Source organism: Sebastes fasciatus, chromosome 2, assembly GCF_043250625.1.
Source record: "Sebastes fasciatus isolate fSebFas1 chromosome 2, fSebFas1.pri, whole genome shotgun sequence".
Classification (NCBI taxonomy): Eukaryota; Metazoa; Chordata; class Actinopteri; order Perciformes; family Sebastidae; genus Sebastes; species Sebastes fasciatus.
Genome location: NC_133796.1, coordinates 3,959,966 through 4,032,054, shown reverse-complemented (window position 1 = coordinate 4,032,054; position 72,089 = coordinate 3,959,966). Strand labels below are relative to the sequence as shown.

The 72,089-nt window shown below is 40.3% G+C and overlaps 3 protein-coding genes, 1 long non-coding RNA gene and 1 pseudogene across 13 annotated transcripts in view; 3 read left to right on the top strand and 2 right to left on the bottom strand.

The window, feature by feature from the left end:
* The window catches only part of ppip5k1a (diphosphoinositol pentakisphosphate kinase 1a), a 45,157-nt gene extending 18,281 nt beyond the window's left edge, over positions 1–26,876 (bottom strand). For 5 of the 9 annotated variants that reach the window (XM_074658815.1, XM_074658838.1, XM_074658831.1 and 2 more), the window contains exons 1-25: positions 26,742–26,876; positions 18,180–18,698; positions 16,158–16,353; positions 14,483–14,573; positions 14,299–14,384; positions 12,617–12,771; positions 11,895–11,996; positions 10,540–10,701; positions 10,321–10,442; positions 10,114–10,215; positions 9,634–9,720; positions 9,469–9,544; positions 9,230–9,339; positions 8,145–8,230; positions 7,930–8,055; positions 7,132–7,253; positions 5,716–5,898; positions 4,257–4,398; positions 2,968–3,191; positions 2,335–2,462; positions 2,109–2,223; positions 1,902–2,009; positions 1,395–1,523; positions 1,163–1,303; positions 726–819 (exon numbers count right to left, since the gene is read on the bottom strand). In XM_074658815.1, the coding sequence (XP_074514916.1) occupies positions 726–819; positions 1,163–1,303; positions 1,395–1,523; positions 1,902–2,009; positions 2,109–2,223; positions 2,335–2,462; positions 2,968–3,191; positions 4,257–4,398; positions 5,716–5,898; positions 7,132–7,253; positions 7,930–8,055; positions 8,145–8,230; positions 9,230–9,339; positions 9,469–9,544; positions 9,634–9,720; positions 10,114–10,215; positions 10,321–10,442; positions 10,540–10,701; positions 11,895–11,996; positions 12,617–12,771; positions 14,299–14,384; positions 14,483–14,573; positions 16,158–16,353; positions 18,180–18,323 (3,031 nt within the window). In that variant the 5' untranslated portion in view covers positions 18,324–18,698; positions 26,742–26,876. The remainder of the gene's footprint in view (positions 1–725; positions 820–1,162; positions 1,304–1,394; positions 1,524–1,901; positions 2,010–2,108; positions 2,224–2,334; positions 2,463–2,967; positions 3,192–4,256; positions 4,399–5,715; positions 5,899–7,131; positions 7,254–7,929; positions 8,056–8,144; positions 8,231–9,229; positions 9,340–9,468; positions 9,545–9,633; positions 9,721–10,113; positions 10,216–10,320; positions 10,443–10,539; positions 10,702–11,894; positions 11,997–12,616; positions 12,772–14,298; positions 14,385–14,482; positions 14,574–16,157; positions 16,354–18,179; positions 18,699–26,741) is intronic. The other 4 variants (XM_074658823.1, XM_074658845.1, XM_074658866.1 and 1 more) reach the window with 1 other exon arrangement.
* LOC141782475 (uncharacterized) lies at positions 5,207–5,795 on the top strand. The gene is made up of 3 exons (XR_012597124.1): positions 5,207–5,252; positions 5,437–5,554; positions 5,663–5,795. It is a non-coding gene; the product is annotated as an uncharacterized LOC141782475 (long non-coding RNA).
* A 17,770-nt stretch (positions 26,877–44,646) lies between the features above and the next one.
* Positions 44,647–60,967, top strand: LOC141761527 (brevican core protein-like). Its single transcript, XM_074624897.1, has 17 exons — positions 44,647–44,737; positions 44,821–44,945; positions 46,178–46,469; positions 46,590–46,764; positions 47,115–47,242; positions 47,347–47,640; positions 48,905–49,138; positions 49,243–49,417; positions 49,506–49,633; positions 49,949–50,242; positions 50,435–52,333; positions 52,943–53,020; positions 55,548–55,706; positions 55,867–55,949; positions 58,140–58,284; positions 60,494–60,675; positions 60,769–60,967. Exons 1-17 carry the CDS (start codon positions 44,647–44,649, stop codon positions 60,769–60,771), a joined length of 4,485 nt encoding a protein of 1,494 aa, XP_074480998.1. The 3' UTR covers positions 60,772–60,967.
* A 1,130-nt stretch (positions 60,968–62,097) lies between these two features.
* LOC141761522 (uncharacterized) lies at positions 62,098–62,717 on the bottom strand (annotated as a pseudogene).
* A 7,208-nt stretch (positions 62,718–69,925) lies between these two features.
* The window catches only part of znf408 (zinc finger protein 408), a 19,664-nt gene continuing 17,500 nt past the window's right edge, over positions 69,926–72,089 (top strand). The window contains exon 1 of one of the 2 annotated variants that reach the window (XM_074658624.1): positions 69,926–70,140. The gene's annotated coding sequence lies outside the window, so the exon portion shown is untranslated. The remainder of the gene's footprint in view (positions 70,141–72,089) is intronic. The other variant, XM_074658634.1, reaches the window with a different exon arrangement.

Genomic DNA, 72,089 nt, shown 5'->3' with positions numbered 1-72,089 from the left:
ACATTTAGTTCACATGAATGCAGCAGAAAACAAACTCACAATTGATGCAAAACAGCTGTACTGTACGTTGAGACCAGTGAAAACATCTGTAATGTTATTTCTTAAGGATAACATTTACAGTCCTATTGTCCCTTTAGTATGAGAAGTAAAGAGCACAACAGGCTAGCGACACAGTATTGTGTGAAATCTTCCAGACAAAGATTAACCGCAGTGTCGAATCAAAACAGAATTCAGATAGAGATTCTCCATGCAACGTGTTATGTTATTACAGGTGGACGATCATCTCAGTCCTGGAAACGGGACCATGGTACTAACTTTGAATTCTGAATTACTGTTATAAAACTGGAGTATTGTCCAATGTAAAATGTTTTTTGAAGACTTGATTTAGATCCCAAAACTAGGCATGAAATTTAGCCACCATTTTATCATTAGTCAGTGCCTTGTATTTGGAGACTAATTTTCTTCAAAAGCAAGCAAATGCATAAACAAACACATTTATATCTCCATCTGGAGAAATGCTGCTTTCATGCTTTCCCCCCCACACACAAACACACACAGTGAAAACAGCCCTCAGAGTATTATCTCCATTAGTGATGATAACATCCTCCCAGATCAAAAGTCATCATATCACAAACCTGTCACACCCGTCTCCATCACTTGGAGCCATTCCACATGTCATCCATATACACACGGTTGCCGTGGAAACGGTGCATTAGGACACTTACCTAATCCACTTTGTTTCATCTCGGGGGATTGACGTGAGCACAACGAGAAGAGGCGATAACTGCCTACTTTGGAGGACGATGTCTCGGACAGAACCTGGTGGAAAAAACACACAAACACACCACCGTCAGACAGCGGTAACAACGCAGCGTGACTGTATGGGATATCTTGCACCAGTCTCCACTGCTGGCTGATAGTTTACAGAATTATAATTATATATATATTAATACCAATAATATCAGTGAAGCCTGATCTTTAACCGTACAGAAATACCAGCTTTAAACACAATGACTACACATGCATAAAAAATTTGAGTGTTGATTTAGAATTTGAATGTCAACGTTATGAATGAAGCTTCGAACTCTTCGGTACAGCCCTAGATTCTGGTGTAATAATGAGTCTGCTTCTTCCTACTACTGGGTGGATTAGTCTGCATCACCTCCATGGATCCAGTCTTATGGTTGCGTATTAGCGGAGACCTCCTCTGAATGGTGATTGGCTCAGACAGCGGCACGGCGCGGTCGGTCTCATCTCGCGTGAGGTCCTCCAGGCTGCCGGGGTCGGTCTGTTTCTGCCCGTTCTGAATGAGCAGAGAGAAAATAAAGAGGGAATACATATGCTGCTATCTGCAGAATAAAAGACATGGAGAAAGAGCTGGTATGGGATTCTACCTGCCGTGCTACCTCTGCAGAAGCGGGCCTGAATCCGAAGCCGGTTGGTGCGTTCTCCTCCTCTTCGACGCCTTTGACACCGGGGCTGAAGTGAAGCTCTACGTGGAAGCGTTCCTCAGAGGTGAGGTCCTTTAGGGGCAAACAACGGAGATGTTGTTGAGATATTGTTCTGAAATGTTTCGTTACTACCTCCAATATGAGGATATAAAATGTACTTTCAATTGTTACATTCTGAATGTTGTGTTTACAAAACCGCAACAGACAAATCCCACTTATTCTGTCTTTACGTTTCATTCATTATCTAATCTAATCTTGTCAATTCAACCTTTAATTTAGACAAAGAGAACAAGTGCCGTCTTTTACAAGGGGGTCAAGATTCTACTTGAAAAACTATTTTTAAAAAACGTACACAAATATATACACAGACGAAGGCTTCCGTGATGATGCCATGTGCTGAGGTGGCTGTATATAACAAAAATAAATAGACAAACCAACAAAATAGGCTACCTTATTGTTGTCCTCATACAACATGATGACAATCTGAGTCATGTAGTTGAGTTCAGAGACAGCACTGAGGTAATCCATGGCACGCTTCCACTGCTGGTCATTCTCCTCCTGTCGCAAACACACACACACAGAAAACCTCAGTTTCCACTTTTAACCTCCATCTGAGAAACACTAAATGTTCTGTAGAATGGATGTTCGATCGCTTACATCGAGCAAGCCTCCATAGCGGAAAATGCTGAGCAGGGAGTGAACGTGACTCTCGCTGGTGAAATATAACCGTGTCCTGACATGGCGCCCGGGAGACATCACTCCACGAGAGTACCTGCAAACAAGACACCACTGATGCTCCAAAAATATTCTCAACAATCCGTCCAGACACTTTGCATCACGTCTTCCCATCTAAACAGCCTTGTATTGGACTAAATTTACTCACAGAGGGTGCAGTTTGTTGACAGACTCGTCCTCGTGCGTCCTCTGCAGGTCAAGCTGGATCTTTCTGACCAGCGGGAGGCAGTGGGCGTATGCTATGTCCAATTTCTCCACTCTATTTATGCCATATTCCTGCAAAAAAAACACAGATAAATGTGCTAAAAATACAGATGAAGTGGTAATACCTCTGATAACTTGTGGGTGTTAATTCATTGTTTCACAGTATATCAACACAGTTCATTGGTCTCAACACTTTATTTTCAGGTATAAGAGAACATCTCAATTGTGTCAAAAAGTCCTGGCTTTTAATTGTAAATTAATATTCATTTAATTTTCTTTCATTTCTGCTTCATTACGGTCACTACATTTTCATGTGTGTCTTGTTTTTTTTTTGCCTTTTAAATGTGAAGGATTTTGTAACAAACCAGCTTTGATAGAAAGAAGTCAATAAATACAATTCCCTTAAAGTTTTGTGCAGAATTAAAGCAAGTTAATTTATAAATCTAAGCTCATCTTGAAACAAAACAAACTGAAACAGTCCTTAAAGATGTTTCTTTGCAGTAGACCAGATGTAACCCCCGTCTCCTCTCCACCCCTGAACTCCCTCCTTCCTCCTCCTCTTCCTCGTCTCTCTCACCTGAGGGATGACGATATCGGCCAGAGCTCGAGACAGTCTGAACAGCTCCAGCGTGTCCTCCAGGCCCAGCGTAGCGTTGTGGATGACATCATACTTCACGCAGTCGTAAATGTCCGGTATTTTACTGATGTCGTAGCGGCCGTTCTTCATGCGGAAGTCTCTCTCTAGTTTGGACCAGCGCTGCAGCATCAGCTCCAGTGTCTCACTGTGGTACAGCTGCAGGTCTGGTGAGAGAGAGAAGATTATTTTACATACCATGCCGTGTAGTACTGATAAATAGAGATGCACCGATCGATCGACCGGTCTGTGCCGGTCAAGGTTACACGCATGCGCTGCGACGCACACCACAGCGGCACAGACAGTAACCAACAAATGTCACAGCCACACACAGACCCTCTAAGCGACTACATTTCTAAAAATCAACTAGCGACAAATCTGGCGACTTATTCAGACCATCAGGGAAAAAGCGAGAAATATATTCAAATATATTATATTGTAATTCATTCCCATTCATGCTGCTCAGAGTAATCGTAGTGACCGGCTCTTCTACCAACAGCGCGAGGTCTCTAGGTCAGTAGGTGTGGGAAAGGCAGGAGGATGCTGGGAGTTCATATAATACACATACCTATACATTCTTGTAAATAAGTACTGATTCATAAATAGTTTTGTATAAATAAATAAATAGATAACTAAATATATAGTTTTAGACAGATAATAAGTAGTTGACTCTCTAGAATAGGCCTACATACTCAGTATAGAATAATATTTTCTCTGATATGTAAATACTGTTGTACTATACTATGTACTAATGTGTATACTATTGTATGTAAATACTATTTACAGATCATGCTCATACAAAGAAAGGAAATTGGAATCGGCTGGACAGACTTTTAAAAAATCGGAAATAAGAATCGGTCAAGAAAATTGCAATTGGTGCATCTCAACTAAATAAATCAAACTTGATTTTGACAGAAATAAGTTCCAGTAAAAAGTGTTGTAGAGCATCATGACATTGATTCTGTAAAGACTTTTTTTAAATGTCACTTTTCAAAACTTTGAGGGCCACAAATGAAACACGCTCATCTGTTTAGGTGTACGTAGGTAGAGACAAAAAACTAAAATCTTAAAACCTCTGTACATTAAAACAACATTTTCTGCATGACTGTATATCACAAGCAGTAAGTGAGAAAATGTTTTCTTAATTTTGGGTCATCTAACTGTCTCATTGCAATTCAAATGCGGTGTGTTGAACGTAAAAATCTTGAAGCTGATGGAGGATTTTTGCTCACCAGCTGACTTGGGGTCCTCCATCCTTTTGCGGATCTGGGAGGTGAGGCTCTGAATGAGGGCGTAGACCTGGTCACACGTGGCCACTGGGTTCTCGACTATCTTCATTGAATTCACCAAAGAGACACTCGAGGTCGGGGCCAGCTGTCACACACACAAAGAAAAGAGCACTTTCATTAAAAAGCCAATTACACAGAACAAATGAATTCTGACTGCTTTTCACATTACAAAGACCTCAAAAGCCCAAACGGCTGCTAAACCTTTGTCGTTTGATTTAACCGAGCATAATGAAGAAATATAATTAATCTGTAAACAGTTAGCTAAAGAAATAAAATCCTTTCTGCTTTCATTATAGCAGTTTAGTAATCCTCCAAATGATCAAAGGAGATATGGCCACAGACAATTAAGCACTCAGGTTATAAGGTAACTCCCCGTCTCTACACATCATCCTCTCAGTCTAACAATTACTGTGGGAAACATTTGCCGTTCTACTTTAATTTGTAGGTAAAGTAGACAAGTGAGAATGCATTACTATTTAAAGATACAGTTTTGGGAGGAGTAGTTGTAGTGGAAAGAGTTTTGAACATGCACACAAACATGTACAAACATCTAAGTATAACTACAAAACAGCACTTGAGCCTGCGAGCAGCTCAACTGCTGGGGATTTTACACGTTTAATCATTTATCAGGCTCTGGTTCAAAACTGGCTATCCCAAAAATTTGTCGCATAAACAGCCGTCTTGTGTGTTGCCGTGTCCAAGGTCAAATTTTCACTTCTCCATGAACTACAGACTGATCTTTGAGCCGTGTTTCCACCAAGAAGTTCCTGGAAAGTTTAGAACCGGGAACTACTTTTCACGGAACTAAAAGGTTCCTTCACCCCACTGTTGTCTGTGTTTCCACCACGGTCTAAAGTCCTATGAAGATTAGGCAAATTAGTCCGCTGACATTTGACAAAGCAACATGACATGAGACGAGGGCTGATGGTGGTCACAACGGTAAACACACTCTGCAGCCTGCAGTTCAGTGTGTCCGCCTGTTTACTCTAAATAAAACTAAGAGCATCTGTCAAACATTCAACAGTAAATCATCTGTTGAGTGTTTGATGGTTATCTATTTGTGCTTTAGAACATAACCGCCATGAAAAAAATCAGAAAATAACAGTTTTTCTCTCATTCGCAGCACCGCCGTGAAGCTGTCTCTCTCTTCTACCCAGTGAGCAACCTCCGGGTCTGAGAAGTGAAGCCAATGCTGAAATGCAAAATGCTGCAGCCAAACTCTAAAACCAGCCACATAAACGGTGATGACGCAAGACCTCACATGTTTCCTGAGTAAAAACCACTGTGCACACAAATCTATAGATTTTCAACAGTGTTTCTCAATGTTGTTTTCCCGCTTCTCTCCTCAGGCCCTCACAGAGCAGACAAAAGTTTAGAGAGTTCAACACAGTTATCTACTCACCCTGTCGAAGTCCTCGTCAGCGAAGTCTCGGTCCTTCTGCAGGATCTCGTGGAGTCGGGCCTTGACGCGGTGCTGGCAGCTGCTCAGCGAGTCGCTGTCGTTGTCCAGCAGCCCGTTCATGTTGGCGCTCTTCACCATCTGCACCAGGATGGGTGTCAGCTCACCCTCCAGAGCCAGCAAACCCTGCTCACACACACACAAGGAACACAACGAACACAATGAAGTGGTAATCAGTGATTTGTTTTTTTCTTTGATGCAAAGTGATAATTAGATAATCTGTCAACAGTGTGACCAATACTTTGATATCTCACAGATGACAACTAGCATGAGCTGTTGTTGTGATCTTGTTGACATTGACGGTTATTTATACACTACATAAAACACATTTTTGTTTCACAGTTATTACAAATCAGCAGCTGTAAGTACTAGACATCACTCAGCAGTCCTTTCTCATCTAACGCTTCATCCACACTGGGAACATCAGGAGCATGTGGGGCTGCGTCGCGTGACGGCTGCGTAATTGACGCATTAGGTGTTCACACCAGCTGCTTTTCAGCTGCGTTTCTGCTGCTGCTGTCAGCCCTTTCTTTCTACATAGAGTTAGCCTTTCATAATGGCCATTTCATTTCATCATAAATGTCATTTATATTTATTTTAGACAGAGAAAGGTTAAGAAACGTGTGGTAATTTGTAAATAATAGTAATAATCCACAATTAAAACCCTGTACTTTATTTATTCATGGATCCGTGCAAGTCACTGCATGTTCTACAACACTGTCCGGCACATATTTCAGAATAAAGCCTCATATTAACAAATGAAGGAATTCTGTCCACAGAAAAAAAACGCTTCAGGGTATGATGTTAATATACAGTCAATAAACCACTTTCGCTGTTTGTTGTTCGCATGTTGTGGCTTGCATCAAAAATAGGCGAGACCTCAAACTGTATCTTTGAGACACATGCGTCTCACGCGGGCAGTGTGGCTGCTCTAACCTGTTAACACGGACGCCGAAATAAAAAACAACAGGTAACGCAGCCGCCACGCACTCTTGACGTTCCCAGTGTGGGTGAGGCGTAAAGAAGCTGTTAATCTCTGAAAGGCAAACATTACTAGCTCAGAGAAGGTTGCTTTCCTTTTCAGAACACTTTCTTTCCTCTGTTAATGTCATTAGAGATTCTGCAGGTGGAGCCGTTTTCTTTCTATTTAACCATGATGTTGATTCCAGCTTGTTTTAACTACACAGTATTTCCTATTCATTCTCACACAGCTGTTTACTGCCTGTAATGTATATAACCGCTTATTGGTGGTTATAACAAAGTTCAAAGGTTTCAACTTGCCACAGGTTGAATTCTTTTTGTCTGTATCAACGATGATATAGAGCAACAGGAAAGATAGAACACTAGAATAGTACACACCTTTGCGAAAGCTGCGGCCGTCATCTGCACCCTGCCTTCATCAGACGCATATATCTTCAGGTCGTGTCTGTAGGTGCTGTGTAACCGTAGTAATCCACAGCCTGGAAATCCAGCATAGTCTCCTACAAAAACACAATACCAATAACAACATCAGTGACACAGACAAGGACCCTGCTGGTTTAAAAGTTAGTCTGAGTTGTGATCTCTTCTTTCGTAAACCTCTACTGTGTTTGAACCAGGGAAGCATAGATCCGTCTTCTTCAGTCCCGACAGCGATTAATAGCATAGTAAATATCAAATTTTACGCATTAGATTAATGCTTTAACATACTGAAGGTGTTTATATAGACTCTATGTGATAGGAAGCCATTACAATATTTGTTTATGTGGATCTTTTATGTTTTATATGTAAAATGGTACTTTGTACCCACGTTTCATGTCCCTCTCCTCGTCACTCGTTCTGACCTCATTGATCAGAGGCTGCTCAGTGTGGTGACACAATAAACAATTTAAAGTCTCTTAAATATGAGGCCACGGCTTCTTATTGTAGTAACAACATCAGCAATGAGCAGTTTGCATGTGTAACGATTTCTGTGCTTAAGACCATTCTCAATATATTAGTTGTTTATTTTTAACACCTCTTTAACCAACACTGATCTCAAATATCTTCCATGACAAAATTAATACTGTCTGATACGATCCTGGAAGGTGGTTGTGAAGGTTTTTTTCAATAACAGCTACATGAATTAAATACTACATGATGGGTTTTTTTCAGCAGGAAAACACAGCAGTGTCTCACCTTGACCTCCGGGGTACATACAGCGGAAAGCCCTTCCCAGCTCCTCAGCCTGAACTCTGCCAGCAGGAGTCAGCTCTCCTCCCCACTTCAGCACCAGCAGCAGAGACGCACCTTCCTTACGAGTGTCTGAAAAACGAATCCAGAGGTTAATACTTACTTACAGTATTCTAAGCCAGCTTGAACTTTTGAGTAGGAGGTGGAAAAAATCTTCTTACCTTCTTCCTCACTTGAGGTTTTGGGCTGCCCATGGGGCAGGTAGGTTAGTTGCACTTTTCTGTTGATCCCCGAGAAGTGTCCATACCTTTAATGGCAAGAAAATAAAACACATCTTGAGTCATAAAAATCTAAAGCTGTTTCTGAAGCTTCTTCTACCTCTGATAACAAAACAGGGGCTTGCCATTAGTAATGATAATGACGACTGCTAACAATGTGGTGTTGACTCAGTAGAAACAGGACCAGGATGTGCAGTTACATGCTTGTAATCCCTTATCAAAGTACAATGATTTTTTTAGTTTGAGTTATTAGCATGGGGCCGGTGTTTCCGGGTGACTGCAGGCAGTGTTGTTGTACTCCACTTTTTGAAGGTTTCGTCTCGGAATCGGCTGCATTTTCATCATCTGTTCTGCTTCTGCACTTTACAATAGAACTGATGGGAAGTTATTTTAACAAGATTTTGTATTGTCGGATTTGTATCGTTTAGGTTTAGTTTTTATAATTGATGTGGTTGTGGACTGCCTGGCTTATTGCAGCTGCAAACCCAATGTCCCCTAGTGGGACGATAAAGCTGAACTGAACTGAGCCTAGAGACTAGTGTTTTTAAGAATACATACACACAGCTGTGCAGATAATTCATTTTGACACATGTTGTGCCGTTACAATCTGGTAAAGGTAATTTCTCTGAATAGAGGCTGTTTACAGGACATACAGCCGCAGCTCATCAAAGGCTCTTGGACTCGTGTTTGGCAGATGGTGACCTTTTAAAAACTCATTTGTCATGAGCACGGCAGGAAGCCAAAGACAAACTCTGTCCAAACCTTTTAGAAAATTCAACAAGAAGCTGAGCATATTACCAAACTAACACCAACTCACCTTATAATTTTACAGTATACTTACCATACACTGGTGTGCTCGCACAGTTTCAAACCTTCACTAAACAACCAGTATGGATTAAAGAAATGTGATTTGTTTTTGCAGTCTATCATGGTTCAAAACAATTTGCTGAAATGACCTAGAAATGAATTTAATGAACATGAGATCGAGGTCTAGTGGTTAATAAAGTGACCCAGTTCACTTCACTCACATTTCCAGAACAGTCTTCAGCTGCTCCAGTTTGGACTTCTTCTCTTCTATCTCACAGTCGTTGTGCTGTCCCAGTTCTGCTAATAACTGCCGCGTGATGTCCAGCACCTCCTGTTGAGGTTCAGAGTAAACAAGCGGTCAGAGATCTCACTCACAAAGTTAATCACACACAGGCTGGGAGATCTGTGAGTAAAGCATTACAAGGTCAAACCTACTTAACCACGTCTGACTTATTGTTACCTGCAGTTGTTTTGGCTTCTTCAGCTTTAATTTCCCTGTTTTGTATCCTCCATATTTTTCAAAAAGATCAAAGAACCTGAAAGAATCAAAGACAAACTTCCAATTAATCAAAAGTGTTTAATCTGCCTGCAGTAAAAAAGGAAAATAATCACAGAGATAACCTACATGGGGTTGCGAACTTCCATCTTCATCTTCTGTTTGGGCGTTCGGTCTCCATGTCGGATGACAGCGATGACACAGCGGAGCTCCATCCTGAAGAAGAAGAAGAAGAAGAAGAAGAAGAAGAAGAAGAAGAAGAAGAAGAAGAAGAAGAAGAAGAAGAAGAAGAAGAAGAGTGAGTTATCAACAGTAAAATCACATTAATTGACTTTTCTTCCATCAATCTGTACAAAAATATACAACTGTATACGACATTTACAAATAGGTTATGCAGTTCCTTCCTAAACTGTGCAAAGTGTTGGTCCGCAAAAGGCAAATAAGATGGGTGCAATTAGCAAGAACAATACACAAAGAGTGTGTCTGGTTAGTCTGGTAGTCTGGTAAATTAGATCCAAACTATTCCTTTAAGGAACCACCAAAATTAATTTGAAGCACACCGAACAAACTGCCTGTTGCTAAACTGGTCTGACTGCTGTTCTGACTCACATGGTTCCTGAAGTCGTGGGAACAATGGGGATGTCCTCTGCCTCAGTGGGGATGGACCAAGGAATCTGAAACTGAGGAGCCAGCTCACGCATCACGATGTTCCTGAAGAGCCATGGAGACACACAAATTCAATCAGCAGATCTGAACTGAAAAATGAACCGAAGTGAGCTCAGGAGAAAATAGAATGACAACAAATAAACACGGTACCCGAGGATCTTGGCACAGTCGTCGTAGTACTTCATTGAGTTCTTCACAAAACTGAAACCATTGACGTCACACACATAGGAGTGTCCGTTGGCTCGGAGAAGATCGAAGCCACACACTGTTTGCTGCAGGGAGACGAGAGGAGGACACAGTTCGACATCAGCAATGCGACAACACAATGAAGGAAAGAGTAAAGTGGGACAAACCAATGCCTTAGCTTACCTTGAATGCTAGGCAGACCTTACGGGCCACCAGCTTCTCCATGGCTGAGAGCATGACGGGGTAGCGGACCTCCTTCCCCTCGCTGTCTCTCTCCACCTTTCCGTCCAGAGCCGGGGACTTCCGAGCCTCAGCATGAGCATAGTCCGGCCCCACAGTGTACACCTGAGGACACATTAAAAGCCACCAGACATCCTCTCAATCATTCTCGAATGTAAACATTGATTTTATAAGTTTCACTGACAATATTCTTTTCCCAAAACAGAAAAATGACCATAATAGAGCAGTGAAGTGTGAGGAGTTGCTGTTTTTCCCCCATTCTGTAATTATTTATTTATCTTATTTATGTTACGGCAACTTGATTCATTATTTCAACTTCCATTCTGAGAAATATTTTTTTTTCCATAAGCTTGTTTCTACCATACTCATGAGCTTTGGGCGGCGTTGCCAAGAAAAAGACGCCCATCTGAGGCGCAAATCAGATACCGTGTCTCAATTTGCGTTCTTCCATACTTACACTTGCTGTTTTGAGTGCATAAGGGCGTTCACACTGAAAAGTATGGCACAATGCTGTGCACCATGAGTACCCGGATGGTGTACTCATAACATTCAAAAAGTCGAGTGAAGACTCTCTTTAAGGTACATTTTTAACAGATAAAAATGCGTGATAAATTTGTGATTAATTTGTGATTAATCGCGATTAAATATTTTAATTGATTGACAGCCCTATTTGAATACAATTGTCAAGTTAGAAAACAAGCCGGCAGATATTATAGAAGGCGACAATCACGGTTAAATGTAGGTAGTTATACTCCGTCTGGTGTAATTTGCCATTAAAAAGAAGAAGCGGTCAAATGTTGTAATCATCATTTCTGGAGAGTGCATAATACGTTTATATCTTGTAATTTTAGTCGTATATTGTTTTTCTTCGCAATTTTATCATATGTCTGAGGAAAATGTTGATATTCCCATTATACCTTTGCATTTCTTGCATTATGTTACCCACTTGCTAAATTGTTAGCCTCTGTAGCTTCCAGACGCCGACAGTAACGCTAATATTGCTGTTGCTAAGCAGCGATGTGTTCTCACGACTTAACCACTTGAGCGCCAAGCATATACACGACTTCCCGTGTTGAAAACGCGAGCTCACGAGTTTCTATTGAAGGCACCATTAGTTAACTTCTCCCCCTAAGTGTTTATGTAAACAGGCTTGTGCCTTCAACAGTCTTTTGATAATCTCTGATGATTCAAACGGCAGATTTTCATGCCGATCCAATGGGGAAAATGAATGGGGCTTTTACTTCCAGAATCAGTGGTTTCCTTTCATAATATTAATCAATACTCAGTCCATATTCTACCTTAACATCGGTGCCATCTGTTGGCATGAACTCTTCATAGATGTAAGAGCCCGTCTTCCTCACGCTGGTCTCTGGTGAGTACACGCTGCTCCGGCTCCCGATCTACACAAAACACACAGAGAGAGAGAAAATGTTGTCAGTCTGAAAACTCTGCCGTCGGGCACAGATGTTTTTATTAACAGTCTCTATAACATCCATCACAATCTGAATTAAAGGCTGCAGCTCCATGTTTGACAACAGCATGCCTGATTTATGTTAATAGCTCTTTCTCTGGCAGAGTAATAGACTCTTGAATGTACCATAACAAGAGAACCTATTAAGTGGTGCAGGTTACTGCCTGGAGTGTTTAAGTCTGTTCAGCTGATTAACAGTTGCTGTTATGACTAAAGAGATAAAAGGAAGGTGTAAATTAAAAATGTCAGGACCAGATCTGGGCGTCTAACAACGTCTTGAGTCTAAAAACTAAATTCAGATCAGAGCCAGAACAAGTCAAAGTTGTGTCACTGTAACTGTGCAAGAGTAACTGATGGTGGCCGGCTGTTTTAGCTACAATATAAACAATTAAGTATTAATATAGTGGTTGTTTCAATTGGTTATCATGGCAACAGTAACCTGCGTTGACGGGACACTTTTAGGATGTTTCATCCCATCTTGCCACCAATTTCTCAACTGAAGCAGTGTTGGATTTACAGACTGAAAAAACATGAGGCCAAAGCAATGACCTTTCTGAAGAGCCGCTGGCTGCCTCCACCAGCAGAGGTTGGGTAGTAGATGTAGACATTGTGGTCCTCAGCGCAGACCGGCTTCTCAACAAAAGGCTTCTGGAATATCTCTCCGTTCACCTCCACATGGTCCTCTCCTTCCACCAGGTTACACTCTGAGACACACAGAGAAAGTGTTTCTGAGTGTGCCAGAAAGCCCCTTTTCATTACCCCTTTAAATATACACAGATGACATTTACAACCCCCCTGAGTTTTTACTCTCGAGCCCTGTGAAGCAGCTCTGCACTCTGAAGCATGTGACGCTCATTGGTCCCTACGAATACAGTCATAACTGTCAACAATGGCAGAGACATATAACATCTGATCCCTGATCAGTCCAAGAACTGCCTCTAGGTCACTGTGTAAAGACAGGATCTGAATGACAGACCCGTCAAATCACAGCACTTAAAAGGATAATTTGGGTGTTTTGAAGTGTGGTTGTATGAGGTACTTCTCCATAGTCAGTGTATTACCTACAGTAGATGGAGTTTGGAGAAACAGACAGAAAAACCAGCACGAGAGCAAAGCAATGTACTGCTGTGGACGGGGGCAGCAGCAAAACAGATTTTAGACATCTAAAAAAAAAAAATCATTATCAGTTTAAGTGTATGTTATATTGAGAATATTTTCACCACTTTACCTCGCCGTCAGACAGCCCTTTCTGACGAGGAACTGAAGCCGTTATGCTCTCTTCAAAGCCACCAGACTCCACTGACAAAAACAATAAGCTTACATCGTAGAACACGAGAGTTGCTGGTCTACTGCTGCTTTGATCGGTTAATTTGTGTTAGGCTACATCCACACAGATACGTTTTCATTTTAAAACGGATACGTTTTGCTACGTTTAGGCCTAGCATCCACACTTCTCCGGCGTTTTCGAGCCCCTAAAATGCTGCTGAGCCCATTTCAGTTTTAAAACTCCAGGGTTGCGGGGACCTTGTTGTCTCTGCTAGCAGCTGTTGTGCAGTTAAATTCGGCATTTTATAATGCTACTACTGCCTACATGCGCAGGAGGAAAGCTTTTATTTGAGCACTTTGCATTAATTCTCGTGTCCAGCGCTGCTTCCTGTTTACACCAGCATGTGCATGCCCAGTGTATGTGAATGGTCATGCGTTTTAAGGCGTGGTAGTATAAACGGAGATTAATTCTGAAACGGCCCTAAAACACTCATCTGGATGGAGATCATTTAAAACATATTAGTTTGGATGAAGCATTAGTGTGTGACTTTTAGTGGTGACTGGTACTCCTGTCTGTTTCTCCAAACTGGAGGCATGTCGACCGCCATCTATTGTAGGTATTGACTATGGATGAGTACCTCATACAACCACACTTCGAAAAATCCAAACTATCCCTTTAAGTATGGCACACTTGCGACTGCTTCACATTTGAAACTATATTTATCCACAAGCTGAAATAAAACCAATGCAGTCTTAATGATTAATGGTCTCAGGATGCTGCAGGGACAGGCCTGTTTCTGTTTAAGAGCTTTCTCTGGAGGAACAAAAGGCTTTAAGGATCAAATGAAAAGTGAATATAGTCAGCTTTCTATTGTGTTTTGTGATGTTAACTGCAGTAAACTTAAAGAAAAGACATATATAAAAAAGTAACTTATCAAATATCAGTAATGAGCCAGCAGACTGACCATCTGGTTTATCTGGGTCACGGTTCAGCACAGCATAGCGTGGTAAATCAATCCCTTCCTCCTGCAGGATGCGATACACCTCTCTCCTGTTAAACAAATGAATAAAATAACACATAAATGCTTTGCTTTGCACGCATCATTTTAACCAATAATGGAAATGTACTATCAGAGTATGTGTGAGTACCTGTCCTGTATGTAGTACTGCATGTTCAGGTCATTGAGGAGCAGAGGGTTTCTCAGCTTGGCATAGCTCACTGCCTTGTCCAGCGGGAATCCTGGCAGAGAAATGATTCAATAAATAAAGCTCATAGATAATATGATGTTAACAACGAGGGGAAAACAAGTTCAGAGTTATGGCTACTGAGACATTGTTAGAGAAAACACAAACACTTGAGGTACTGTAGACACACATCGAGAGACAGAACGAGTCTGTTGGACTAAACATAATGCTGACATTGTATAAGACAGGCATGCTGTTTAGTGTGTAAATGATTGGGCAGTTGATAAGAAGCCCATGTGATCACACAGACAGCAGTGTTTAGCTGGTAATGTTCTGTTGTGGAGGGCTTCCGCGGCAAAATCTTTGCCACCACCGCAAAAAAAAACAAATCACAAAAGAAAAATAGGAGTTGCTGGATGTAACTTCAGTTCTCTGTAGGGATGGGTACCGAAACACGATATTAAACGAGCCCAAGGGGCAAATGTTTTCAAGATTGTAGTATCGATAAGCTCCGACGTTAACGGTTCTGCTATCAGCATTGGAGAAATGAAGAAAATTGATTTCCTATTTATTTACACCTTTGATCTCACAAACTCTGTTTTCTAATTTGTATACAGATTAAAACATTTTTCAATCCAGTGGAGAGATCTCTCTCTCTCAGCTTGTTGTCTGTGTGTCTCTCTCCCCCACACAGAGACCAGAGAAGTGAATTAGTCTTTTGCTTGTAAGGGCGGAAACACAAGCAATCTGTCAAAACATCTAGCGAAAGTGCATCAGATACAGGTGGAGAAATGAACAGTTTTCAACAGAATAGCTCGTAGTTCATCCCTCGTTGCCCCATCCGCCATCAAATTACAGTTTATAATAGTGATTTGTTCAAAACATGACTGCTTTTTATACTATAAATAATTGTTTATTTTACCTTTTAATTATCACATTATCAGTGATTTGTTCAAAACAATGCTGTTGCAGTTGCTACTCGAATTTTTATTTATATACAGTATATATGACGAAATAAAGCAATGTTAATTCTGTTATTAATTACATTAATTTGTTCTCTTAAAAAAAATACAAAAAGAACCGTTAAGAGTACCGTTAAAGTACTGGATTGATAAGCAGTATCGGTAAGAATAGTAGAAGTACCGTTAAAATATTAACAACACCCGTCCCTAGTTCTATAAGTACGAGAACTGCAAGGAGAGGAAGAGAGATTGAGGCAGGTGATGTTTTTTTGGGTGATGTTTGTCATTGTATTTTGCTAATTTAATGGTCTGCCGCTGCTCAGCAGGCAGAGAGGGATACAGCGGGGGGGGGGAACAGCATGCACAGCTGTCATATTTTCACATCTAACTGTGAAATAAGGGTTTATTTCCATCAAACCAGAGCTGCTGATTGTTGGAATGACTAACCAAGACGGTTTTGGTGAGTTTTATTTTATTTATGTTTGAGTTTAGATACACTTCAGTTTTAAACACAAGTTTACAGAATATGCAACATGAGCATGTGTGTGTAGATTTATTTGAGTTTGTGTGATGAAACATAATTCATAATTCATATAAAACGAATGAAGACCCACAAATATCACAATGTGTCCCTGCATGTGTTTGTTTGTCTGTGTGTGTGGGTGAGTGTTTTGTACCCTTGGAGTGGAAGGAGATGAGGCAGTCACACAGAGGCCATTTGTCCACGGTCTCGTTGAGGATGGCGTCCTCTGGGAAGATGACCACAGTGATGTACTCAAACTTGCACAGCCTCTCCAGGATCTGGGTCATTGGCTTGGACTTGGACTTCTTCATCATGCAGCAGATCCCCACCACGATCTGTTGCTCCGGGGTCTGAACAAGGGAGCGAAAGAGAGAGAGAGAGAGAGAGAGCGAGAGAGAGAGGGCAACATTTCAACAAAGTGTCTGAGGAAGCAAGAGAGACAATGGCAGCTTTGTCCCATAAATCTCCCATAAAACCTCACACTGAAGAGCTGACTGAAATAGATTTCTGTAGACAGAGAAATTCATTGAAAATCGCCAATTTACCCGTGAGAGCACGCACATTTAAATTCATTTGATAGCCCCAACCACAGGCTTTAAAGGTTGTTTTGTTCCAACAAACCATGACGTAAGTATCTTGTTTGTAGCCCGGGACTCTCTAGTCTGTTAGCTACTATCCATCTGACTAATTCACAAGCAACCAATGTTTATGTCAACTAGCAGTGGCTATACAAACTAGTTATTTGCAACAACACTACTGACTGGCTCCTAACTAACAGTCACATTCAGTGTGTTTACATGCACTTGAGGAACTTGTCTTTTTGTGTTGTTTTCTTCAACCCAATCTCCGTAATCTGGTTAAGGGATTAAGGAAACCTGATTTCCCCATATAGATTTCTCCTGAAGAAGGCTGATGTCTTTGTCGTGTAAACACATAATCTGGTTATTAATTGTCTTTTTACATGTATGCATGTGCATGACAAAAAGACCTCAGACTAGAGTTGTACTGATGCCAGTATCAGAAACGCCACCGATACAGCCTAAAATGCTGGACTATGTATCAGCATATACGCAAGTCTTTGCACCAATCCGATATCACGTTATTTAATTTATCAGCTCATTTACGCTGCACAGGAACAAAAACAACACGTGTCACTCGCTACCTGGTCGGTACTGCGCATGTGCAACTCTCAACAGAGATGAGAAAGAAGTGATATGGCTCACTCGTGAGCTACTTCCATGATCAGCTCCGGAAACAATGATCGCTGCGTCTAAAATCGGTGATAGAAGTAGTTAACCAGTGAGCCATCTCACTTTTTTCTTCATCTCTGTTTAGAGTTGCACATACGCAGTACCTATCGGACAGCTGCTAGCGGAGAGTGTAACGTCAGCCAGAGCTAGCAAAATGTCAGCAATTTGGCAATATTTTACAATAGAAAATTTATCAAACTGAATAATAGAAGAAATATCTATGGCAATCATTCTCTGTATGTATTTGTTCATGTTTTACAAAGAGTTTAATATGAGCCAGGCCACACAACAATGATAGCAATCATATCACATACAGGGTAGGTAGTATGCAGCTGTTCAAAATAACAAAAATATTGCATATATTTTCGTTTTTAACACTCAGATCGGTATTCAGTATCGGCCAATTCACAAGTTCAGGTATTGGAATTTGACACATTGCTGTGACAGCAGAGAGGCGGATCAAAGGAGAGATGATTGTATTCTTTAAAAAAATGCACCTAGAAAGCGGTGTCGTCTGTCACCAATATAGTTAAAATAAGAAAACCATGCTTCCAAAAGAAGGTTAGATGTAGGTGAGAAGTAGACGCATTCTGCGTAACGTAGTTTCTCTGAGTAACCGAGTTACTTAAGTGCATGTAAACGCACTGAATGCCTAAATACAAAGATGATCTGAGTGAAATGATCTGGTCCCAGTAAAAAGCCCTGCAGACATTAACCCTATCTGTTGAGCTCTTTTGAGAACACCATGCTGTGTTTGAGAAATTATTTTTAAGTTATTTATAGACACTTTACTGACACCCTGTACCGCTGACTCATCTGCAATGTTATTATTGACTGATGCTTTTGATATGATATTCTACCTAATGTTTTCCAGCTAAGTGGAGGAGCAGATTATAGTAAAGAGGTAATTTAGTTTGACATCCCACCGAGTCTGTGTCTTCGTCGTCCTCATACAGCTCCATGTCTGTCCTCATGCTATCTTCCGGGACCTCGCTCTCATCGTCCTCGCAGCCCACGAAGAATCTGGGAGCGCCACGCCGGCTCTCGCCCGGGCTGTTGGGCATTGACATCACAGTCCCACGCGGCAGCCCTCAGCGTCCCACCGCGCCATCGTACACCAACACACCGCCAGAGTGGGCCGCCGATGGGAGGGCGCGAGGCCTGGGGAGAGGGACGGGTCCTCTCTGCCTGGGCTGGACAGCAGAGCTGGTGGACGAAGGTGTGTGAGGCAGAGGAGCAGAATGAGTCTGAATGAGCGGCGCTCAAACCTAAACGACGGTGCTAGTCAGTCTTCTGCAGTGACGCCGTGACTCAGGTTTCTCATTCTTCATTCAGCAAATTCACATCTCATATGGTTTTCTCAAGAGTCTTCAGCAACTTGGAAGCTGCAGCTCCAATTATCTGACGACAGTCCTGTCCTCCATTTGAATGCAAGACTCACAATCCTACAAGAGAAACGAAACATTGAACATAATTTATTAGGGTTGTGTATTGGTAAGAATCTGGCGATACGGTACATATGATGATACAGGGGTAACGATTCAATATATCGGGATACTGTAAGCACGGCGATAATTAAGAAAGCATCTTTGTTTGGTACAGATCCCGGCAAAAATCACACCATATTCACTTCAATGAAAATGAGAATAAAGTAAAAATTGTAAAAATTATCATTCCCTCTAGCATCGCAAATCATATAGTGATTGTAAATTGCAATATGAGTCGAAATAATCAAAACATTTTCAAAATCGTTCAGCCGTAGTGCACAAGTTGGTGCATTTTACCAAACTGGTCGACAAGGGCAAAACGTAATATCTTCAAAAAAAAATAAAAAAATATATCTAGAGCATCCAACGTATAAATCCTTATAGTGATACAGGCAGACATAGCGGGCACATTTTCTGTGTAAAGAGACCCCTCCATGATGAAATATGATGTTTTGCAAAACACTTCTAATCATCTTCCACTGCTTCTATTTTGGATCATGTTAGTCAGACTCGGGCTCAGAAGTATGGTGGATTATAATCAACCAATTTCATGCAACATTTTTCTTCGGATTTCATTTTTAATTTTGCGGTTTCCTGATTATGTCGTATAATTTGTTCTTATCAGTTAGTTTGCTTTGTGTGTAAAACGATTTAAGCATTGAAACCAATGATTAAAATCACAAATTAAGTCTAAATAGATTAAACTGTTTCATTGAGATGGTTTCTTTCTAACACATTCTCATTATGCCAAGCTTTGTGGGTAATTTTGGTCTTTCAACTAAAAAAAGAATACCGTGTCTGGCACTGCATTACCCAGCCAATATACCATCACTGTTAAGCAGAAACGGCCGTGTGCTTGAGCAATAATTACCTCCAGCACTTAGTCTACGGTTACACATTCAACCCTGACGCTGCAGTCTGGTGCTGCTAAACAGCAGGGGCATCAGCTCTCATCTGCATTTCCATCACCACTAAACATTAGCCAGTCATAGAGACAGGACAGACAGCGGACCACATGTCTTACTGCAGACAAACCACAGCTACTCATTACTCTCTGGCACCGGCACGCTATAAGACACCCATCTGAACAACAAACCGCTTCACCATCAGGCTCAGTCACTCAAGGGTCAAGGCAGAGCATTTGCAGCGGAAAATACTGTTATTAGCATAAGCAGCCTAGAAGGGGTCCAAATGAGATAATAAACAAACACGCAACTGTCCAAAGCCTTGGGGATCTCACGCTGAGGGGACATAAAATAACACTGCAAGAAGACCAAGTCACCTCCACAGGACGTGCCTGTTTAGTTGAAGGTCCCTGTGACCTCAAAGCAGTACTCAGCCAATCTTCATGGGATTCACAAATAATAGTAAAGCATGTATGTCTACATTTCACTCGAGTAGAAATGTTTAGTCCATGAATCAATAAGTCAGTCAACAAAAAATGTATAATTGGAAACTATTTTGATAACCAGAGTACTATTTTCAAGTTTTTCTTTGTCTTCTAATCAAGTCAATTTTATTTAAATAGCCCAATATCCAAAGATTGTATATAAGAAGTGGACGTAGTCACAGTGACGTCACTCATTGGTTGTGGACTTCCATTTTGAAGCCTCGAGTTCGGCATTTTGGCTGTTTCCATCTTTGTCTTTTGGAACGAGAAGTGACACGAGAGGGTGGAGCTAAGTACAACCGAATGCTGAATAAGACATTTTTAGGCAACCAAAAAGGTTATAATTAACTTTCATTAACTGAAAACACTGTGAAAGGGTTAAAGTTGTAAGTCGAAAACACGGACAACTCCCAGACCGGATAACGCCGTGGTAGTGACCTGTCAATCACAAGTTAGCCCCGCCCTAAAGCATCCCCTGCTTTATGGTCTATCTGACTCTAAATGGGACCATAATTTACTAAATGAACATCACGCTGTATTGAAGAAGACTTGAAACTAGCGATTGAGATCATAAACTCATGTTTACAATGTTTACTGAGGTAATAAATCAAGTGCTCATTTTCTCATAGACTTCTATACAATCAGACTTCTGTACACCATACAACACCGTCTCTTTTCTATGACCCTCGCAGCGGATGAGGAAAAACTCAGCCAAGAAAAAGACTCGGTCAAACCTGAGTATATGTCTGGACCGTGTTGGTCAGTCTGTGAATTTGTGGCTAAATTCTTACACAAATAGTGAGTGGTCATGTCTATGATGTTAAATCCAGCGCTACATGTCCACCAGGTCTGGCGAGGACGCTAGGGGACGCCCTGCTCCACCGAACTGGCCGTTCAAGCGGTGATGTACCCGATCGTGGAACGCACCTGATTGGTCCCTGGTTTTCTACTCGCCTTTTCAAACAGAAAACAACATGGCGGCCTGCTTGTAAACTTTCTGTTATTCCGTCTAAACAATCCACCAAAATCTACTTCTGAAAACATTTTAAGCGAGAAATAGGCGATGCAACTGCTGAATCTGGTTTCATTTTAGAACTAGATCGCCTGGTTTGACAGCTTGGTCCAAGTTTGATGAGTAAGGACACGTCACGCTGGATGGGCTCGTTTGCATAAAGGACTGTTCCACTTTTTTTCATTTGGAAAGAGATACTGCCAACACTCGGCCAACCAGTCGTGTAACGTCTGTCACTCATCACTTCTCATCCCTCGCTCAGTAACTTTTCTTTTTGGCTGGCCCTCTGCGGTCCAGCCAAAAAAAAAACTTTTAACAGGGAAAAGAATAATGGTAGTAAATTGGTTGTTGGACAGACAATTTTGCAATTTGAATATGTTAACCTGGGAACTTTGGGAAATTGTTATGGCCACCTTTCACTATTTTTGGACATTTTATAGACCAGGGGTTTTTAAAGTCTGAGGCTGTCGACCTGGCCTCCCCTAAGACAAAGCTCGGAAAAAAGAAAAACATGAAAATACCTCAAAAACACTGCATCTCTGAACTATCCTCTTTACCCAAATCACACACATGCTCATCTATGTGATCTTCTTTTGATAACTAATGTAATATTGTTTCACTTCCATTCACCGAGCCTTCCATGAAACTGTATGGAGCCCCCCTGGGGGGGACCAAGCCCCACTTTAAAAACCTCTATTATAGATGATTACTCAAGAAAATAATCCTCAGATTAATCGATAATAACAACTATTTGAATATTAAAGAAACATCAGTTCAAAGGACGCTTAGTGTGACTGAAGAAGTAGTTAAACCTACTGCTGTCTTCCACCAATTAAATGTTCTTTGGAAAGGGGGAAAGAAGATGTGAAGATAACAGTAAAAGTTGTATTTAATAAATGTATTTGTGAGGACTTTATCTTTCCATTTAAACATAGTTAAAGTATTATGCCTTGATGTTGGTCACATCTGTTCAAATCCATTTAAGGCAATGGAAATAAGAAAACAGGGCTCTGTAGCTGTTACATTATAAAACATTAACTGTTGCCTGGTACCCACATACAGACATATATTCTTACTCTCATTCTGGCACGGAGTTGATTTAAAATAAACTCTTTCCACGCCTAAGTGGATTAGTGTTTCAGAGTTTGAGCGTAACAGTCAATCCCTTCTATTACACCTGCTTACTCAGGCTAAGAGCAGGGCCAGAGCTCCTATTGAGGAAACTGAGGTCATGACTCATGTCTTCTTTATTTTTTATGGGACTTTGGGGGGTTTAGGCGACCCCGGGTGCAGTTTACATTCTAGTTTCATGCTACACATGAAACACACGTGAAGCTACATGTGAAAACCCTGTACCCTCATTAGGTCAACTTTTAAGGAGCTTGGTAATATATAGTTTCAACCTTTTGACACAATCATGTTGGTTTTTGAGAGGTTTTTCATAAACTTAAGAGACATGGGAGCAGAATGTAATCGTTCAACTGATATGACAACATGACAGCCAATTAGGTTTTCACTATCAATTAATCCACCTGTTATTTACTAGATACATTTTTTTTGCTTAAATAATTACTTTAACAATTAATCATTTATCAAAATAGTTGCCAATTCCTTTTTCTGTCGACAGCATAATCAATTAATCGATATGTAACTGGAGAGTAAAGCATGGTGGATTTTATAAAGGCTGATATGAGAATATAGTAAAACTCCAGGTCATAAGTGGAAATTTACTGAAGCTCAACAATGAGACCGAGTCTTCCCTTTGACCTCTCACTCATCACATACATAATAATCTCTGCCTGAGTTTCTGGGTCTCTATTGCACCACTTTCTATTCATTAAAAGTCCAACCTCTACCCCACCTTGAACCGGATGACTCAGGACTCCTTGCTGGGACAGGCTCAGACGCCTCCTGCAGAGCGCTCTACGTGAATCTGCTCCAGCTTTTAAAGGGGACAGATTATGCTAATTTTCTCGTTCATACTTGTATTTTGTGTTTCTTCTACAGCATGTTTACATGATTAAATGTTAAAAAAACACATTATTATTAACTTTATTGAGTTGATAAAGTTTCCAACACCTTTTACCTCACAGTAAGGATTGCCATGTTGCCACCTAAACAGACTGAAGTGGGTGTGTGGGCAGTAATGTTTTGCCAAATCTTGATTTCAAATAGCCACGTGACGAGCCACAGTTACGTGCATAACCTCCTATCATCTTTTTAAAGGCTGATACCAATAATTTCTATACACTGTGTGTTCACATTTTTCTATTTTGAAAAAGAATAAATAAAGGATTCAGCATTTCGCCGCCAGAACTTAGCTCCCTCCAGTCTGCAGAAAGCTATCAGATGTGTGTTTCAACAGTCTGTGCATGTATTGAAACTAATGCCTTGAAATGATTCATAAAATTAATTCAAACTATAATCAAATTTAGGGTTGCAACTAACGATGACGTTTATTATAGATCAGGGCTGTCAAACATATGGCCGGGGGCCTGAACCGGCTTGCAAAAGGGCCCAATCCGGCTCACTGGATGACTTTGCAAAGTGTAAAAATTTCAGACAATTTTTCAATAAAATGCACAGCTATTCCTATTTGGCAGTCGCGCTGTCCTGATAAGAGTAGCAGGCCCTATGCTGGATACGCTATTATAGATCCCACATGCGTACAGGCTACGTGACACAACACTGTCAAGCTACTGTTCATGCAGTAGTTGCCGGTGGAAAATATCTTTGTCGAAAAGGAGAAAAGTGGGCACAGAGTGTAATAAAAATGGACAAGTTCCTATTTCATCACTAAGGTAAATGGGAAGCCAGTGTGCTTGGTGTGTTCACAGCACCTTTCAGTGCTCAAAGAATAATATTCGTTCTGTTTTTAGTTGTAACCGAGAGAACAGCGAGACATCTCAGGTTTTCAGAATGTACTTGTAAATCTTTACTCTAACAGGAAGGGAACATTTGGAGGTGTTGTTATTTATAGTTTACTATGCAATGGTTTTACTGGTCCGGCCCACTTGAGATCAAATTGGACTGGCCCATGAACTAAAATTAGTTTGATAACCCTGTTATAGATTAATCAGCAGATTATTTGCGCGACTAACCAATTGGTCTTTCAAATGTTTAAAAAATTGAGAATAACATCCATCACAATTATTTAAACCCAGGTGACATCTTCAAATTGCTTGTTTTTACCGAACCAACAGTCCAAAAACCCCAAACATATTGATTTTACAATGACATTAGACAAAGAGAAGCAGAACATCCGATCGATTAAAAACAGTTAGTGATACATTTTCTGTCACCAACTAATTGACTAATCGTTTCTGCTCTAATTGAGTAAAATAAAGCCAATTAATCTAAATTATTAGATCATATATGGTGTCATTTCAAAATATTCTGCAGGAGAGAGAAGAGGGGGGGAGTGAAGATTTTAATTGATTTTTTTATAATAACCTCAGTATTTCTAAAATCCTGGCGTTAGACAAAGAGAAGCAGGAAATCCGATCGATAACAACAGGTAGTAACACATTTTCTGTCACCAATTAATTGATTAATCGTTTCTGCTCTAATTGAGTAAAATAAAGCCAATTAATCTAAATTATTAGATCATATTTGGTGTCATTTCAAAATATTCTGCAGGAGAGAGAAGAGGGGGGGGGAGTGAAGATTTTAATTGTTTTTTAATAATAACCTAAGCATTTCTAAAATCCTGGAGTTGGATCTGCAGTACTGTGAGTATTTTGGGAATTTCCTTTCACGACTTCACACCTCAATAACACAATTAACGTTACCCTGAGAAAACCACTAATATAATAGCTGCACATGAGGGGGGCTGACAAAGAATAGAATAGAATAGAAAGCTTTATTGTCATTGTATTAAATACAACGAGATTCATAGTTGCCACTTCTGGTCAGTGCTTTAAAACAAATATTTGACAATACTAAACGAGGCAGATAAAACATATAACAGATAAAACACACACAGTTATAAAGCAAATAAAACAGGTAGAGTAGATGTAATAAATAAATAAATAGAAACAGAAGTGTTACACTAGAGGTATAAAATATAAACATAGATGTAATGTAAACAGAGGTAATTGCACTTGTAAAATAGGTAAGGTAGATGTAATAAATAAAATGTAAACAAAGGTAGTTGCACTTGAGGTGTATATTGCATCAAGGATATATTGCACAGACAAATGTATTTCACATTCAGTGTATTAATATTGCACAGATTTATTGTTTGTTCAGTGTCCGTATGGCCCAGACATGTTTAACTCTATGAATTTAGGGCACAAGGCGATATGTTAGAACTGAACTAAAAATACTCATACAGCTACCATGGTTAATGTTAACCTATATCACAGACTGACGGTTGCTGTTATACAGGGAACGAAATTAGCACCTGCCACCTGCCAAATACAGGGTAAATGTTGGTTGTGACAGGTGAAAATTTCAGGTCACCTGCCACCATGGCCGACAAGTTTTCCTTATTATAAGAAATATTATTTTTAAAAAGCAATTCTAAAGCCTGAATTAAATATATGGTAACACTTAATTTTACAGGTCCACAAATTTCATGGTAATTAGGTGATAATTAGCAAGTAACCTATTTGAAATTTCTTTGGAATTACTGCCAAATTACACCAATATTTACCTATAAATTTATTGAAAATTACTTTATTATAAACATTATTTTATCATTATATTCTGCTATTTCTCAATAGCTGGTAATTTATTTAATACATTTCCAGGAAAAGAATTCAAAGTTATTTGATATGCTTTATTTCCATGTCTGCTGGTAAATAGATGATAATAAGTAAATAACTTCTTTGAAATTTCTTTAAAAACAGCCTGAATCATGACATTAGTTACCAGGTTAAACTAAACTGAACTATAAATACTCATACAGGTACCATGGTTAACGTGAACCTACATCACAGACTGACGGTTGCTGTTAGTTACATCTACAGCTACTTTACAGCAACAAGTCCATGTTACACTAATGTGTTATTATATAACGCAGCTAATGGATGCTAGAAAGGGAACACGTCGATATTTAGAACCATTAACCAGAATAATAACACAGTTTAATGGTGATATAAGTACATAAAACAAATCTTAACTGCCCTACACAGTTAGTTGAATTCTAGAATAACGTTATTAGACGTTATCTCTGGTTAATTATAGCACATTTAGCTTAACATTAGCTAGCTGATGTCAAGGCCTATTGAAGGAGGCTGAGACACGCGTCATAGCTGATGGTGGGTATTGCGCATGAGCAGTAAATTCTGGCCTGCTCTCGGGGCAATTGAGCCAATCAAAACACGGGATCGCAGCTTCAGTTACACTGCGCACGCGCTGTACACCCACAGCCCAAGACCCGTCACCCAGCCTCCTTCTATAGGCCTTGGCTAACGTTAGCTACTGTTAGCATTCAGCTAAATACTCGCTAACTGCTTCGACAATGTAAACAAGAGACAGTTTGTCCGCTTTAGAAGCAAAATACCGAATATCTGAGCGGTTATTGATGTTAACAAGTGGAAGCGTGTGGATGTTATATCTGTTAGCAGCGAGTAATATTAAATAATAGACTCACAGTGAAGCTGGGAGGTTTGTATCGCTGCTGCTGCCATCATCATCTTCATCATCTTCATCATCATCATCATCATCAGCTCGCTGGACTAGTGATGTGAAGGTCGAGAACGGGCTGGTTCAAAGAACCAGTTCTTTTTAGTGAACGATGGGAGCCGGCTCCCGTCTGAGAGACTTTTTTTTTAAAATTTTTTTAATTTTTATTAATTCAAGGCAGAATGATATGATGATCTCCTCCGCACCACTGGCACTCCATGCCACTCTGGTGTGGTCTGTTGCGTTGCGTTGCGTTGCGTTGCTTTGCGGTGCGCTGAGGTGCAGTGCACGAATAGCAGACAAGATGAGTGACAGTTGGAAACGAAGCAGAATGTAAAATGACGGTATTCCGGAAATTATAAGGTGTGGTGCGCTGAGGTGCGTTGCGTTGCGGTGCGGTCCGGTGCGATGCGCTGAGGTGCGTTGAGGTGCGGTGTGTTGCGCTGATGTGCGTTGCGCAGCGGTGCGCTGAGGTGCGTAGAGGTGCGGTACGCTGAGGTGCACGAATAGCAGACAAGATGAGTGACAGTTGGAAACGAAGCAGCATGTCAAATTATGGTATTCGGGAAATTATAAGGTTTAGTATAATTATATTGAATAGTTTAAGTGATATAGATAGATAGATAGATAGATAGATAGATAGATAGATAGTAACTTTACTGATCCCGAGGGAAATTCACGTTTCCAGCATCACAGTTCCATAGTGCAAAACATGTTAGTAAAAAGGCAGTAAAAAAGTTAGTAGTGCAAAAAAATATACAAGATATAAAAATACAAGGAGATGAAGAAAACTGTTAAAACTGAATGTAGTGCAGGGTAACAGCTGCGATACACGACTATTAAAAAGTGCAGAAGAGAATGTTAAAAATGAGTATAGTGCAGGGTAACTCCAGTAGCTTAGTCCATGAAAGTGCGGTGCGCTGAGGTGCATTGCGGTGCGGTGCGGTGCACGAATAGCAGACAAGATGAGTGACAGTTGGAAACGAAGCTGCATGTAAAATTATGGTATTCTGGAAATTATAAGATTTAGTATATTTATATTGAATAATTTAAGTGATATATGTGCACAATTACTAATCATAGGTCAAAACAGCGCTAATTTTGGCTGAATTATAAAAGGCAGAAGTGGTAAAACGAAGAGCCGTTTGGGAGCCGAAAGAGCCGGCTCTTCTCTTCTTGGTGAGCTGAGCCAAATGATCTGGATCACTAAAAAGAGACGGACTTCCCATCACTACTCTTTGACAGTTTGCACGTGAAACCAATCTTGTTTTTTCCCTCAGTTTGACGCACGCGTGATTGACGTCTGAAAACAACCAATAGGAGAGCAAGATGACTTTAGAGAAGGCGGGCGTAAACATATGTGAGCCAATGAGCGACGATAAGAGTCAGTGGTTGCCGTGCATGAGCAAATCCCAATGAGAGGAAGAGTGTTAGTGGCCTCTAGTGTTGAAACAGAGACAATAAAATAATTAGTTTGAATAAAAATGATGAAAAAACAACTTTACAATTATATTTATTTGACACCTACAGTTACTTTGAAGATTATATACAATTTATTTTATTTGAAGTTGTTTTCTCTAGTGTACTTAATGAACAACTACATACAAAATTGGTTTATAAACTATTGTAATTACGAACTTTAAATTACATATATGAAAACAACCTTGAAAAAAGGGAAAAAATAAAGTATGAAAAAAATAATAATTATATTTATTTGACACCTACAGTTACTTTGAAGATTACATATTATTTTATTTTATTTGAAGTTGTTTTCTCTGGTGTACTTAATGAGTTAGTCTATAAGCTCAACTACTTAAAAAATTGGTTTATAAACTATTTTAATTATGAACTGTAAATTGCATATATGAAAACAACCTTGAAAAAAGGAAAAAAATAAAGTATATATATATATATATATATAAAAGAAATATATATATATATATATTTGACACCTACAGTTACTTTGAAGATTATATATAATTTATTTTATTTGAAGTTGTTTTCTCTAGTGTTAATGAGTTCGTCTATAAGCTGAACTACTTAAAAAATTGGTTTATAAAGTATTGTAATTACGAACTGTAAATTGCATATATGAAAACAACCTCGAAAAAAGTGAAAAAATAAAGTATTTAAAAAATATATATATTTTACATCCCCCATGATGACCTAAAAATAAAATGTGTTGTCATAAATTATACCACCTTACACTATATCTAGTTGTTAAAATTATTGCATGTTTGGATTTTTCATTACAAAAAATTTCACAGTATAAAAATAAATAAAATTATATAAAAATTAAATAAATTGCACAACAAATAAAACAACAATCGGGGTCTTTTAAACAATTGGAATAAATTTGAAATGTCCAATCTAATAGTTTTTTTCCTATTTAGAATTTATTTAGTTTAAATTTTCAATCGTGGTCAAATATGTTTTAAAATCAGTATCTTTAAAAGTATAAAAGGAGGGTAGTCTGTTAAGCCATATCATTTTATGGATATAATATTTTGCTAAGATAATAATCAAATTAATTATGTAAATTTCTAAAAACTGGAATTGTTAAAAGTGAGAACAAGCAATAAGATCTTAAAAGTCTCACTGGAAGCAGACAGGAAGCCAGTGGAGGGATACCAAAACTGTTGGAAACTACTTAAACATCTTTTCTTTCTGAATGTATATGTGTTGACTACATGAAGCCCACTGCACAAAGGTGGACCAGCAGAGAGACAATCACATGGAACATGAGTTTATCCAGACATTTCCCCTCATTGTGTGAGATAGCGAGTTCATCTATCAGGCCAGTAACACCACTGTGCAACAGTACAACCCACACAAACCCTTCTGGAGGAGCAAGCATTGCTTAACCACCAATTACCACTACTGCTGGTAGTACACTTCAATGTTTTGTTATAAGGGTTGTCAAAGTTAACGAGATAATAACACCTTAACACACATTTGTTTTAACGCCACTTAATATACCTACCCACTTTATGATAATCACATGCAGTTTGGGGCAAGTCATAGTCAAGTCAGCACACTGACACACTGACAGCTGTTGTTGCCTGTTGGGCTGCAGTTTGCCATGTTATGATTGGAGCATATTGTTTTATGCTAAATGCAGTACCTGTGAGGGTTTATGGATCAATATTTGTCATTGTTTTGTGTTGTTAATTGATTTCCAATAATAAATACATACATACATTTGCATAAAGCAGCATATTTGTCCACTCCCATGTTGATAAGAGTATTAAATACTTGACAAATCTCCCTTTAAGATACATGCCTTTAAGGTAATTTGTGATTAATCGCTATTAACTATGGATAATCATGTGATTAATTGTGATTAAATATTTTAATTAATTGACAGCCCTAGTTGTTTTGCATAAATCCAACAACAGGAAGTTTCGTGGTCGGTTCTCCTACTCAAGCTCAGCGTTTTCTAAAAGGTGACCCTGCCCTCCTCCATCAACAGAGAGTCAGCAGAGCAAACTACCGCCTGCTGCTGCAGCTGATGTAAGGGCCAACGCTGACGTCAGCGTGTCTCTGAGCGTCCCTGTTCAGACCAGAGTCTGTTTGACCACCTCGCCACCCTGACCGTTACATACCTGTGTGCAGTCCAGATGGAGCTGCTGCTGCTGCTGCTGCTGCTGTGAACTTTGCAGGGTCATATTGGCCACTATGCAAAGAGTGTTTTGGGTGCTAAACAAGGTTCTTCTATAATCAAACTGAAACATGGAGAAGAGAAGAGAGCGTGCACCCACTTGAGCAAATATTGTCAGTAATGCGTTTCCCTGTTGGCTTAAGATTTTCCTCGAAATAAGCAACAATTTACACTAAAACCCAAATATGGTGTTGCATCACGTCAGCTTGTACGCGCTAGAAACAGAGTACAGATTTATCTAAACTCTCCCTGTCTTCTCCTGCCACAAAGAGCCTCTGTGCGGAGGCACTCTGCTGCCCTCCACCCTCATATGGCTTCCATTTGCCAAAGTCAGGGGTGTTTTGCTCTCTGTGACTTACAGCAACAGGTCAGACTAGGACAAGGAGGCTCATTATGAATGCAGGTCCAGTCCCTGAACCTCTCTGGTCTCTGGGCCCCTGCAGGAGCTGCTGGGTTCCTGGCTGACTGTTAAAACCACCAAGTTGTTCCTTAAACTGATAAATGTGGACGCAGCCGTGTGGATGAGGCAACCATCAACTCGTAAAGGTTAAAGTGTGGTGATGTGGAAAATTTTCACATAAGGGTCAAATAAGTGCTTCATATTGTTCTCTTTAACGTGCACTTGTGTATTTCAGTCCAGGAGGTGTTTATGATATTAGAGAATATATTTTTCTTATTGTTAATTAATCCCATGAAAGGACCAAAACCAACAATAAACTGTGTATCCAAAGCCTGATAAATCTTGTTCTTCTGTGTTGTTGTTGTCCCAAAACTAATAACACATTAATGAGCCTCACTACTGACATGTTTCTGAATTACGATGAATGTGGGCACTGCGGTTTATTTTGAGTCAATCCCACCACGTCCACCACCCTGCTGCTCACTAGCACACCAATTCTGCAGCTGAAAACTGTTCCCAACAAATGCTGTATCTACTCCTGTTTAACAGTTTAACAGTGGCCTTTAGAGTGTCTGTCTGTTCACTTCTCATCAGATGATGATGGGACATAACTGCTTTGTTATTTGTCAACAAAAGGGAAAGAACATGACAGCAGAGAAATGGACGTTAATCTTGATCTTAAACTTAATCATAGCAGGGTAAAGATCTCTTGTCAATGCATCACTTTTCATAGTTGTGCTGTTTTCTAACAACAGATATGTGAGTAACGATACTTGCATTGCGTGATCAGATGTACTGAAACTAGGGCTGTCAATCGGTTAAAATATTTAATCACGATTAATCGCATGATTGTCCATAGTTAATTGTGATTAATCTCAAATTAATCACTGTCCAAAATGTACCTTAAAGGGAGATTTGTCAAGTATTTAATACTCTTATCAACATGGGAGTGGAAAAACATGCTGCTTTATGCAAAATGTATGTATATAATTTATTATTGGAAATCAATTAGCAACACAAAACAATGACAGATATTGATCCAGAAACCCTCACAGGTACTGCATTTAGCATAAAACAATATGCTCCAATCATAACATGTCAAACTGCAGCCCAACAGGCAACAACAGCTGTCAGTGTGTCAGTGTGCTGACTTGACTATGACTTGCCCCAAACTGCATGTGATTATCATAAAGTGGGCATGTCTGTAAAGGGGAGACTCGTGGGTATCCATAGAACCCATTTACATTCACATATCTGGAGGTCAGATGTCAAGGGACCCCTTTGAAAATGGCATTGACAGTTTTTCCTCACCAAAATTTAGCGCAAGTTTGGAGCGTTATTTGACCTCCTTCGCGACAAGCTAGTATGACATGATTGGTAACAATGGATTCATTAGGTTTTTCTAGTTTAATATGATAACAGTATCTTCACTCCAGCTTTAAGACGGTGCCCGCTACAACCTATAACCTGCTTTTTCTGTATTACAGGTATTCATCTGTACAACCAGCTGGAGGAGTCACGTGTGATAATAAATCTCTGAAGTACTTCTTTCAGTTTGCCTCTACAAACAGAACCGTGCAGAGAGGGTGTAAATTATAACAGTTAGTCAAGAAACTCCATTTATCAAGGAGCTACAGTGGCTTTAAGTTATTTTAACACGACACGTGAACACGTCCTGTTAGAGTGTTTGGTGTCAGAGAGAACCATATAAAACATGTACAACACTTCTTTCAGAGGGCGAAGGCACGTGTCACAACACCGGTGCAGTTATGCGAGTAATGCTGCGGTGAATGACTCTAGGTGTCGAGTAAACGCAGAGCTGGCCGCGGTCTGGCCGCCGGTGGACGTCGTCTTTTATCAGCTGTGTTTAACCAGCCCTGCTCATTGAGAAGAACGACTGTTCTGTTCTCTGTGGAAAGGAAACAGTGTTCTGCCAGGTCAAGTCCACCGGTCAAATATTAAATCTCATTAGGACGGAGAAGAGTCGACATGCATGAACACACTCAAGCTTATCGTGGTCAAACTGTACTTTCAGGGGCTGTCATGCCTGGCCATAAAGTTAAAGAGTGCAATGACTGATTTATGGGAGTCTTATATTAATTGACATATTATAAAAAGGAAATGTTCATTATTCATACTGGACATATAAATGGTATATGTATGGTACAATCATGTTCATGGAGAGACCTTCGTCTGGTCAGCTAACATTACTGCCAAGCAGCTGAAATATAGAGTGATATTGTGCTTTTAGCTGACGTGTGTCGCCTCACTGTGTTGAGCGATGCTCCTTCATGTCTATGTAGAGCGAGCACAAGCGCGAGCGTGTGCAACAGGACGCTGACTTTCGTTGACTTAACGGCCACAGGTGTCGCTGTTAACAAGACATTTCTGATCCTTTCAAATAGTCCCTTTAAGATTTGAAACATCTTGTAGTGTGGGACAGACTAGCCACTAGCGTTGCTAAGGAGATAATACTTTGTACTATGTATCTCAGACAGTACATGGCCTGTATAGAGTACTGTAGTTTAGTTTCCTCTAATCTTTAATGTAGGCAGGCTACTTGCATGTTTCCCTAAATAGAAATTCACAGATTGAACACTTCTCTAGTTTGCATTCCTTTAGGCTAAAATCTGCTCGGTCAAAATACATGTGAAGCTGCAGCTGACTCAGTTGTGTTCTGCAGGTACAGAACGAGCTGCACACAGCAGCCATTCATATGTAGGCCTACACGGCAAGAAAAAATAAACACACTCAGCTTTCAACAAATGTCCTCCTGAGAGGTTTCTAACCAAATCCTTTCAGCAGCAGAGAGAGCAGACTTCCTGACTGCAGGGAACCTTCTCTGGTCTGAGAAAGAAGTCCATCAACTCTACATGTATACACACCCGACAGAACAATGAACACTGACTCAACGACAGGTAAAATGGTTTCATGAGTGGGACACGTGGGCTTCTTCTCACTTCTCTGTTGCAGGTCAAATAGTGTGGATTCAAAAATACAACAATATCTTGTCGTGAGGTTTATTTGTTTCAGCAAAGAAAATGTGATAAAGGCAAAGGCGGAGCTTCAGGGCTCTGATGACTAAGTCAAGCTAAATTAAATGCTTAATTTTGGTGAGGAAAAACTGTCATGGCCATTTTCAAAGGGGTCCCTTGACCTCTGACCTCCAGATCAGTGAATGTAAATGGGTTCTATGGGTACCCACGAGTCTCCCCTTTACAGACATGCCCACTTTATGATAATCACATGCAGTTTGGGGCAAGTCATAGTCAAGTCAGCACACTGACACACTGACAGCTGTTGTTGCCTGTTGGGCTGCAGTTTGCAGGGTTTTTTTTATGCTAAATGCAGTACCTGTGAGGGTTTCTGGACAATATCTGTCATTGTTTTGTGTTGTTAGTTGATTTACAATAATAAATATATACATACATTTGCATAAAGCAGCATGTTTGTCCACTCCCATGTTGATAAGAGTAATAAATACTTGACAAATCTCCCTTTAAGGTACATTTTGAACAGATAAAAAATGTGTGATTAATTTGCTATTAAATATTTTAATCGATTGACAGCCCCAATCGTGATAGAAGATTTCAGCCATATCACCCAGCCCCATTAGTTCATATCCGTGAAGTGACATACTGACTTTCTTCATGAGTCATTCCTGATTAATTATGAATCAGTCACTGAGCAGCATTTGCAATTCCTGTAATCTGACTGTTGATAGTGTCTCTGCCTTTATTGCTCTTTAATATATTGATTGATATTGTTGAGGTTTGAGAACAGGTAACAAACACAAAAACTGTTGCAGTTTCCAAAACAGCAAATGCATTCTTAAGATGACGTTGTGTTCTCTTCATTCAATCAACAAAATCGTATCAAAATACGCGAACAAAGACTCCTCACTCGAGACAGCAAAAGCAAACAACCACCTTCAGTGTCTGAGCCTGCAGCTCTTTTCCTGAACAGAAAGTGACCTTTTGCTTTTCGTGAAAGGAGCTTATGAATAAAGAAATGTCTGCGGATCCCCGAGGATTTAACTGAAACTCTGTCATGGATCCATCACTGCAGGTCGCCTCAGTTCCACCTGTGTGGATCAACCGATGAAGACAGAAAACTACAGACTCAAATATAATCTTCCTCATGAATAACTCACAGTTCACCACCGTTATTCTTATGTCATTGCAAAACACTGTTGACAGGTTGCTGAGGTGAGCGAACGTTTGTTCAGTTAGTGTAACAGTTTCCCCCCCGACCCAGCGTCCAGTACAAATAGCCCAGTTTGTAGCCACACCTCAACTCAAACTCTCTGGACAAATATTACAAATGTGGAAAAGTCTAAACATCGCAGAGGACATGTGGGACAATTGCCGACTAAATCTCACCACACAGGCCAGAGTCTCTCCCCTCCTCTCTGAGGCTGGGTCCAGGTGGTTCAGTTACTGCAGACTATTCACATTTAAATCCAGCGAGAACAAGTCCAACCCTCTCATCACAGCCTTCACATGGAGATGGAGCAGCAATACACAGTTAATTGTGTCAACATTTGGGTGAACATCCCTTTAGAAGCCCAGTATGTTAAATGATATTTTGACCAATCATCTGGCCCTGCAGAGGGAATCAATCAGGCTGCACCGTCATAAATCTACTGAGCATCATGACAGGCGTCACTATTCTCTAGCCCTGAATCTTTATATCTACATTGTGTCTGCTCAGGTTAAACTACAGTAACTGGCTTGGCATCTGAATAATAACTTTATTTTAGGGCTGTCAAAGTTAACGCGATAATAACGCAAATTCGTTTTAACGCCACTAATTTATTTAACGCAACTTGCAGATTTTTAGGTTGTAGCGGGCTCAGTTTTAAAGCCAGAGTGACGTACATACTGCCGTGGCATGCTCAGCTGTCAAACCACCATCACTGTGTAACTGGTTCCACTATAGTCTGACCAATATCCACTAGTTAGGATGAGAAACTCTGGAATACTTTGGTTCCCAATCATCATCCTCTGACTCCATGTGTCTAAGCTTTTTCCTCTCGTAGGCCGTTTCTACTGCATCCTCCCGTGGTACTGTGTCAGCTCCACTACATACATAAAACGTTTCTGACCACAACTCAACTCAACTCTGGTCTTAGATCAGTGGTAGTTAACTCCTGAGGGAAACCGGGTGCCATTATGCTTATCGCCAACTGCTGCCACGCTTTAGTAACCTCTATGAAACAAATCTGAATGTCCTTAAAATCAACAGAACTCAAATTAATTTGCTTTAACATTTAGAGGAATCAGTAAGCATTAAAATAATTGGGCTGAAACTCCATATTTCACTGAACAAGTACAGAAGGTGGAGGAGGAAACGATGATGAAGTGCAACACACAGGCACAGTTTGCGTTGGTTCGGGGGGGGTCGCTGAACCCCCTAGAAATATATCTATATTTTTTATTTATAATAACATAGAACTAATAATTTATTGTAATGATGAATAATATCGACCTTGTTGTGTCTTCTTCTTGACAGAATAAGAAACCAACAAGATGAGAAGATAGATTTGTGGTCTTTTTATTTACTTATAGCCTAATAACATCGGGCACTCTCTGTTCACACTCTGTTAAATCTGCACTTCTGTTACGTCATGTAAAGAAACCACGTATCTATCAGCTGTGAGCTCCAGATAAAACTGGAGACGTAGCCAAAAGATGGGTCAGTAGTACTTGCTCTCTTCAGACGTTTGTGTTTTTTAAACAGAACAGGTTTTATACTGCAATATTTACTGAAAATAACAAACAATACAGCCAACAGTAGCCTCAGTAAACTTTCAGATGATCTCCCTCCAGCCAGCTGTCACCTTATTTAGGTGTTTGTAGTGAAATGAGGAGGTATCATATCAGATAACTCCTCATTTCAGATTCACCAATCAGCCCTTCCTCGTCCGTTGGAATAAGGACTAAATAGAAACAAAAGTCTTTGAGCTTCGTCGCTAGTTCATTTCAATAAAAAAACTATCAAACTGATTTTGTCACTGACGTCCGTGTTGCATTCTGTTTGGAGGGTGTCATATTTAGCCTACACACATCCCAATACATAAGACCTCTCTGCGTTGTACACATTAGATTTTAGATTTTATTTCTTTACACACAAAAAGTTGCATAAACAACAACAGATGTGCAAAACCCCTCTGTGGGGCTTGATCAGGGCACTCTCCAATGCATACCTTAATCGATTTCAAAAAGAGAATAAATTATTAAAAAGGATGGTAAAGAGAGAGAGAATAAATAAAGAAAAAGATAAGATTACACACACGAGCAGACATCCATATATGTAAATAGACAATAACAATAAAAAAACTCATTATTAGTAACCAATTTACAGAGATAATCCATACGGAAAACATTGGGGGGGATAAAAACAAACCTTTAACGGCTTTCTTAAATTGTTCCGGTGCCAACTTTAAAGCATGAGATGGCAGAGCGTTTCATATCACTGAACCTCGGTAAATTAAACCAACTGTGACTGAGATGTTCCACACACAGGAGGTCTGAGTTTGGAGTTATTTCAAGTCAAAAAATTGTGGAATTGTTGATTATAGGAATACAGTTCATGGAAATATTACAATATATACATTCCCTCCAGATTCCTTTAGTGAACCCCAAACTGAGTTCAAACTGAGTGCAACATCTCAGCAGAAAAACCTGAGTGGAATATGTGCTGCTGTTGGAAATGGAGCGTTACCGTCATTACGTCCCACTTAAACTCAACCTGGACTCCCGTTATAAGTTAAGTGGGGTTCATTTGTATCCGTAGCAACAACATTTGTAGGCGTGTGAATACTCGTGTGATTGTTGCTGTTTCCTGCCCAGCGAGCTCTCAGCGGTACCTGAGTGAAAGAGCAGCTTTGTCTCCAGGTTTCTTTTCAGGAGTGAAAGCAAAGCGGGCGGAGAGGAGTTAAAGGGGCGAGGAGGAGGCGTGATGCTCTCACATGTTTCAGGGGCACAGGACAACAGAGCAGAGGATCATGCGAGATGTGTGCCAGTGACTGAGATGTTTTTATCATAAATGTGATCTTGTGTCACTTTCCAAACAGACGGAGATCATTTAGGAGGTCATGATGGATAAAAAAAAGTACACAGAGCTCAGTACTAGGTCAAGACAGTACATATAATATGAGCCTCTTTATGAATACAATGGTATAATCTTGTGTTTCATCTGATTTAAACTGATAAGTCTTATTATTAAAAGATTCCATTGGCTGATCTCCATCTTACCTCATTTCTACCTGGTGGGTGGAACAGCACACACCCTCCCACCTCCACCCCCCATCACATGAGTCAAGTATGTCAGACTGCCCCAGTTACCTTTCCTTCAAAATAAAAGCACAACATTTGCCCCATTTTGAAAATATGTGCAACAAATTACAGACAGTAGTAGTCTCACTTAGCCACTTATCAGCAACAACCTTTTTTAAAGGTCCCATATTGTAAAAAGTGAGATTTACATGTCTTCATCAAAACACTCAATCCATAGAGAAATACACACAGCCCGTTTTCAAAAACTGTGTGTTTGAAACAAGCCGTCAGGATTTCTGTTCATTTGTCTTCCACAAATCTACAATATTTAGACCATTTCACAGTTTTAAACGTAAACACACAAAATGTGTCCCAGTTTATTTCCTGTCGTAGTGTGCATGTGAATGACACCAGATATGCTTTTGCATAATTATTTTGAATTTTTAATGGGAAAAATATTCAATAACTTCAGTATTATGCAGTGTAGTACCACCAAAATCACTTCACACATCAATGGTCTCTTGCTGATTAAGATTAAAATGAAGAAATTTCGGTGTCACTACACTTTATAAAAGTGAAGTTATTGAATATTTTTCCCATTAAAAATTCACCAAAATTATGCAAAAGCACATTTTTCCAAACTAAGTGTTGTCGTAAAACTATGAGGAGACCACATAGAGACTGATGTTATGTGTCCAGCTCAGACAGGGGTCTTCAACCTGCGGCTCCGGAGCCACATGAGTCTCTTCAGCTCCTCTCCAGTGGCTCCCGGTGGATTTTTAAAAATGGAAATGAATAACTCTTTTTTGTTTACATTTTCATTTTTATTTATCATTGTTGTAGGTCTATGGTACGACGGTACGACGGAGTATTAGGGCCACATTGAGAAAAAAAAAAAAAATAGATTACGAGAATAAAGTCATAATATTATGAAAATAAAGTCATAATATTATAAAGTAGTAATTTTACGTGTTATTTTCTTTTTTTCTCGTAAAGTTATGATTTATTCTTGTAATATTACGACTTTTTCTTTCTCGTTAAGTTATGACTTTATTCTTGTACTATTAGGACTTTTTTTCTCGTAAAGTTATGAATTTATTCTCATAATATTACGACTTTTTTCTCATAAAGTTATTAATTTATTCTTGTAATATTACGACTTTTTTTCTCGTAATATTATGACTTTATTCTGGAAATCTCTTTTTTCCCCTCGATGTGACCCTAATACTCTAAGACTATAAGCTGTGTTACCTTCATCACAATGTTCAGATTTTTTTCTCTTTTTTTTGCCTAAAACGTGTCTTTTGATAGTAAAGGTTGCTGACCCCTGAGCGAGGAGGACGGCTTGTTGTGATTCAAATTAGGTTGTAGTTCGTTGTCTACCTTACTACGGTTAGAAAGAGGCCTCGTTGGTGTTTTAACAACGTTTCTGTTATGAGTTATTGATCCAGGAAGTTTGAATCTGTCAATATCTTTCCAACTTTACCGATGTATATCATCTAGGGGGGCTCCGTACATCAGCAATGCGTGGACAGACAGGAATGATTGGAAGAAGTGCTCTATGAAATAACTCAAGGGAACGAGTTACTGACTTGAGGGCACGACTTAATCAGATTTTCTCATAGGGGTCTAGGGGGGCTCTGTAGAATCTACTTACGTGAGTGAAATCTGATGCTTGATTTTTCATTCACAAACATTTCCAGCTTCCTAAAGAGCTGAACACTTCTTACCAAAAAGTATTAACTAACTGCTTCTGTCATCATGTGAACATCTTTTATTTTACCCAGCACACTCTAATTAACTCAACCAGCAGCTTTTATTTTGAAATGAGTACTCAGAGCAGCTTGACAGACTGGGGGAGTTTCCCATCTGAGGTGTAAAGACCAGACCTGGTCCCAGTCTCTTTAAACAGACCTGATCCCAGTCTCTCTCCTCTGCACTCAGCTGAGCATCCTGAACTCTGCTGCTGCTCTCTGGGACTTTATAACTCACAACCTGGAGCTCAACTGATACTTAAATACACCACAGAAGAAGAGTCTGACTTCAACAGGAGAGAAGTTATTTCTACAACAGGTGGGCGATATACTTTGTTTTATTGTTTGGTTTTTATTGGGCAATTATTTTATATTTTCATCACCTTTGCGCATTTGTTCTTTTATTTAAACAGTTTATTAACAAAATATCTATGATTTCTTTTCATATATCCTCATTTAAGCTAATTCACATCTTTGTGTTATTATTTGTGCATACTTTATATTGTAAAATATGTATTCAAAAAGCTGGTTTAAGTTTGAGTTCAAACATTTCCCTGAGTCTTATTCCATCATCTCTATTTGTGTAAATTATTCATTTTCTTTTCTGAAAGTGGAACAATATTTTAACTTTATTTATTTAGAATAAATTGTACATTGAATAAATAGAATAAAACCATTAGAATAAAAAATAATTAAATTTATTTTTATATATTATATTTAAAAAATAATTTATATATACAAAAAATGTTTTTGTATAAATTATATAAAAAATATATATTTCTATATTTATTTATAAATTGATAAAAATACGCTATACCTACGTAAAGTAATGCACTATAATTCGTATATATCCAACAAAATCAAAAATAATCGTGAACCAAGAAATATAAAGAGCAGCGAACACCACGTGGGGACGAGCTCGAGGTGGGTGGGTGGGTCAAAAAACACCGGACTCTCGCCCCGGAGACCGGCGTTCGTGTCCCGTGTGAAACCAGAAGTCAACATTGATTTATTTGTCACATAACTTATGTACTAAAGTTACGCGACTTCTGTAGTCAAACAACATTATATCCTAAACATTATATCAAAGCATCAGAAAGTCAGTCTAACTCACTGGAGTACCACAGACTCTTATATTTAAGTTGATTATATTATGAAGCAGATTTACAAACAGCAGGTGTTGGTGAAAGAACTGCAGGAAGTCAATAAATCTATAAAATCTGACTACAACATGTCACCAACATATTCTGCATCCCTGTGAGAGTCTTACAGGAATATTATTCTTTCCATTTATATACTGAATAGTACTTCTGCACTTTAAATTATCAGAAGTGACAAAACTGAAGTATTTATCATGTAAGAAAGAGATGTACAGGTGATGATCGAAGCCGTGTCACGGCCACACCGTCCTCGACTCCTCCCATCATGTCTCACACTTTTTTCCGAGTCTGCGGCCTGAATGTTGGCAGTGTTGAGACGTGATGGAAGGCTGCTGTTTTTACAGAGGCCCCGGTGTCGTCAGAGCTGCCATAATACGGGCTTTAGGGGGGAACAGATCTGGTGTTATGGGCCCCGGTCTCTCTGGGAGTGGACCTCACCAGCGGCTGAATGAGCTCAGTGTGGAGTCGGCCACCAGCACGGCTCACACACAACTCAGCTGCTAATGAACTGTCACTTAGTACAAACACCGCTGCTCAGTCCGGGAGAGACACTCCCTCAAAAGGGTTTCCAAAAGTGTTTGAAGAAAGTTACGGTAAAGAAGCTGGAAACTTAAAGTTGGCTAAATTATGATGGCAGTAAGAGAACGTACTACTTCAATCAGCTATTATATTGATGCTTTTTTCCTTCAATAGTAACTAGAGCTGTCCATCGATTAAAATATTTAATCGCAATTAATCACATAATTGTCCATAGTTAATCTGTTCAAAATGTACCTTAAATAGAGATTTGTCAAGTATTTATATGGGCAAATATGCTGCTTTATGCAAATACATGTATATATTTATTATTGGGAATCAATTAACAACACAAAACAATGACAGATATTGATCCAGAAACCCTCACAGGTACTGCATTTAGCATAAAACAATATGCTCCAATCATAACATGGCAAACTGCAGCCCAACAGGCAACAACAGCTGTCAGTGTGTCAGTGTGCTGACTTGACTATGACTTGCCCCAAACTGCATGTGATTATCATAAAGTGGGCATGTCTGTAAAGGGGAGACTCATGGGTACCCATAGAACCCATTTACATTCACTGATCTGGAGGTCAGAGGTCAAGGGACCCCTTTGAAAATGACCATGAGAGTTTTTCCTCGCCAAAATTTAGCGTAAGTTTGGAGCGTTATTTATCCTCCTTCTCTACAAGCTAGTATGACATGGTTGGTATCGATGGATTCATTAGGTTTTTCTAGTTTCATATGATACCAGTATCTTCACTCTGGCTTTAAAATTAAGCCCACTACAACCTAAACATCGTAAGTTGTGTTAATGCATTAAAGAAATGGCGTTAAAATGAATTAGTGTTATTATTGTGTTAACTTTGACAGCCCTAGTTTTGATGTTTACTCATAAATAAACAGCAATCAGAGTTAAAGTGTGGAAAAAAACATGCTCAGATATCATTTATTACGAGTTAAAGAGGCACTCGACACCCTGTTTTACCTTGAACACGTCCTCTTCTCAAACTCAAAACACAAATCACTTCTGTTGTAATGAAATCAACACGACTGGGACCAGGATCACTGGAAAGTGTAATAAAGTGACTTTACATGTAAGTTACTATATTAAAAAAGGGGATTTAGAGTTACAGATATTGATTTGAATGTTGCTAAATCCTGATTGGTGCGAGTAGCCATAACATAAATACAGAAATGTCTCTGTATCTGTTGCAGAAAATAGTGTGTTTATTGCTAAGAAGCTCAATTTTCAGGGGATTTTACATTTGAATCCAAGTTTTCAGAGGCTTCAAAAGCAACAAGTAAAAGTAGCAAACAACAAAAAGTTAAAGTAGTAATGAAGGAAAATTACTCAATTTCAACAAAAAAGTACCTTTATAATTTGACTGGAGTACTATTAGCAGTAAGATGTACTCAGCAAGTACTCTAAACTTCAGTTAAAGACTGTGGGGTCGTACCACACAGGCAGTTAGGATTAATGTAAAAGTTTTTTTTTAAGGTTGTTCACATGTTTAGCAATGAATTATTTTGTAATTACTGTGCTGAGCCTGAAATAAGACGTACCAAGACGTCTGTGGCATTCAGTATATTTGATAACAAATGTTTGTGTTCATGTATAAAAGGATCTGAACAAATATACAAACTGAATTTGGGAAAAGTGGAAGGAGGGAGGAGCAGGAAGTGTTACTCAGATGGAATAACAGCAAACATTTACTCCTGAAAGAACTGGAGCTCTTTGTTTTCTGTGTTAGTGAGTGTAGTAATCACTCAGCCGGCACGTGGACATTACAGAGATGTGTTGTTGTTGTGTGTTGTTCCGTTGGGAAATGTGGTTGCTGTGCAGCTTTTGTGGAGGAAAACTGAACTCATGTGTGTTTGAGACTCTAAAGGTGGAGGTGTGGCCTTCAAACAAGAAGAACAAACTTTGACTTTAAGCTACTGTATATGACTCATTTGGATTTGAGTGTAATGATTTAAAAGATGTGACGCTCTCTCTCCGAGTCCAGAGAGGAAGAACGTAGTCAGGACCAGAAACATATTCACACAGACAGAGCAGACATTCAGGCCAGTGTTCAAACTGTAGCTCAGCATCATCAGGTGTTTCCAATGAATGGATTTAACTTTATGGAGGACTTCCAGAGGCCTGTACTACGAAGCAAGCTCAACATACCCAGGGTATCTTCTCCTTATCTGGCTTAACTAAGCCTTACAAATGAGATCCCGCTAAGCGGTCCCACGACGCAGGTTATCAACTTGGTAAATCAACCCAGGGTTTCTCCATCTGGCTATGCATGTGGCTATTTCAGCCTTCTTTCAGCTACGCCCCCGACTCCGGCGGTGTGAAACGGACTTGAGAGCAAGTCAAAAAATAAATATAAAAACTTTTAGCAATACAGCTATAAACTCTCTGTGCATTATGTCAGTATGGAGGACAAAACCTACCAAAATAAAAAATAAATAAATAAAAATAAACAAATAAATTAAATAAATAAAAAAATAAAAGGGAAAATAAACAGAAAAGTAAATATATAAGGAAATTAATACAAAGATGAGTGAATAAAGACGCAAATTAAAACTGAAAATTTCAATTTATGTCATATTTTATCAATTAACTAATGGCTACATTTATTTTTAATATTATTTTTGCTACATTTAATGAAATATGTATTCATTCATCGAGTCATGTATTTATTTATTCATTTATTTCTTTTTATTTTGGCAGGTTCCGTCCTCCATACATCCGTTTCATGCTCTCTATTGGAACTATGTTAAACTGCATCATCCCTATTAAATTAAATAAATAAATTCAAATCCACACCTTTATTTATTACCATTATATTTTCATGCACTACTGCACTAGAATGAGAAAATATTTCCTTTTACATTTTTTTAACTGAATTAGCCAAAATAGAAGTAGCATCAACTTTTACATCCCATTATCAACGGGAGGTTGATATTGTCTGTAGGAAAATAAAATATATTGAGATTTATTGAATTCTTAATGTTCTGTGTGATGATGTAACATAGAGTTTGACTCGTGATCATATTTACTTGGATTTTTGCTAATTTTCCTTTTTTTTAAATTTCAGGTTAAACATGATTGTGAGGTGGATCTTGTTGCAGTCTGTGTGTCTACATGTCATCTCAGCAGCCTTTGATAACATTTATGAAGAGCACCCCTTATTGGGTAAGAACGCATATGTATGAGGTGCATCTAATAATTTATTAGATGCCTTTTGTTTTGACCCCAAAAAAATCATTGGAGCTTAGTGTGTGGTCACTGCCATGTTATCTCCTCCACAGACCCGGAGGATGTGCTGAGTGTGAGCATTCCTCTGGAGGAGCCACAGCGTCCTCTACTGGGAGCATCGCTGGTACTACCGTGTTACTTCGAGGTGAGCTTTTATTTATTTTGAAAACCAGTATGTTTTCTACTGTATATTCCAGTTAATGTATATATGGATTTGCATTCTCAGGTTGTGGACAAAGCCACCGTTTACATAAATTAAATATTTAGTAATCAATATATTAACACTGAAGCAAACTCCTACATGAAATGTGGAAGGGGTTGATCGGTTGAGCTTTTTGGCTCTATTGTTTTGGTTTTTCAGTCTCAGTGCTCACATTAACCCTCTGAGACCTGCGGGATCACGGCCAATCTTGACCTACTTTACTGTCTAACACAAACTAGAGACCTGGAGCATTCAGAGGATGGATGGCTTTCCTAGCTAGATTGATCAATAAGGGGGTTTCTGAGCAGTTTACACAACAGAAGTGCTCGCCATCCAATCGCCGAAAAATGCAATTCTTGCAGAAATCTCCAAATGTCAAAAGTTTTTGATACCAAATCACAGCATGGCTTTTTCTACGGTGTTCCTCAAGGTCTTGGTGTCTTAATGTGGTATTTTGGAGGGATTATTGATCACTTTTTTTTTTATCAATTCTCAGTTAAATTTAGCACCAAATCTGTGTAACAAATGGTTTCAATCCAAAAATTGCTGCAACAACTTATGAGTTGTAATGTTCTAAGCCCTTATACACTTTTACAATTTATTTGAAATAATTAACTAATTAATCAATTCATGTTTATTTCTGATTTATGACTAGAACAACTTGATACACAGTGTTGAGCTGCATCTCAAATTAATCTTCAGGTTCCCAGCTTTCAGATGATGTACATCACTTCTATGTGACATCTACTGTTGACCTGCTATCTCCCCCTAAAGACACCCTGGACCCCCCTAAAAAAAGACAGAAACGGGTCTATTGTGGGTCTCAGAGGGTTAACTTTATTTCCAGCACCAGGCTCTGATAAGGCCACTGTACACTACCTGCCCAGCACCAAATGGGAGACAGACACAGTTAGAGATTAGCTGGTGAAAAAGTTAAACATCCAGCAGCTAAAGAGACAGATATTTTCCCAAAGGAGTTGGTAGAGACCAAAAACAGAGCAAAAAAGGAGAATGAATATTGGACTTAAATTCGTTAAAGAGGACAAAAACACGACTCTAAATGAATGTTGCCCTGTGTCTGCTGGATGTATAAATAGGCAACAGTTTGTGTTTGTGTGTCGTAAGTTACTGGACTGAAATTGGTGGTGAATGGTGTTGTTGTTTCCCCTGTATAGGACCACACTGTCCCCGACCCAGGAGCTCCCACCATCGCTCCCCTCGCCCATCGTATCAAATGGAGCCTCGTCACCAAACAAAAAGTCACTCCTATCCTGGTGGCCTTGGAAGGACAGGTGCGTATCAGGGAGAGCTACCTGGACAGAGTTCATCTGGTCGGCTACTCCGTGACTTCTACGGACGCCAGCATCAAGATATCCGAGCTGCGGTCCAGCGACTCAGGAGTCTACCGCTGTGAGGTTCAGCACGGCATCGAGGACAACCACGACATCGTCGACGTGCAGGTTCAAGGTATGGAATGGCCTGTTGTAGGCTTTCTGAGTACCGTCTTGTACCGTGTGGTATTTTAGCATTAAAAGATGTTACTTAATTAGATCTTGGTTAAACTAAACTACTTGTTTATCTCTCTAGGTATGGTGTTCCACTACCGGCCCATCATGGGACGCTACACTTTGACTTTTGAAAAGGCGACGGCAGCATGCACCCAGAACAACGCGGTCGTGGCTTCACCTGAACAGCTTCAAGCGGCCTACGATGATGGATTAAACCAGTGTGACGCTGGCTGGCTCTCTGACCACACAGTCAGGTCGGTTTGTCAACAACTCTCTGTTACCTACCTCTGTTTAACACAGCGGGTAGAGCAACGGGACACATTCAGGGTTCTAACTTGACTCTCAAACAAGTAGCAAGAATATACAGTATACTGTATAAAAGTCTCCAACAAACACCTAAAATGCTAGCCATTCAAATGCCACCTCTTTTGCAAGCTCAAATCCATTGCTGTCATGTAAAAACATGGCTAGTGTGTGCTTGAGAGTACCAACAGGAAGAGTTTTCAAAATCATCCGTTTGCAAGTTCATATTCTAATTTTGCAGTACAGTGTACAGTATTTCAGATTGGACACCAAAGCTTATTCTAATTTAATTTAACCAAAGGTACCCGATCCATGATCCTCGTGAGAACTGCCACGGTGACAAAGAGGATCAGCCCGGGGTCAGGACATACGGAGAGAGAGAACTCACTGAGACTTATGATGTCTACTGCTTCACTGAGAAGATGACAGGTACACTGAGATGACATCAACGCTGCAATGTCTCTGTTTGTGACTGTTTCAAAGCTCATTCTTTGATTATTTTTACTGAATTGAACCTCTCTTATCTGATACAGGCAGAGTTTTCCACACCGCTTCTGCAGAGAAGTTCACCTACTCTGAGGCCGTGGTGGCCTGCTCCAATCAGGGAGCTCAGCTGGCCACCACCGGTCAGCTCTACCTGGCCTGGCAGGGTGGGATGGACGTCTGCAACGCCGGCTGGCTGGGAGACAGGAGCGTCCGCTACCCAATCAACATCGCTCGGCTGCGGTGTGGAGGGGGTCTGCTGGGGGTGCAAACTGTTTACCTCCACAAAAACCAGACAGGATACCCACTTCCTGAGTCCCGCCACGACGCCTTCTGCTACACAGGTGGGCCGACATTTAGACAAATAGTGATACTGAAAGTGCTGTTTCAGTAGCCTCTAGAACCCGAGAGCCCCCCAGTACCGGAGGCAACATGTGACATTGTTATTTCATAATCATATTTATAGAACATATGAATGTTATACCGTTTTGAAAACCTGGGGTCTTCAGCTTTCAGAATCCGTAAACCAAGTGTATGTAGTCTGAACTATGTGTTATTACCAAGTATTTTAACTATAAAGTCGTACAGAAATAAACTTCTTAAATATAAGAACAAGTTGTGATCAAAGGATCAGATATAATTTTCTCATAAATCTACTCTTTCATGCTTGGTATCATTGAAAACCAGAAATTCTGAGCTTTCCAACGGACTTTTAACGCACACCACGTTTCACATACACAGCCACGGACACAGCGGGTGAAACGTAGCCGTCAAACTTCACATTTTACAGTCACACTCTGCTCCTCAAACTGACACAAATCTATGTTCTTGTCAAAGTACTTCACCTAGGCATAGGTTGGAATAAAAAATATGGAGAGCGCCTGAGTATATCTTTATAAATTATATCATAGATGTTGTATTTTAGTGTATTTTCATCAAATTTATAGTTACAGTTGTAGTCAAAGATTAATAGTAGAACACATTCAGTTGCATCATTGTCTGTGGGATCTTGGTTTTAATGGTGATATTGCCTTTGAAAGTAATATTTTATACTAGGCGAGGATAAAAAAATTTTTTTTATTGCCTCTCCATTGGAATCTCCATGGTAAAATAGTTTAGTTTACTTTCAATTTATTCATATTCCTTAGCTTCTTACCTTTCAAATGAGAACAAGTATATGCATATAAGCCTTATGGTTGAGGAGCTACTCCTGCTTAATTTTGGGTAGTTATTTTCGGTGTTTTAAATTAAAATATTCACACGTTTTTGAGAGGCTAGTCAAAGATTCTAATGCCAAGAGATTGACCGTTTATATTAAAAGGTTATACTATCTGATTTGGCAGAAAAGACTGTGCTTTTAGAGGGAGCTTTCAGCATCAAAGAGGATTCTGCTTGGAGACCAAATGCTCCCTTAACGAACAAATGCATGAACACTGAATCTTAGTAAAGACATGGAGGGAGCTACTGTGTGAGGAGTAAACTTCTGTGCAGTTTGAATCTGTGAAACAGAGAATATGATAACAAGAGATTAAAGCCCAACTTGTGAACCAACAGAGCCACAGCTACAGGAAAGACTTCTCACTAATCTCTCTCCTCAATGACCTCCAGAGTCCCCTGATGAGGAAGGTTCAGGCATCACAAAAGAGGGATGCGTCGTGCCGAGTGTTGCCAGGGTGACGCTGAGCCCAGAGGTGTTCTTCTGGAGGACGCCCACAGAGAGCGAGGCGGTCGGAGAGGTGGAGACTCAGCAGCCAACCGTTGTTGACGAAGAGATAAAGCCGGCCGCCGCCCTGCCCGACGTAGGCAGAGAGCCCAGCGAAGGCTTTGTGATGCCTCGAACTGGTCAGTGATACTGAACCTCTGATCCGTGTTATGATTAACTGTAACTTCACATAGAAAGTCCAGTAAGTGTTCCTAATAATAAAGTCCCTTGTTTCTCTGTGCAGGTGTGGTCTTCCATTATCGCTCAGGCTCCAGCCGCTACGCCTTCACCTTCGCCGAGGCCCAGTTGGCCTGCCAGAGTGTCGGAGCCTCCATCGCCACACCGGAGCAGCTGCAGGCAGCGTATGAGGCTGGATATCACCAGTGTAATGCAGGATGGGTATTGGACCAGACCGTGAGGTAAATCTGAAATCTATTTTCAGAGCAGGTAGAGAGATTCATGTCCCAAAGACAATACATCATCTGATCACGACTTCTCTTTTTCTAGGTATCCCATTGTTTTCCCTCGAGATGCGTGCGCTGGAAATCTGGGGGATCAACCTGGAGTTCGGTCAAATGGTTTGAGGCCAGCAGACGAGAGATATGATGTGTACTGCTACATTGATGGGCTCAAAGGTAAGAAGAAAACACTGTTTAGCTTGTAAAATTACTAGGGCTGTCAAAGTTAACGTGATAATAACACAAATTTGTTTTAACGCACACATTTTTTTAACACATTAACGCAACTTGCGATATTTAGGTTGTAGCGGGCTCAGTTTTTAAGCTAGAGTGAAGATACTGATATCATATGAAACTAGAAAACTTAAGGTATCCATTGATACCAACCATGTCATACTACCTTGTAGCAAAGGAGGTAAAATAACGCTCCAAACTAAGCTACATTTTGGACTTCTTTTTCACCATCTTGACATCTCCTCATCTGCTCCACAGGTGAGGTTTTCCATGTGGGCTCCGCTGAGGGATTCACCTACGTTGAGGCCGTTTCTAGCTGTCAAGAGCACAACGCCGTACTGGCCTCCACCGGAGAGCTCTATGCAGCCTGGAAAATGGGTCTGGACAAGTGCCGTGCTGGATGGCTAGTGGACCGTAGTGTCCGCTATCCCATCAACAACCCCAGCATTGAGTGTGGAGCTGGGAAATCAGGAGTATACACTGTGTACTCTCACCCCAGCCAGACAAGCTTCCATGAACTTGACGCCAGATTTGATGTGTACTGTTTCAGAGGTAAATGATTGACTGTTGTCTAACGGGCATTCAGAATATTTATTTTCATCATCAATTATTCATTCATCGTTTTACTCTTGTTTTTACTGGCCTGAATATCACAGATATCCAGGAGGCCCTCATTAACCCAACATCAACTACTAATCTGTTGACACTTGGTAAGCTCGATTTACATTGTGAACAAATGACTTTCTTACTTGTGCAAATGTCCCTTTTATTTCCAATGTCCCTCACTCTTTTTTCTGTATGTCCCTTCAGCTGTTCCTTCCGTCTTCACTCCCAGCCCTGTGGAGACATCGAGCTCTGCCTCAGGCTCAGAAAACGTCAGCTCAGGGTCTGTGGTTGATGGTGCCTCTGGGGGTCACTCTGGAGACTTGTCTGGATCTGGAGACCAGGTAATCTCTGGAGATCTGTCTGGATCTGGAGACCTGTCTGGTTCTGGAGACAGGGTGATCTCTGGAGGTCTGTCTGGATCTGGGAACCAGTCTGGTTCTGGAGATCAGGTCACCTCTGGAGATATATCTGGTTCTGGTGACCTGTCTGCTTCTGGAGACTTGTCTGGTTCTGGAGACCTGTCTGGTTCTGGAGACTTGTCTGCTTCTGGAGGCTTGTCTGCTTCTGGAGACCTGTCTGGTTCTGGAGACCTGTCTGGTTCTGGAGACTTGTCTGCTTCTGGAGGCTTGTCTGCTTCTGGAGACCTGTCTGGTTCTGGAGACCTGTCTGGTTCTGGAGACCTGTCTGGTTCTGGAGACTTGTCTGCTTCTGGAGGCTTGTCTGCTTCTGGAGACCTGTCTGGTTCTGGAGACCTGTCTGCTTCTGGAGGCTTGTCTGCTTCTGGAGACTTGTCTGGTTCTGGAGACTTGTCTAGTTCTGGAGACATGTCTGGATCTGGAGACCTGGCCGGCAGTGCCAGTGCTGAGCTGCCCAGAGGAGCATCAGGTTCCAGCAGTGCAGACGCTTCTGGATCAGGTCTCAGTGGAGAAGGATCCGGCATCACTGTTGTATTTTCAGGCAGCGACAGCATTGTCTCTGGAGAGGGTTCAGCTTCAGGAGGACTCCAAGAAGCCGGAGAGGGTAGCGCAGGGATCTTTATCTTCCCTTCATCTGAATCAGGCTCTGGAGCGTTCGGTGGTAGCGGGGACCTGTCCGGATCTGGATCTGGTTTCAGCTCTGGGGAGAGTGGTTCTTCCATAGACAGCTTCGGGGAAAGTGGACAGTTCTCTGGCACGTCGTCCGGTTTCCTCACCGGACAGGACTTTTCTGGGTTCAGTGGTTTCCCATCAGGATTCTCCTCTGGAAGTGCTAGTGGACACTCAGGAGAGCTTTCGGGAAGTGGAGACGCTCAGATCTTACTGATAGACGGTGAACTGATCGACGCGTCCACCCCTATTACCGACAAGGAGCATGAGCTTGGTGGAGGCCAACTAGCGTTCAGTGGCTCTGGAGATATTTCAGGATCTGGGATTCTCAGTGGCTCAGCCTCTGGAAGTGACTCTGAGTTCTTCTCAGGTGTGACCTTAGTGGGGTCAGGGTTCACTGAACGTACAGTGTCATCCTCTGGAGAGCAAGAGGCCTCTGGGTTTCTAATCTACAGCTCTGGACAGGGAAGTGGTGAACATTTATCGGGATCTGGAAGCTCAAGTTTCCTCTCTGGGTCTGGATCGGGAATGTCTGGATCAGGACTGTCTGGATCCGAGTCCTCAACAAGTGGAGAAGAAGGCAGTGTTACATTTTTGACTGAGGATTTTATAACAGAGGTATCCGGAGACACTACATTGTCTCCGGAGCTTGGACAGGGGTCAGTGGAGTACAGCAGAGAAGGAAGAAGTAGTAGTAACAGCGGCTACACCACAGCCAGCGGCTCTTCTTCAGGAACTTCCTCTGGAGATCTGCCACAGGTGGAAGTGCTGCCCTCTCCATCCAGTGAGCGGGCACTGACAGAGAGCACCACAGGACCAGAGGAGGCCGTTAGTGAGGATAAACCGTCACAGACCCCTGATGACGTCCCCCCTGTGCTTGCCCCCACTGGACTGGCGGCTCCTCCCACTGCAACTACACCAGGCGTTGTTGAAGAAACTGAACCAGCGAAGGGTAGGTCAACCTATTCTTATTTATTTTTTTCATCATTTCATTAGTTGCAAAATATGATCTTTTTCACACTTTGTTGTCCTGTTTCCTGAGATCAAACGTAGAGGGATGATGCATCCTCGCAGCTCACTGCTGGAGGCTGAAATGAGTAGTTGATTAATCAATAAGTCCGATCAAAATGAGTAATATAATACAACTGCACAAGGATGGGAAAACAGCTGATCGAACTGCAGGACGCTGAAAGAGTTTTTAAAGGGCCATAAAAGCCAAGGACCAGACAGAATCCTGGGCCATGTCTTAAATGAAATGCTCCCTCCAAAAGGCAACTATACTTACATTTTTTTCACGGCCCATTGACCTGCATCACAGCACCACTGCTGTGATTATACTTTTAGGTCGATGCATCTGGGAGCTGTGTTCAAGTGTTACAAAATTACAGTACAAAAATACATAAACATGGATTTTGATGAAAACTGGAGGGAGGATGACTTCAGGTGTTGCGCTATGGAGTCAGAAAGGGCACTGCTACACCAGCACTTGAAAGATTGATTCATCTCTCTTTTGAAAGTAGTACTAGTGTATGTCATTGATTGATTTCACCTGTTCTTCCAGGTGGTTTTAACCCATGTGAACCGGACCCCTGTGGTGCTGCTTCATGCACAATAAAGGACGGGGTAGCTTTCTGCCACGGTAAGTCCCAAAACGGTTGCATTAAAGGTCCCATATTGTAAAAAGTGAGATTTTGAACATGTCTTTTATATTATAAAGCAAGTTTAAGTGATTTATAAATACTGTAAACCATCAAAACGCTCAATATACGAAGAAATACACACAGCCCGTATTCAGAAATTGTTCGTTTGAAACAAGCCGCTAGGATTTCTGTCCATTTGTGATGTCACAAATATACAATATTTACACGGTTTTAAGTGTAAACATTCTAAATGTGTCCCAGTTTATTTCCTGTTGCAGTGGATGTAAATAACAGCAGCTGACAGGAAGTAAACATGGATCCAAGCTGTTGCCTAGCAATGCAATCCCGTTGCAATTCCGTTGAAATGCACTAAAACGGAGCGTTTCAGACAGAGGGTGAATACAGGCATATTCAGACGGACAGTATGAGGAAAATAAAGTTTTTTTTTAACATTAAAGCATGTAAACATGTTCTAGTAGAAACACAAACTACAAGTATGAACCTGAAAATGAACAGGATATGGGACCTTTAAGTGAAATTTTTTCACTCTTCTCATTTCTTTCTCTGAAAACTACTGAATTCAATGTTGTGTGATGCGCTTCTCTGTATGTCCTTGTTGTTGAGCACTTTGCATGTTTTATATTGTTGGTCTGCATTCTGTTTATTAATCAGCTTGTTGGTTATATTTTCAGATACATCTTTAACTGGTTGTGATTATATTGACTGTTCATGAATCAGCATCACTAGACTTACCAAAGATCTTTTTTCTCTCCCTGCTGTTCTGTCCTGACTGTGTTTCGCATCATAATCAATGTTTTGTGATTTCCTTGTGTTCATGATGTCTGTGTCTGGCTATGGGTCTCTGTGTTTGTTGTTTGTTGTTTGGGTGCTTGTCAAATACGTACCAGCTCTGCTCTGAGGTTGTACAGCCTCCGTGTTACACGTGTTATCACAGTTGTCTTCAGCCTATATGTTGTTTTTGGTCTGCTGTGCCAGTACGCCGCCTCCGCTCTGCTGTACAGTATGCATGCTAAACCCGGAGCAACATATGTGCTTTCTGGCACCATATGGATGCTCTCTGGAATATGAATACTGATCTTCTGCTGCAACTAATCACAGATTCAAACATAAACTTACTGCAGATATTACAATTCTTTGCAGAAATGTGGTATATTTTAGTGAATATCATCATCATTTGGTGACGTTAAAGACCTCAAATAATAAGATTGATCAAAAACAAAGAGACTTAGATGATGATGAATCAGTGTGCAGTTAAGTTTAATTTGGATCAGAGGTTGCAGCAGCTACAGTATTGTCCACTAACTTGTCAGTCCTGAGGTGTGATAGTCCTTCTATCACACCTTGCTGACCAACCTCCCATCCCCACCCCCCATGCTGAAACAGTAGTGTCACACCGCCCCCTTTTTTGCAGAGGTAGATGTGTGCCATCCCAACCCTTGTGCCAACGGAGCGACCTGTGTGGAGAGCGCAGACTCTTACAAATGCTTATGCCTGCCCAGCTACGGAGGAGAACGCTGTGAGATCGGTATGAGATCAGCTTCAGCTTATAACTACTAACAACAGCCTCTCAAAAACAACTGAAGAGAGACTGAGAGATGCTAAACATCACCAGCCGACAGCATTGTTACTCGCTGTGGCTCGTCCCGGTGGTCCAGCAGTTGAAAGATGCTCAACGTGTAGCTGTGATGTTGCCATGGGAACCTGTTGTCCAATAAGGGCAAAAAACATTAAAGTATCTAAAGGGTCAGTTCAACCCAATCACAAAAAGAACATATTTGGCTGACCAAGTACTGCAGTGATTGTTCAGTGTTTTACTGCTCAAAACAGTGAACAATTGACTCTTTGTTAAAAGAGAAAAACAAAGTTTTCAAGGTAACATCATCAACATCATTTTGGGAGTGAAGTATTCCTTTAAGGTGTTTTCAGAAAGAAAGTGGGAAAATATGATTTTATGTCATTTGGGTGAACCGACCGTTTAAATAAAGTCATCAAGGTGGAGCAAGAGAATGAATGAAGCCTTTGAATGTTACAGTAAAAGGAAATTCACAATCACATTACAGTTGGGCAGGGCTCTCCCAGCTGAAGTGAAGCATTATGTATAGTTTTCCATTCTGCATCGGGACGTTGGTTTTGTACGTCAGGAGGAAGCACTGGCCGTCGTCAGACAGACCGCCTGAGGGCATCGCAGTGGGAAAATATGCTCCTCACTGACTCACTAGACAAGTTCTGAATATGTAAAACTGAAACACTACATGGGTTGTGAACAATGTCAAGCACTTTATCAGCTGCTCAAACACTAACACATAGCAGAAAGAATGATAAGAATACATCTCATCATCAGATGCTGTGCTTTAGTTTTCCAACCCATTTGTAGTCGTCTGAGTTATTTTGGATCCCTAAAAATATACTAAACTATACTGTATATATAAACGTATATTTAGGTGAAAGTGCATTCAGAGTGCCATACATTGAATGGATGTTGACTCTTTGGTGTTGCGGCTGCAGATGAGCAGCAGTGTGAAGACGGTTGGACTAAGTTTCAGGGGAACTGCTACCTGAACTTCGCTGACAGAGAGATGTGGCTGGAGGCAGAGCTGCGCTGCCGGGACCTGAACGCCCACCTGGTCAGCATCATCACCCCAGAGGAGCAGAACTTTGTCAACTGTGAGTGCATAACATGTGCTTTATGTGTGTGTGTGTGTGTGTGTGTGTGTGTGTGTGTGTGTGTGTGTGTGTGTGTGTGTGTGTGTGTGTGTGTGTGTGTGTGTGTGTGTTCATAGAGGTGGAGACGATGAAAAATAAAGCCACTTTTTTTCTCCCAAAGTGAACGCACAGGATTACCAGTGGATCGGGCTGACGGACAAGACAGTAGAGCATGACTTCCGCTGGACAGATGGCACTCCACGGGTGAGTGAGGACTTTACACTGGTGTGTTGCTCCAGTTATAGGCAGGGCAAAGTATAGTATAGTATAGTATAGTATAGTATAGTATAGTATAGTATAGTATAGTATAGTGTAGTATAGTATAGTATAGTATAGTTTAGTATAGTATTGTACAGTATAGTATAGTGGAGTTTGGTTTGTAAACCCTTAAAACAAAGTCTACCTGCGACCCCTTGTCACAGGTTGTATACAGTATGACTACAGGTGTTGGTCAGTTCAAAGAGTGATGTTTCTCTCCCAGAAGGAAACTCTTCAAGGCATGGATGAAAAACTGAACAGGCCTACCGGGCACAGGCCCAAGAGCCCAAGGAGTCAGGGGGCCCCTGGGCCAAAACCTCTGTATGAAGTGTTAATATACAAATAAAAATAGACACAAAACAACCACAAAGACACGCAAAACAACCTCAAAGAGAAACAAAACAACCACAAAGACACGCAAAACAACCTCAAAGAGAAACAAAACAACCACAAAGACACGCAAAACAACCTCAAAGAGAAACAAAACAACCACAAAGACACGCAAAACAACCTCAAAGAGAAACAAAACAACCACAAAGACACGCAAAACAACCTCAAAGAGAAACAAAACAACCACAAAGACACGCAAAACAACCTCAAAGAGAAACAAAACTACCACAAAGAGATGCAAAATGTCCACAAAGAGACACAAAATGACTACAAACAGTTGCAAAACACCTACAAATAAGCAAAACAGCTGCAAAAAGACGTAAAACAACTGCAAAAGAGACCTTAAACGACTATAAAGAGATGTAAAACCACTAGAAAGACACGCAAAACAGCCACAAAAAGACGTAAAACAACTGCAAAAGAGACCCAAAATGACTATAAAGAGATGCAAAATGACTACAAAGAGATTCAAAGCGACTACAAAGAGGAGTAAAACGACTACAAAGAGATAAAAAAACGACTATAAAGAGATGCATTGATTAACCACAGAGTGGTTAATCAATGTCATGTCTTGAGACCCCCTGTGGTGGTCCTGACCCCAAGGTTGGGAACCACTGGTGTACTGTATTGTAGAATAGCGTAACATATCGCAGTGCAGTATAGTGTAATGAGCTAAATTCCTGACCCACTCGCCCCTGTCCGTGGGTTTTCTCCATGGTGGATGGATACAGCATGTTAAATCAGCCGTGCTGCCAGTTGGTCTCAGTGACCAGCCACAAAAACATCAACACAAACATCTCAGACATCTTTCCTCCACAGACTTTATAGACATTATAGAAGAGACACTAACTGCAAACAAGGTAATTTATCACTCTTTGTTTATACTTGACGCCTCAGGGAAGCTGCATTATTAATCACCCATTAATCTAACCCAACACAGACTATGCTTTAATTAACTAATAGCTCTATATTGACTTGCATTTAACTTTGCACCAGATAAACAATGTTAGTTCATTTTGGAGACGTCTGTGCGTTTCACTAAACAACTAAAGGAATGAAAATTGCTGTTTGCACATGTGTGATAAGAGTTTGTCTGAGCAGATGAATGCCAAAACAAGCACTGAAATAGCACCGCACCATCTGCTCTGCATAAACACAATCTCAGCTGCAACGCTCCACCCACCTCAACACAGGATGGTTTATTTAAAGGCATGAATTTACCAAACAGGTGCAAGAACAAAAAGAAATTGACTTCATTACCAGGCGTTCAAATGGGAAACAGCACTGAGTTTAAAAAACGGTGAAGATTTTTCAACTCTGGAAAGATGCAGCAAAAGTTGAGCCCGGTTTAACTGGCTGGAGTTGGAGTTGCTAGAGTCTTCTGTATCAGAACGCCTGTAGCGATTGGGCTGCATTTTTTCATGCAGTGCTAAAGTCTGTGCTTTAAGGACGGGGTTTGCCTGAAACAAACTACTTTGTACTAAGTATCATGCAACAACAGTTCAAATAGGGATAGTGGTGCACATTTTTGGACATTCTCTCTTTAAAGGCATTCATAATGTTGCAGTAGTTTGGACACATGAAGGGTGAAGTTGTGTGAAGTTTGAAAAACAAGATGAAAAAGTTCAAATCCTGCTTACTTACAGTGCAGAATGATGACCAAGAAACTTTGCGGGCCCTCTTACCTGTTCTCTGTAGGTAGTTGTAGTAAAGTATGTTTCCACTTCTTCCTCCTCTCTTCTTCAGCAATACGAGAACTGGAAGCCGGACCAGCCGGATAATTACTTCCACTCTGGAGAAGACTGTGTGGTGATGATCTGGCACGAGAACGGCCAGTGGAACGACGTGCCCTGCAACTATCACCTGCCGTTTACCTGCAAGAAAGGCCCAGGTGTGTTGGATCAGACCTAACATCTGTAACGGAGGCTTTAAAGGTCACATATTATACTCCATTTAAACTAGTTATTATAGGTCTCAGACACCTCCAAACCATGTCTCTGAAGTTTTTTTTCAAAAAAACAATCAGATCATGCATTCCAGCATGTCTCTATAACCTCTGTTTCAGCCCATTTCCAAAAGTGCTGATTTCTGTGTCTGTAGCCTCTGTCTCCTCCCACTCTGCTCTGATTGGTCAGCGTTTTCTGTCAATCAAACGTCCTCAACAACAGCGTCACCCTCCCCCTCCCTCCCGGAGAAGCTCTCTCTCTCTCTGAGAGAGAGACGAGTGGAGAGATAGCAGCTAGAATAAAGTTTATAAACCACTTTAAAGTTTATAAACCAGAAACTTCACCCAGCGCACGTTACCGGAGGAATCTGATCAGAAATCGGCGACACATGATGAACATCTGCGGTCCAGATTCCAGGTTTTCCTGACGGTTTCGCTCAGGTAAATAATGCTGTTTATAGCTCTGTTAGTTAGCTCAGTGTTTACCTCATGCATCAACTCTGTAAACCGTAAACATACACTCTGTTTTACGTCTGTCTTTACAGATCCATCTGTGAGAAATGACCGACAGAATCATCCCAGAGGAGAGCAGACAGCTGTGGGCAGATGGCTCTGTTTACATGGAGATACAAAGCTAACCCGGTAGCATGTAGCTAACCCGTTAGCATGTAGCTACATGCTAACGGGTTAGCTACATGCTACCGCTATGACACGGTGTGTAAACACAGCGACCATCAGGGTGGAAAATAGAAGATGTGAAACAGTAGTCAGTTCATTATTTCTGCTAAAAGATAAATGTATGGAAGATCAGAGTAATGGTATATTATTTACAGTAGTAGCTGTCTCTGTGTTACCATGACTACAGACCACCGGAGCTTAGCTTACCATAGTTTACCAGAGCTGAAGACTTTCTCCTGTACCATGTTAACTTAACTAACAGGTGAGATGATTACAAATGCTGTGAATAATTAATATTGTCATCTGTCTACTCAAATAAAGTTTGACTGTGAAACAGAAATGTGTTGTGTTGCTTACAAGTCACTATTTACTACCTGTAATCTGCTACATGCATGACATCAAATATATATAATATATAAATATCATCTGTTTAAACAGTGTAATTACATAAAGCCTTTGTGAAAGAACATGTTATATTTAGATGATGGGAGTACATGAAGCCTGTTCTGCTGGTTCTTGCAGACTAACTGTAGGGAGCTACTTTGCTCAAGTTAGGTTGAGGAGGAGAGACAGTGACGCGCTGTGGGCCGGGGTCAGCTACTGAAGGTTCTGCTCTGGTTCGACCAGGAAACCCTCACGTGACTTGCATTCCCTAATGACGTCAAGATACAAGGAAAAAAGCGAATTTTTTTTCTGCACCCATTTCCGGACAAACGGAGGAGGAGAAAAAGAGAGAGGATGGTCTTTTATGATACTATGGTGGCCTGTAGACACACTGGGGACAGATATTGATGTTTAAAAGACATGGAAAAGTGCATTTTGCATAATAGGTGACCTTTAAAGCTGTGTTGAATGATTTTTGGAAACTAGGTATAAAAACACATCAAGATAAGGTGACAGGTCATGAATATTATCGCCTTATAAAGTTGCTATGTTATTACACATCCTGCAGATGTGGTCTGCTGGATGTTACACTTTATTCACCAGCTAATTGCTAACTTTGTCTGCTGTTTGGTGCTGGGGAGGTAGCATACAATGGGCTTATCAAAGATAGAATATCTCTGCCTTTAACTAATAGATATCACCATCAGACTTCCCCACTTGATAACTTACATTGAGACAATTATTTTTTGTATTGCAAGTTTTTCAGAAATTAAATGTTTAAATAAGCAAATGAGGCATTATCTAATGATAACTTTTGCTGAACTTAGGAGAAATATACAGACACAAATAGACAAAGTAGTAAAATAAACACCTAAATGTGTATTTAGGATGTTTTTTTCAACTAATCTGAAGTTATTAAGAGCAAAATAGCCCCAAAACTCTGACCAGTGCATGAAAAACAAAGTTTTTGCCTGTAGTGTCTAGCCTTCATGTAGTTTTGATGACTGCAGTACTCCCTACTGTACTGAAAGTACTCAACACAAGAGACACATGGTTTGATATGACGCCTTGTGGCCTCTGGTTCTGTCCTCAGTGTCCTGCGGCGCCCCGCCGAAGGTGGAGAACGCCTACATGTTTGGAAACAGGAGGGAGGAATACCCGGTCAAATCCATCATCCGGTATCAGTGCAGCCCAGGGTTTAGACAGCGCCACCCTCCGGTGGTTCACTGTAAGGCAGACGGGCAGTGGGAGAAACCCCAAGTGGAATGTATCAAGGTGAGTGTAGTTTGTAGAAAAAGCTCCCTGACAGGTAAAAACAGGTGTGATATTATTTGAACTCACTCTCGGTGTGTTTGTCCCTCTCCGCAGTGAAAGCCAGATGAAGAATACAGCGGAGGAGAAGCAGGAGTCTGACAAGCTTCACTAAAAAGGAAAAAAAGAGGAATTACTATTTATACAGTGCCTTCAGAAAGTATTCAGACCCCTTCACTTTTTTCACATTTTGTTATGTTGCAGCCTTATGCTAAAATCGATAAAATTACTTTTTTTCCTCATCAATCTACACACAATACACCATCATGACAAAGTTGAAACAAATTTATTAAAAAGGAAAAACTGAAATATCACATTGACTTAAAGGGACTATTTGTAACTTTCAGAAATGCTTCTTAACAGCGACACCTGTGGCCGTGAAATCAACGAAAGTCAGCGTCGGGCTCGCGCTTGCTCGCTCTCAATATACCTGAACGAGCATCACTCAAAACAGTGAGGCGACACACGTCAGCTAAAACCACAATATCACTCTATATTTCAGCTGCTTGGCAGTAATGTTAGCTGACCAGATGAAGGTCTCTCCATGAACATGATTTAGATCTGATCCTAGTGTTGGCTTTTCCTGCCTAAGTGCAGGCTGAGGCAGCGGGGCTCTGCAGCGTGTCTCCCTGCTCTCTCCGCCCGCAGCCGGAGAGAGCAGAGGAGACACCAGCATCCGGTCGGTAACGAGAAGACAACGTAAATCTCTGTAGAGCTCCATCACTTCACAAGACACGGAAAACCTCTGTTGGTCTGGAGGAGCTGCAGCAGTTATTTCTGCACAAACTTCCCCTGTACATTCACTAGATATTCTCAGAGCTAAACTAACTCTTCTGCAGTGTGTAGTGAGCGCGCGTTCACGTCTAGAGGTGGAGCGAGCTGAGCTGTCTGAGTGAAGGCGAGCAGGCAGAGGAGGAGGGTACAGCGGCTACACGCGAACGCGCATATGCGAGCGCGCATGTGTGACGACCCGCTACATTTATACGCGTACAAAGTTACAAATAGTCCCTTTAAGTATTCAGACCCTTTACTCAGTATTGAGTTGAAGCAACTTTGGCAGCGATTACAGCATTGAGTCTTCTTGGGTATGACGCGACAAGCTCTGCACACCTGGATTTGGGGAGTTTCTGCCATTCTTCTCTGCAGATCCTCTCAAGTTCTGTCAGGTTGGATGGGGACCGTCGGTGGACAGACATTTTCAGGTCTCTCCAGAGATGTTCGATTGGGTTCAAGTGAGGGCTCTGGCTGGGCCACTCAAGGACATTCACAGAGTTGTCCCTAAGCCACTCCTGAGTTGTCTTGGCTGTGTGCTTAGGGTCATTGTCCTGTTGGAAGGTGAATCTTCGGCCCAGTCTGAGGTCCAGAGCGCTCTGGACCAGGTTTTCATTAAGAATATCTCTGTACTTTGCTCCGTTCAGCTTTCCCTTGATCCTGACTAGTCTCCCAGTCCCTGCCGCTGAAAAACACCCCCAAAGCATGATGTTGCCACCACCATGCTTCACCGTTGGGATGGTATTGGGCAGGTGATGAGCGGTGCCTGGATTCCTCCAGATATAATGCTTAGAAATTGAGGCTAAACAGTTCAATCTTGGTTTCATCAGACCAGAGAATCTTGTTTCTCACAGTCTGAGTGTCCTTTAGGTGCCTTTTTGCAAACTCCAAGCGGGCTTTCATGTCCATCTGGCCACTCTGCCATAAAGCCCAGATGGGTGAAGTGTTGCAGTGATGGTTGTCCTACAAGAATTTTCTCCCATCTCCAAACAGGATCTCTGGAGCTCAGCCAGAGTGACCTTTGGGTTCTTGGTCACCTCCCTTACCAAGGCCCTTTTCCCCCGATTGCTCAGTTTGGCTGGGCGGCCAGCTCTAGTGAGAGTCCTGGTTGTTCCAAACTTCGACCATTTAAGAATTATGGAGGTCACTGTGCTCTTGGGGACCTTCAAGGCTGCAGAATTTTTTTGTAGCCTTCCCCAGATCTGTGCCTCGACACAATCCTGTCTCTGAGCTCTTCAGGCATTTCCTTCCACTTCATGGTTTGGTTTTTGCTCTGATATGCATTATCAGCTGTGAGACCTTATATAAACAAGTGTGTGCCTTTCCAAATCATGTCCGATCAATTGAATTTACCACAGGTGGACTCCAGTCAAGGTGGAGAAACATCTCAAGGATGATCGAGGGAAATGGGAGGCACCTGAGCTAAATTTCAAGTGTCATAGCAAAGGGTCTGAATACTTATGTCAATGTGATATTTCAGTTTTTCCTTTTTAATACATTTGCAAAAAATTCTAAAATTCTGTTTCCACTTTGTCATTGTGGTGTATTGCGTGTAGATTGATGAGGAAAAAAAGTAATTTTATCGATTTTAGCATAAGGCTGCAACATAACAAAATGTGAAAAAAGTGAAGGGGTCTGAATACTTTCTGAAGGCACTGTATATTATTATATATTTAATATTATTATTATTATTTAAGAACCTTTGCAGCACACGGAAATCCATTTTCCATTTTAGTGAAGATGATCTGAAGGGTTAAATTGTTGGAAGGCTACATCCTGGTTCGACCCCGTCCCTCATAATATATGTAATTATTATATAAAATAATTTAAGTGCTCTGAGTTTATTTGTATCGTGTGTGTTGTAATATAATTTTGTTTGGTGATACTTTGTTCCACATGAGTTTTATAGAAGGCAGCATCTGTCTGGCTCACTGTAGTCTGCTGTAGACAGTTGGTGGATGTTGGTGGCACTTCAGGATTTGCTGTAAAACTGTTTTATGGTGTGAGACATCAAAACGTTATGTTTGTTTACCCGTGTGGCACCGCTTATCGTTCTATCTGTCAGAAGAAAAACACAGCTGGGGGGGAGACTCCTTTGGAAAAGTTAAAAGGGAAATACTAGTGTTTTTTAAAGTTCACATCAATCGTCCCAGTCCCCCTCTGGTTTCTGTCCTTCCTGCTGGTTTCTGCACTCAGTCTGTGTAGTTAAAGATTTCATTTTGAAGAAGCCGTTTCTTCCTGTAATACAGCATGAAAAGCAACACAGCACGAGACTATCCATGCAGGGAACGGGGTGAAGGATTTGGGATTATTTCACATCTTTAAAGTGGTTTTATTGGACGTGATAAGCGGGCAAGATGACCTCCCGAGATGAATGGAAACAAGAAAAGAGCAGACTAAACTTAGCCGTAGAGAGAAAGCAAACAAATCCAACAAATAGTATAGACGGGTTTCTTTCTGTGCAACGTCATCACAGAGATGTGCGCGCAGTTAAGGGGCAGAAAGCACGACGTGTCTGGCAGAGCCAAGCTCTAAAGCAGAGATGACGAGGAGTTGTTGCTCTACCAACCAAAGAAAAGATGGATGTAAAATGTTTAATATTCTGAGGGCATCACATGCCTTTACTAAAAACAGAAGGAGATTATGGATCCAGGGCGCCTGGGTTAGCTCAGTTGGTAGAGCGGGCGTCCATGTATTAAGGCTTGGTCCTGACCGCGGCGGCCCGGGTTCGAATCCGGCCTGTGGCCCTTTCCGCATCCACTCTCTCTCTCCCCCCTTTCAAGACTCTATCCACTGTCCTGTCAATAATAAAAAAAATGGAAAATGCCCCCAAAAAAATAACTTTAAAAAAAAAAGAGATTATGGATCCAGACCTGGTGGGCAAAAGCAGCGGGTGGTCATGGCAGTGGGTGGTCATGGCGAGCTGTCATGCTCCACAGATCGATGAAAATGAACTGATCAACAACAGGGTGATCAACCCACACTCTGAGGAAATATTTATATATGTTTAGCAACTATGCCTTAAAACTTAAAAGTGATCCAGGACTTGGCCCTAAATTGTTATAGTGTTGCGCGACTACGTATTGACGGTTAACTACAATCTTGTGACCGTTTGCCCCCTGAATGTGCACTCAGTAATGTTTGTATACAAGAAACCCGTCTATAGTAAAACAGTGGTATAAAGCAGAGACTTCTGGTCAATGTGAATACACAACCTTTTATTTATTGATTCCACGCAGTGACAGAGTCTCTGCTGGACTGAGTGCTTGTTATAAAAGAGAGAGATTCAGTCCTGTTACGAGACAGCATCAGCAACACACAGCCAGACTGACTAGACTCTACTAGCTCCATTATTCATATTTAATGTGCAGAGGATTAAACTGCCTGTGACCTCTCAGTTTATCATGTTGGCTGGTTCAAGTCTTTTGTTTTCTGTGTGTTTTAGTTGTCATCATCTTCCACGAGGCTGTGCAGTGCACAGTGTTTCTGTGGATCAAGTTTCAGTATAATGAACCTGTTATTTATTTCATTGTGTAACCACAGAGGAAGAAACCTTATTGTAAACATTACAGTGTTGTTGTTTTTTCCCAACTTTGACTGCTTTCATTTGTGCACTTGTTTTGTGTCATTGTTGCTGTATTTGGGGGCTGTGCCTCCTTCAGACATACTGTCACCTGATAAACCAAAGACTGAGAGTTCAGTTTACACTCTGTACTGTACATATGTCTGCTTTAGCCATATTTTACGGACTTATTTAACGTATGTCTGTCAATATTTTCTATTTTACTTATTGTCAATAAATCCCATGAAAAGACCAAAACCTAAAGTCTACTAACTAACTAAAGTACTGTGTGTGTATCAAAGCCTGATATCCTTTGATAAGCCTTCTTCCTCTGTGCCATAGAGCGCCATTGTTGTCCAAAAACTATTAAAAACACATCAATGAGCCACACAAGACGTGTTTCCATTCAATTGTCAAGAAAATTTTAAGCAAACTTTTTTAAAGGGACTGTTTGTAAGTTTTTAAGCGTATAAATGTAGCGGGTCGGCACACATGCGCGTTCGCATATGCGCGCTCGCGTGTGGCCGGAGCCTCGTCTCCGCTGCCTGCTCTCCTTCACTCAGACGGCGCGCGCGTCCTCGCTGTCTCGCTCCACCTCTAGACGTGAACGCGCGCTCACTCCTCACTGCAGAAGAGTTAGTTTAGCTCTGAGAATATCTAGTGAATGTACAGGGGACGTTTGTGCAGAAATAACTGCTGCAGCTCCTCCAGACCAACAGAGGTTTCCCGTGTCTTGTGAAGTGACGGAGCTCTTCAGAGAGTTACGTTGTCTTCTCGTTACCGACCGGGTGCCGGTGTCTCCTCTGCTCTCTCCGGCTGTGGGCGGAGAGAGCAGGGAGACACGCTGCAGAGCCCCGCTGCTTCAGCCTGCACTTAGGCAGGAAAAGCCAACACTAGGATCAGATCTAAATCATGTTCATGGAGAGACCTTCGTCTGGTCAGCTAACATTACTGCCAAGCAGCTGAAATATAGAGTGATATTGTGGTTTTAGCTGACGTGTTTCGCCTCACTGTTTTGAGCGATGCTCGTTCAGGTATATTTAGAGCGAGCAAGCGCGAGCCCGACGCTGACTTTCGTTGATTTCACGGCCACAGGTGTCGCTGTTAAGAAGCATGTCTGAAAGTTACAAATAGTCCCTTTAATGTTGCAAAAAAGAAAAGCGAATTAAGCACATTTCCATCAACTGGTTTGGAGCGAATAAACTCGGCTACAGCGTAGCTTGTTCAGAAGTTGGCACTATAGGCTACACATGGCTGTAATCTACCAATAAATAGAGTAGAAGAAGAAGAGGTTGTGAACTGGAAACAAAACAATTGGTCTTAACTGATCTAACCACAACGGCAAAAACCACATCAAGCGAGCGTAAAAACTTTTTCCGCAAGGAACAAGGAACTGATATTAAATAGATAAATGATTGAAGAGAAACACATATATTTGCCTCATTCTCACATAATGTCTTTGTCTTGTTTCATGTTTCATGAAACCAAAGAGCAGAATGAACCCACATGTCATGTTTGTACTCACATCAGTGAATGGCCAAATTAAAACTCTTGCGTTGTTACCTTCAGGTGTCTTTTATGACTCCTTCAGCACATCTACCTGAAGATGTTACGTCTACAAGTGTAAGACTTCTATGATTAACAGACTGCAGAGATCAGTCAGACCTCCATCATTCCTGGAGGGTCACCACCGCCCAGGAATTCCAGGTACAGACAACAAACACGTCTTTCTCCTCTCGTCCACCTCTCAGTGAGGTCAGTGTTTCTGTGGCAGCAGCCAAGGTAAATAGGATACGGTGCTGACTCATAGGAATAATAAAATTACGGTAAATTTGTATTTGCCCAACAGGGTGGGTTCCACATGGCGTCAGCGTTCCCTTGTGACTGAATAGGGTTCTTTTAAGGATCCTCGGCACCCCACCTTCCACACACCGGTTCACCTCTCTGCCCCGGGCCTCCAGATGAATCGTCCCTCTCTGCTCTCAACATGTTTTTTTTCAATTCCTGATTAGTCGAAAACAGAAAATGTTTGTAACCTAAAACATATTGCTAAGTGCTTCCTGCTGTGAGAAAGCTATATTCACATTACAGCATATTAGAAATACTAACTTTATTGTGTCAGAGGCACCAGAACCTCAATAAGGACCCTGAAGCTAAAATAATATATCAGAAATAACTGAATAAAATGAAAGCACTATGCACAGGGGATGGCTGTTGTACTTTTAAGAATCTAAGATTAATTAAGAATGAATTGTCTATGTGTAACTATTTTTAAGACGTTTTGGGATTTCTTTATTATTTATTTTATTTAACCTTTATTTAACCATAAGCGTCCCATTGAGATTAAGAATCTATTTTTTAAGGGAGACCAGGCAGCAGCATAAATGGAAAAATCCCATTGGCTTTTTGTCGAGGGAACAAGGGCGATGCTAACTTCCTGGTTTGACTACAAAAATACGTCATCCCTGGAGCACTCTAGTAAGAAGAAATGCATTTGAAAAATGATGTAAAAAAGACTTTCCAGGTGAAGTAGACTCTGAAAATAAATAATATCCCTTTTTTACCAGAAGGAATTTGCTGCTCCAAAAACCCACAAATAAATGTGAGCAATTCCACACATGCCAGATGATGTGTATAAATATTTGTGAAGATACAAAAACATCTCATTTTAGCTCAGGAGTCACTTGTCTGCGAGTTATTTCTGAATCAGTTATTTTTATAAGTAGGATACAAACATTTGTGAGCTTTTTTTTATTTGTCGTGTTTATTTGAGGTTTTCTGAAACAAAAATAAGGTCTCCACCTCCCATCTTTACAAACACACATACACACAAATAACTTACAGATGTCGTCATGATCTTCCTTCACAAGCTGGTCGGGTCAAAAGAGTCCACATCCTCTTCTTCTTTAGGTTGTGGCAGTTGTTGTTGGTGTGTTTGTGTTTCATTTAGCCAACAGGAAATAACCCTCAATGGACCTTGAAGAGAAAACAAAGCAGATTTCTGGTGTAAGGGACTTTCAGATTGTTGATGTCTAATAGAAGTCTAGTACATCAGCCATTTCTTATGGAGTGGTCGGCCTGTCCTGGGATGCCCCCCGGACACAGTGGAGGTGGTGGGAAAGAGGAGGATGATGGCTAAGTTGTCATCCATGATGGAGAATGACTCCCACACCATGCAGGACACCATCTCAGCACTGGAGAGCTCCTTCAGCGACAGGCTGCTCCAGCCAAAGTGTGTGAAGGAGCTCTATCTCAGGTTCTTCCTTCCTGCAGCTGTCAGACTCCACAACCAGCACTGCTCCCAGTAGACCACAACCAGCACTGCTCCCAGTAGACCACTTACACAACAAACAACTGACAGTAACCTGATATTTTCAGGTGGAATTTCATTCATTCATTCATTCATTCATTCTCACTGTGCAATATCATTTTCCACTTGTGCAATTTAGTTAATAGTCTGTTTATTGTCAATACTGTATATACTGCTCCTATTTTTATACTTCCTTCTATTTAAATGGTTCATATTTTGTTACACTTTGTTTAGCTCTTTTTACTGTGTTAGCTGATGCATCCCCTTTGCTGCTGTACACTGCACATTTCCCCACTTATCTTATCTTATCTTACAGTATTTTGTTACTAGTCATTTTAGTATCTGTAACACATAATAAACTGAAGACATTCAGCTACATCTCAATTTCATGATCCCAAGATAACGTTAATGTAAGCTAGCTAGCTGTTAGGCAGCTTTGTCATTTAGCTGCTAGTTCAATAACATTAAAATAACCAAAACTAAAACATGAAATTAAGGTGTCACTATCCAGGAGGATTACTACTCACTTTGTGAACTTTTTTTTTGCTGGTTTCACTGCTGGAGGATGACGTTAATCTTCTTAACTGCTAGCTAGTCATCAAGTTCACCGCAGAGCTCAAACTAACCGGTCCCGTAACGTTAACTGTTAAAGAGATTGGCCCATAGCAACCAATCAGAACTAGGGATGGTCTCCATGGAGATGTGAACGGTCCAAACGGTTGCTATGCGACCGAAGTTTCTAGACTGAAATAAGAAAAACACTATATAGGTTCTAGAAGAGGACACTATAGTGTCCTCTTCTAGAACCTATATAGTGTTTTTCTTATTTCATTTTTACGAATAGGACGAGTCTATATTTATTAATTCATATGTTCGAGTCACTATATACAATATATAAATAACTAAACATTTGTATCAGGTACTTTCATGACTAAAACATAGACCAATTTAATGATATTTGTGGCATTTCATTGTGGCATTTAGTTGACTTGAATATTACACTAAATTGTATTTGTGGCATTTTATTTTTTTATTTTATTATTATTATTATTATTATTATTAAATTATTATTATTATTATTATTATTATTATTATTATTATTATTATTATTATTATATTATACACATCCCCTCCAGGGATTAATAAAGGTTCATCTTATCTTATCTTATCTAACAATATAATATAATATTATTATTATTATTATTATTATTATTATTATTATATTCTTCTTCTTCTTCTTCTTCTTCTTATTATTATTATATTATACACATCCCCTCCAGGGATTAATAAAGGTTCATCTTATCTTATCTTATCTAACAATATAATATAATATTATTATTATTATTATTATTATTATTATATTATTATTATTATTATTATTATTATTATTATTATTATTATATTATTATTATTATTATTATTATTATTATTATTATTATATTATACACATCCCCTCCAGGGATTAATAAAGGTTCATCTTATCTTATCTTATCTAACAATATAATATAATATTATTATTATTATTATTATTATTATTATTATTATTATTATTATACTATATAATAATATTATATTATTATTATATTTATTATTTTCTGCCTTCATCTGTGTTTGCGGAACCAAAGACACCGCACATCTCTGTTTCCAGTCGGACCATAAGCTACTAGGGACTTCCGTTGGTGCCTTGTTCCTCGCTGGATGAAGAAGCCTTTCGCAGAGTTTAAACCGGAATAACGGAAGTTTTATGATAATAATCGATCAATCAGAAACACCGATCACCTCCTAAGTATGTACACAGTTACTATGATCATTGTTATTATGATTATAACTGATGCTAGCTGTAAAAGAAGCTGGAAACCATTTAAACACACTGTTACTGTTAGCTTTAGTAACTCATAAACACACTCAGCATCATGTTGGGATTAATCAATAAGAGGTGGAACATCCACAGATCAATAAGAGGTAGAACATCCACAGATCAATAAATGGTGACGTCCTTCAGTTCAAACAGCTAACATGCTAACATGCTAGTACGGTAGCACAGCTGTGTTGACTGATGTTGGCCAGAAATGCGTTTCCCTGCGTTAACTAGACACAGACAGACAGGAGGCAGCTTCTTCTACATTATATATTAATACAGTTTAATATAACAGAGATATAACACCCTGCTTGATTAGTAGTAATGTTATCTGACTGGAATATTACGATACATTGTTGTAATAAAACCTAGATAAATTAAACAAACTTTACAAACTTAAAAAGTTAAATGTATAAACATGTGTTTTAATATCATCATCTAACACTCAATATACATCCTACACGCTGTATATACAGTATATAGACATCTATACATGTACATACTGTACTTAATAATCCAGTCCATGTATATCCAGTCAGTATTTATTTATTTATTTGTACTATTTGTATTGTTACTTACAGAAACGTACAGCTTACAGAACATTACACTTGTATATAGACGTTTTATTTTGTTGTAATCATTTGTGCTTTTTATATATACTTACTTACCTATAATATTTATATATGCACCATTTTTTTCCACGTGTGTGTACATAATACTTGTCTATAATTTCCCTTTATTTGTCCAGCTTGTTGTCCTTGTTCCTAACTGTTGTGTCTATTTCTGTGTAAGTACATTGAGAGCAATGCAAGTCAAATTCCTTTTGATTCTGATTAAATAACAAACAATATTAATAATTTGATTTAGCATTGAGAAGGTCAGCAGTTCAAGCTTCTAACCCCTCGGAGGCTGTCCAAAGTTATGACATTTGTTTACACATTTTTTTTATTGTGCAATTTGAAAATGTTTCCATTTTGAGTTTGACCTGCTTAAACATTTATTTCTCTGTGATGTATCAGACTCGTTTACACATACGTTTACAATGGAAGCACATGATAAATGAAGTTTTCGCCACATTGACTTAATTGCAGATAAATCTCTTCATTAGTAGCTCTACTGTTAGGTGAAGGAAGATTGTGATATGTGTTGGGATAATTCACCACGGCTGTAGCTATATTTGCACTGACTCATTAAATAACAATAGAAAACGCCTGCTCAGTCCTGAGGGTCCATAGACCTTTATCACAGCAGACAGTTTCACTTATCATAGCAGGAAAAGCGTAGGTGTAATTAACTACATTAACAATGAACCATTGGAGTGTCACAGTCAGCCCTGAAAGTCATCCACCATGCAGAAATACCAGAGCTGGTGAATCTAAATGAAATGTGGACATTATTCATGTTAATTAATGTTATTAAAGGTGGAGTCAGTGATTCTAATCCAATATAAATCTTGTTAAAATCAGTGAATATCTCCTCACAGTCCGTTCTGTGGTCATGCTCAGCCCTGGCTCTGTAAATGGAAAACAAACATAGTGGCTCAGACTGAACCACACAACACTATTCCAGTCAATCAGCAACAGGGGGCGTTCACGCTCGTGCACAGGACAGGGGAAGAGAAAGGCAGTGGGAGCGAGAGGGACATACATCTGAAGGGGGGGATTTGTTTTGGTGTTGAGTTCAAATATCAACAATCTTTCTCCCAAAATTGCTGACTCCACCTTTAATGTAAATGTTACATTAATATCATTAATAAAATGTATATTCTTGATGTTTATATATCCGTATACTTCACGTTACCTGTCTTGATTGGGGGAAAACACTTCATGGAAATTAGTAGAGATTCAATTAACGATTATTTTCATTGTCGATTAATC

What these genes read in the sequence shown, in the direction of transcription:
- LOC141761527 (XM_074624897.1), top strand. Translation starts at nt 44,647, where the DNA reads ATGATTGTGAGGTGGATCTTGTTGCAGTCTGTGTGTCTACATGTCATC. An exon ending in TACTACCGTGTTACTTCGAG is followed by an intron (nt 44,946 to 46,177) that starts GTGAGCTTTTAT and finishes TCCCCTGTATAG; the next exon opens with GACCACACTGTCCCCGACCC. An exon ending in GGAGCAGAACTTTGTCAACT is followed by an intron (nt 55,707 to 55,866) that starts GTGAGTGCATAA and finishes TTTCTCCCAAAG; the next exon opens with TGAACGCACAGGATTACCAG.